Genomic DNA, 72089 nt, shown 5'->3' on the forward strand with positions numbered 1-72089 from the left:
TATAATGTTAGTTCGAAGGCGAGAGCAGGAAACAGTTAACAAGCTGGAAACAATAAGGATGTATAATATGAGGTGAAAATACTTGCATTGATATCAGATTTCTTTGGAGCATCAATTTAATGATCGACTTTCAAAGTCGAACGAAGCACAAGTTTCTTGTTTACGGTGTAGAGCAGGGGTTCCTAAATTTGAGGTCTTGACTCTGAAGGATCCTGAGACGAATTTTCAAAAGTGTCGCAAAGTGTACAAATATGTCACAAGTATGAAATCCTCCGTATAGAATGGTTTGTAAAGTCTGATAGTGTCCATTCCAACAAGTTCGATGGTTAATGACCACTCAATATGCAGAAAACAGCAAAACTAAATATGCTTCGTGGATGGAGTCTGGCGGAGAGTTTTATTTTCGCGCTAGGCTGTGGACAAGAGTGGCGCAAAAGAGCGGTACCTGTTTACAATTGTAACTGACACATACACATACGGAAATATTTTATATACATGGTTTACATCAGTTAGCTAAAAATCACGGTAAAATTAGATGTTTAACAGGTCGTTACGTCATACGAATGTCACAACGGTTTGTCGTTTACATTTAGTTTTTTGTGGGCGTTGGTCATAGTCGCTAACTAACAATGTTTAAAATTTAGCACAAGATGCATCTGACTATCAAAAAAGTCGAATTGTCACCACGCGTTGAAACGTAACATACATAATATTGCGAGATGTTTTTGTCACAAACTGACTGGTTGGCCTTGCGTCTACGCAGCCTGTTGCAACCAATCACCTTCCACCGCGACTGACTACGATTCTACATTAGTTCCATGGATAAGAAGAATCTCGGCAAAGTTTGATGAAAATACGTCATTTAGCGTCGTTTACGTGATTAGCAACGTCACATATCCACATAATCACATGATTGTGCTTATTGTGGGAGTGATAGTGGGTGGCGAGTTTAGTTGCGTGCTCGACTTAATCACGCCTTGTTGCGACAGGCTTAATAAAAAATGATTGCAGGATCACAACAAAGAAATGTTTTGCAACAGTTTTAACACTAATTTAATAGTCCGTTCTTCTGGCACAATAAAAACTTAACCTTATTAACCGACGTTTCGCCTGTTATCCAACAAGGCTTCCTCAGGGTAATGATACTGGTACTGCACACAACCAACACCAAGAAAACGTACCAACACGAAAAAATATAACGCTAACACCGCTTGTGAAATCACGTGATGTTATTAGAAGGGTGGGAAACAACAGTTACAGCAAGTTATAGTAAAGCACCGGAAAATATACGCACTGTTCCCTATCATTGACTACGCGTGATTTAACAAGGGTATATTTTACCGAAGGTTCTGCTTGATTTAACTGATCTTGAAATCTCCTTGAGTCATACGAAAATGGCGAAACATTTCCAAAAACGAACTTATAGTAAAATCATTCCCTCACTACAGTAAAGCCCATCTTTACCTCGACGCTTTTTGCAAGCAGATCAGTATAGTACGGATGATGAACCCTAGTAAGAGTTCGAAACGTTTACTTCACATGATAAACAGCCTTTTAGCATGCACCCATTCCCTAATTATTATCCATATTTTCAGTGTTATATGACGCAAACGAAGGAAGACACAATCATTAGTTTTCGCAATGTGTTGTGATCTTGTTTTGGCTCATGACTAATGGTTTTAAGACGTTTTATCCTACTCAACCACGTATACTGTTCAAATGGGTGTGAAAGATGTTATGACCACCAACGTTTTTTGATGTATGATGACATCCACTGCTGTGGCGAGGGGCTATAAATTGAAGTCGTGTGAGGAGAAACTTCAGGCAAGGTGAAATCAAGATGAATGCATATTACGAAGATCCCAAACAACTTTCAATGGCAGAGTCAAATAATCAAGGTAGTCCAGTCAATAGATAAACAGTAATACAAAATATTTGCATTTTTTTTGTCTTATAATAGATAGGCAATCTAATGGTAAGCAGTGTGGACGTTTTGGAGTAGGTCATTTGGCGATTCTGATCTCAGTTCTTTTTTTTCTTATGAATATTGGTGGTTTCCTGTTCATCATAACAAACTACGTAAGTCCTTTTAGGTCGAAACAGTGGCCATCTGTCTGCAGCTTATACACAAAACTACGTAAGTGTTTCCCCAGAAAAATTAAGCTTGTTTTTATACAAAAATCAACTTTTCAGCAAACCATTGGATCAAACAACTTCAAATCTATTCAAGGTGAAGTAAGACGGATTTTATCGTTTACGTGTCATGGGTTACAATATATTTACATATAGTTGACAAAAAAAGTTGTATAAAGTCGCCATCAATTGGTAACGCCTCGTGTATTCCGGTTCGTTCGACGTACAGTGTTGGATCAAGCGAGACTTGTGTATGCAATGAGGGATTCCATTCTACCAACTCAATGATTAGATATTGTCTTGAAGATGGAAATTGGAGCAAAATTATGTCGCAGTGCATGAAGAAAGGTTTGTTGCGCTTGTATTTCGGCATTATTGGAAACTGATTTTTGGTGGTTGAGCAATTCACTTTTTGTTGCAGGCGAAGAAAACAAAATCATGAGTATTTCAATTCCAGCAAATAGAGGTGAATAATTAAAAGTAAAAGAATAAGTAATTACAATCAATATCCGCCATTATATTTTGTTCAGATTCTTTGTGCAAATTGGGTTTGAAAACAGGCTATATTAAGGACAGTGCTATAACTGCGTCATCCTATTATCAAAACCACGACAATGCAAAATACGGTCGTTTAGATCTCCCTTATATTCCTTTTGTCCATGGTGGTTGGATTGCTGCAGCAAGTAAACAACAAAAAAATAATTATTAACAGTTGAATGCAATATATTAGCCGCATGTACATTTGATCCACTGTCTAACCCTATTTTCTATTTTCTCCAAAATATTTTGTCTTTACAACAGATAATGCTGATCAGTGGATTCAGGTCGATTTGGAGTCACCCACCAATATTACTGGCGTTATCACACAAGGAAGAAACAATGTTGATCAATGGGTGAGGAAATTCAAGATATCTTTTACAAGTCCCGGAGATTCTCACTGGAAATTTGTGACAGGAAGTGACGGACAAGTTGTTGTGAGTTTCAAAATTGGTTTGAAATCTAAATTGATTTGAAGAACTTTTCTTATTGTGCGCGTAAATTCGAATTGAAATGAATTTGATAATATCAGAATCCCTTTTACCTTTGTTGTCATATTTAAGGTATTTAACGGCAACAATGACAGAAACACGAAGGTGACCAACATGTTTGAAAAACCTGTGGAAGCTGTGAAACTACGATTGATTCCAACTTCGTGGCATGCCCATATAGTACTGAGGCATGAATACTTGACCTGCTAAGTATCTGTTGCAGAAAAATGTGCACAGTTCTTGAACGAAAAGTATCAAGCAAATCTTTGTATACTCTTTTGTATGTCAAAGTGCAAATAATTTTAAAGTTTTTGTATTATTTCAGTAATTGTATCGGATTATTATTATTCTTTTGCAACAGATTGAATGTATCCGTGTTTTAGTCGTTCTTTGTAGAAATGAAATTTTCGGATTTGAACAGAGATAAAGTTCCGGCAAAGTTGGGGTGCCGTTAATACTTCTTAGCAACAGTGGTTCTCGGTTTTCCGAGAAGAGTTTGCCGAGTTTTTTCTGCGCTGTCATTTTAATTGTTTAAAGACTTTATACCAGGGTTCCTCAAACGTTTTTGCCCTTGATGTCTTTAGTTAATAAAACTTTTCCGCAGCCTTTTGTTTTTGACTGACATCTAAGTTTTAGATGATTATTTAGAAGACATTTTAATAAAGCGACCTCAAAATCAGCCCATGTAGTGTATGGAGCGTGTGTTCGACAAGCATTGCAGTTAAATATTGCATTTAGAGTCACATTTGTGTGCCTTTGTTAATCTTAAACTTCGCCGTGAGTTATCGCGCACGTTCGTGATTCAAAGCTTAACAGACAGGAAAATTAGGTAGTTTTTGAAGCACTTTTTATAACAACAACACCACATCAACCGTAACGATTCCATTACCAAGGTCTTATTAGAGATTGGGGCTCTATGAGCTATTACACTCACCAAGATGCCAAGGGACCCACGGTTATCACCTCTTCGTGAGTATTTCATTTTCGTTATCAGCTTGACTATGACTTACATCCGCCAGTTTTTATTAACCCATTCTTGGCATATTGCAAAGCACTTCTCTGGCAGTAATAATGTGACTTTTCTGCATGCTACATTGCAGTGCAAACTTAATGTGATACAGTTTTAAGCACATTTAAATGACTGAGGTTGAGACACCAACGGAGCGCTCATCATTACATCTGACAATAAACTCAATTTGTTACTACATTGCCAACAGAAAGCTCCGTGTGTGCAAGTATTTCCACCTCATGTTGCACTTCGATATTGTTGTAAGCCAGTTAACAAATCGCTGCTCTTGCATTTGAAGAGACTAGAAGAAGCATTACATTAAAGTTTATCATAAGAGACCTGCATAAAAGCAGCCCAACGAACTAGGTCTCGTGGATATCATCTAGCGGAGAATATTTATTTTCTTGCTTAACTGTGGGCAAGCACGCCGAGACGCAAATGATTTATTATCCAAACGCATTTTCTGGGTATACACATATTCATGATGTACGGTTTATGCAAATTCTTTTGAACTTACTTCAAAATATTGAAAAATATAAGATATTTCACAGTTGATTACGTCCCAAAAATGCCATTACATGGTAGTTTAAAATTTTCTCTTTGTTTACCCTTGGCTACAATTTTTATTTGAAAAAAAGGAAAACAATATCTTTGAGTTCTTACATCTTCTATGAATAAAGGCATGCCAAAGTCAATACTTAATCCAGATTGTTGTAGCAAACATTATGAAGAAAAAGAAATAAACTCTTAGAGGAAGGTTCTTTTACGTTTTCACAATGCATTTCTGCATTGCAGTTTCTTTATTCGAAACGGGCGTATTGAACCAATTCTGCATTATAAACCAACAACCTGGGAAACTGCAACTAAAATGTGCGATTTTGTTAAATCACTGTTATCAAATACTTTTGGGATATGAGGCAAAACGAATTCACACAATAAACTTTACTTACAAGCAGACATGACACGTTTGTTGAAGGAAAAACTAACAGATCGAAACAGTGTCCATCTGTATGCAGCTCAAATAAATCATATTATTGGCTCCACTTGCTTATAACTTAACGTATTGGTTCTGTTCCGCTTCTTGAAGCAAGTCTTTGTTTTTGGTGCGGTATATTGCCAAAGTAAGTATAGAATTCTGAATTTTGAGTAACAAGGAATTAGCCTCATGTTACCAAAACGTATAGATACCTTTGTGTCTTGAATTCGGTGACGTTACGGTTAAATGTCTTCCACTACAGCTTGCAAACCAGACATCAACGACCCAGTGTGCCAGAAAATGGTGGAATTAAATTTATGTTCGACTTCAGTGGCAAGGGAGAATTGTTATGAGAGCTGGCAGCAATCCTAAAGAGTGTAACGGTGAACTTTATGGTGTTTATTGTGAGCCTACATATAGGTAGATATAAGGATTTTTGTAAAAATGTGTGTTTCCATCCTGATTCTATCAATCGCATATATCTTTTGTCTTGTTGTTTTTAAATGAGAACAAATAAATGCAATTTTTAGCCGTAATGTTTTGAAAACTTTGCGGCGACTTTTGATCTGTCAACAAAAATAATTTCGTTAGCGACCTAATGGAAAGTGAGTGTTGACCTGCGGTCACTCTCTGTTTGGACATAAACAGTTCGGCACCACGTTTGCATCGAAAGTCAAAAATGTTTTAAGCTTCACTATGTCGCATTCAGTAACGCCACTTTACCGGAAATCATCGAATATGGCTTCAGATTACCAGCAGGAGTTGGATATGCGGCAGGTGACAAGGTGACATATCGCTGCAACACTGGCTACATTTTAGACGGTGTATCAACAAATGAATGTCGACTCAACCACACATGGACTTCAAGCGTGGCACCAGTTTGCATAGAACGTGTGTACAGTCCTATTATATTCGTGTCGGCTATAACAGTGATAACAACCACAATAAACACTATGTAAAGTTCTTCTAGTATTGACATGGAACATGTTTTTGTAATAAAAACAGGGACAGTGTGACCAAAACAACGCGTAGAAATGTAGAACGGAAAGTACTAGAACGCAATAAATGTTTGTATTTCAAATGTCAAAACCGCTGTATACTCGACTGAAATCGTTTCTTCAAAAAAAGGACTGTCGGATATCGCCGTGGTGTAACAAGATAAAAGTATGGTTGGCAATGCGGTAAATATCACATTGGTCATTCTACTACGTTATTTCTCAGAAAACTGACAATGCTTGAATAAGCGAAATCGATTTTTTATAATAAAATCTGCTGACGTTAATCCGAGGCTTGTTGCTTCATTATATTCACGAACTAAAATAGTTTGCTGTCGCAGATAAATAAACAATGCCTAACCGAGGGCTAGATCCCTCTACAGCTATTAAGCAAGTCCATATGCCATTCTCACGATCAATTTCAGAATGTCCGACTACGCCTACTATGGATGATGTGGTTCTGGAGACGACATCCCAAAGCTTCGTGGAGAGTCCTAGAGCCAGACTATAGTCAGCCACCTGGTCACTTTTACTTGTATCAAAAATGCATCGGGATATCTGATACAAGATTTTTCCGGAGCACACAATACATTTTCCGTGTCTATAAGTCGGCAGCCTACTTGAAAGCGCTTCATTCTTTTTTAGAATTAAAGAACAGTGGTATTCGGTAACGTTAGATCCAAAATCCTGTGTTAAAACTGTTTTGTGGTATGGTGCATAATCACGTATAAGCGTTGCACTTGGTTTCACAATATTTGTGGTAGTCTGTGAGCTTTTGTGAAGTTCTATAGTAATTTAACATTTTGCCTACCCGCGAGATATCATCTATCACCAATACCCGTATTTAACCTTCCCGATGCTCGACCATACTCTGTGCATTTTGCTTTTGTATTCAACAGATGGTGCTTGTTCTGCTCCTCCCATGATACTCAATGATGGCATCAGTCCTCAATCCACTACAACGGGGAAGAGGCACTTTATGGATGTAAGCCGCGTCACATACATGTTGGCGTCGCAAACAACCGCTGTGGCAATTGGACAGACCCGGCACCTGTTTCTTCATTCGGTAAGTTTGTAGGAATCTTCATTTCATTGGGGCGCTTTTTATCAATTAGAAACACTCCGTGCGAAGTATGAACACAGTTTTAAAGTTTGCAAAACAGAGTCGCCACCGAAACTTGTCTGCTCTACAAGAACAGGGGAGTCTGCACCCTTAGTCGTATCCGTGAAGCTTGTTTGGAGACATGCGATGCCTGCGGAGGTTTGCATATTTGTTAAAACGTTATATAAAACGTGATATCAGACACTGTTCATAAACTTTTTCATTCGCTTTCAACAATATTCAATAACACAATCCTGTTGTAGTGTTTTTTCTTTCGCGTTTAGATCGCACAAATTTTCCACCGGGAAACAACAATGTCATGGTGACAGGTAGTGGACCATTTACCTGAGGCTAAGTCGTGAACCACACACGCCCAATGCATCTCATGCTTGTCGAAAATAATCGGAACGTCTGCCTACGCAACAACATGTGGAGACTTCCCTCACCTAGCCTGCATGTCTTTCATCTGGAGCTTATGGAGAGATGTTAGATTTAATGATACAGGAAACCACATGATGACGTCTGATCAGTGATTTTCCACACTGGAAACTTTCTACTATTTTTGTATTAATGATGAATTACGCTTAATGTATATGCAGAATAAATTAATGGCCTTTCGGTCACTTCATAAAGTGTCACCCGTATTTCTATAAATTTCTAAAGTGAATTTACACAAAATGTATTTTTTAGAACAACAGATACTGGCACATTAAACAACATTTGGTGCGGCACTCACTAACAGAAAGAAGGCTAAAAGTAAGTATTCGGGCAGCAAACAACAGTAGTTATTCAGCTAAAAAGCGTATAGTTTAGTGTTAAACAGTCATGCATACACAATATTATAGGACATAAGAGAGCTACATTCTGACCTACAAATAAGAGAGTGGTTTGTATTGCGGCGCGTCGCAACGAAATCATTGCATTCAAACCGATAGCGCTATTCTCCACTCAATACCTCGCATGATAGAGCATTGATTTCTGTTCAGCATATATGCTAGTATACCTCGTATAGTAATAAGGCTCACACAACACAGCACTGTCATTATGTGAAAAACGACTAGAAATTCATAGGTGAGAGATGGACTTGTAGATTATATTCATGATGATCGTGTTTTACAGGCTGAATAAATTTGTAATTGATTAACATAGTGTTGGATAAGGATGCAGCTTCATCTTCTTTTTTTCTACAAACAAACTGTTTACAGGAGACTTCAACGTTTAGTCACAAACTTTATAGCTCACGATCGTATCTATGTGCATGCGCCGTCTCAGCGTCATCAGAAATCCGACGCGGCGGTGTTATTTCCCAATCGCTGTCAATTACCGCGATCGTTCAATTAATCAAAAAAATGCCAATGCTAAATAAATTTATAATTGATTGACATAGTGTTAGATATGGATGCAGCTTTACCCTTTTTTCTCTACAAGCAAACTGTTTATAGGGGGAACTTCAACGATGCTAGAACCACAATTAAGTCACAGCATAGCGTCATCAGAAATCCGACGCGGGGGTGTTATTTCCTTATCGTTGTCAATTACAACGATCGTTCAATTAATCAAAAACAATGCCAAACAACGTATGTGCTTTGCACTAGTGCAACTTGACCACAATACCCGCTGCTGTGTAAACTGACTCTAGGAAAAAAATTCTCAAATAAATTCACTTTTAGGAAACGGTATTCATTGATTGGTCGAGAGGTCAAATATTTTAATGAGATGGTCACTGATCGATATAAGCTAGTGATTTGTGTGCAAATTTTTTTTGTGTCGATCATTTACCACTTAAAGGCCTTAACGATTGCAATGATGCAAAACGTGTGGGTGACGGCAGTCATTTGTCGTTTATTTTATGTTGATATGCCAGGTGGCAGCGAGATGGTTACCACTAATTGACGATGTGATAAACGCTTTGCTTTGATGATTTATGGCATGATGTACAGTTTACTTTAGTTTGTAGATTTACAAAACCGGCAGTTGTGTTCCTCAGCTAAGTTTAAATAGCAATAAAGTACACGGACTGTTGTGCCTATACTGATCTGCTGACATTAAACTTTGAAACTCGTTTAGCCATTTTAAGGCAGAGCTCTCAAAGAGATCAAAATGCCAAGAAATATATTTTGTTCTGGACAATAGAAGTGAAGCAAACAGTAAGTATGCATTTTACATACATGACCTCTACTACCTAAGCCCCCAAAATAAGCGTAGCCAAGTATTTGCTTTCAGCTGTGAGTGGCAACATGGATTTTGGAATCAGTGATGTTAATGCAATCAATGTCTCTCACGTGTACGACACTTGTTACAAGTTACCACCCCTCTGCATTGCTGCAGTGGCATCTGGTGAGAGTCATCAGCCAGACACCTATCAAGTCGATATATTCGCGAATGAGGTTTGGGGATTCAGGGGAAGATTGTTTCGAACGGATGACACGACAGGTTGGGGACAGACAATTACGATGCGATGGATTGCAGAATTCAGTAAGTGGTTTATTGTTTTCTTCATGTAATTCACTGTATTTTTCTGTATATACGCAACTTATTATTTCCAATGATCTTCCAACTCACGTTGAACTTGTATGTGGCTTGTTGAAGAGCACATTTGATGTAACCCACTTTTTTATATATCTCTCGATAAATTAAAGTTGGATTTGCTTGGGAGTGTTGGTCGTGTTCTGTGAACACGCATGCCAAAGTTAATCGCAATGGCAAATTAATATCTGAGACGTTATTTTACAGCTGGAAATTACAGCGGTGATCCTTGCGCACCCGGTGGGAATTGCACCACTGATGTAGGAGTTCAAAACTGCTCATGTTTTAGTGGATACACAGGAGCAAATTGTACAAGTATGCGACTTAAGCGATACTGTTAATTAAGTAAAGACTGGAACGCAGTTTCTACAAGTACTACAATTCAGGACAGACCTTGGTATTCCTGTGCCGTCGAACAAGTTTCACATAAATTTTGAATGACAATCGTAAAATAAGGCAATAAAGTCGACATCTAATTAGTTGTATGTTACTGTCTTTCGCAGACATCGACGAGTGCTTGTCTAATCCTTGCATAAACGGAGGGACTTGCTTTGACCACATTAACAACTACACCTGCAGTTGCGTGACCGGATTTGAAGGAATCAACTGCGAAACAAGTGAGTACAAATACAAATATATCAGGGGTCAAATTAGGCACGTTGGGAATTTCTGTGGTGTTGCTTTTGTATAATGTTTATCATACTAAAGTTCAATGTTTTTCGTAGAAAAAGACTTCAATTTGCGGTTGCAGTTCCTGATTAAATATTGCGAGTAATAAAGTTTATAAAGCTGTAGTGTAAATCCTGTCCAATAAAAACACATGTGAGGTGATGGGTCCGCCATCATCATTTAACATTTACAGTGTCGACTTTATCTCACGAACAATATTTTCAATTATTGTTAAAAAGACATCAACGAGTGTTCTTCAAGTCCTTGTCAAAACGGGACGTGTGTGTGTAAACGTCTTTGTTCGTTTTGTTTTTCACACGCTTTATTTCTTTTTGTATTTTCACTTCACCTTCACTTTTACTCACATGTTTTTCTTTGTTTACTTACACTCACCTTTTATAATATAATTGTAATTATTTCTATTTTACTCGTTTTTATACGCCCGAGCAGTCACGCTTGCGTGGCAAACGTGGACAGTGATAATTGGTGTAAGTGCTGGCGGCGAAAAGAATAAGCGAAAAGCCAGGCAGTTCTCTTGTGGTGGCGAGTAGAAAGCACTGTTTTTATTGTGGCGAGAAGTAATTGTTGTGAACGCTATATGTGCAGTGGAAAGTCCTTTTTGTATAAAAAACAACCGTTGTTTTATCCGTACTTTTACCATTTTACGCTTTTATGCCTATTAGCGCTTCCATTTTATTACAAAACTAGCCACCTTGGTCGTGTGACTCCAGGTCTTGGCGATAGGCCGTTAGTGTGGAGTAACCTGGGCGTTAGCCGGTTTAGAGAGAAGCTAATTTCGGTTACATTTGGCGAGCACGCCAGGACTCTGCTATCGCTTATAAGGGGTCACACGGCTTTCAGAGAACTTAATGTCTTTTAATTTGTTTTTATCGCCACCGCGCTTTGTACCGGGACAAGATGTTGGCCAGTTTGTTGCCTTATTTGAATCGTACTGTGAGAGTGTGAAAGCTAGTGAGGAAGTTAAACGTTATCTTTTTTTGACATCAATTGATGATGACCTCCGCTGGCTAGTTCAGGGAAACGACAATAATGTTTTTCAACTGAAGTACGATGAGTTAATTAGCCGCGCCCTAAAGCAAGGTTCTGACCACTCGCGCCTCCATGAAACACGCGCAATGTTGTTTGGCCGGCGGCAGTTGCCACAAGAAAGCATTAAGGACTTTGTGTATGCTTTGAAAGCTCTTGGCGACAAGGCTTATCCTAGGGAGGAGGCTGTTAAAAATGAGGTGTTATATTCATTACTCTTTGTTGGCATGTTGGACCAGCACATGGCCAGATCCCTGCCGCAACGGTTGGAATATAAACGGGACTTTTGGACGGCCGCTCAGATGGTCTTGTCCACGCATGTACCGGAAATGTCCCAGGTTTTAGGCGTGTGTCGTCGTGATGTTCAAGGTCCATCAGTATCAAAACAACCGGAAAAGGATGCAGACATCAGCGTTCGAGAATTCAAAAAAACTGTGACCGCGCTCCAGAAGGACATTGAGCTTGTACGCCGCGAGGTGCAGCGATTGGGGAAACCAACACCACATCAGATGGCAGACAGGTTGGATCGACGCTGTTATGCCTGTGGTAAACCAGGACACTTGCAAAGATTTTGCCCAATGCAAGGTAAGCGCGGCTTTCATACCAGTTTTACGCCTCGCAGGAATTTCAATAAAAGACCTGGTACCCCTGTGACCCAAGAGGCAAAAGCAAGCGTATGTTTGAAGGACACCGAACCCAAAACTTCGAATCCTACCAATAATCAGAACACGAGCGAGAATCCCACCAAACCCCGATTAGTACGGTTTGTCAACATTTCTATCGCTTCAGAGCCGGTATGTGCTTTAGTTGATACTGGTGCAAGTGTCTCTTTGATTAGCCAAAAGTGTTTAGAGACGTTGAACAATGATCGCCTCAAAATCTCCCCGCTGGGCCAAAACGAACGTTTTTCTGGAATTAACGGTAGTTTGGTTTCAGTTATTGGGAAAATCACTGTAAATGTTAAACTGGGAGGGCTAGATGTACCCACGTGTTTATATGTCGCGTCGGGCGTCGCTCACCACTTAATTTTGGGTTTGGATTTTCTGCAGAAGAACCGCTGCAGTGTGTGTTACGACCAAAATTTGTTGACAGCGGGCCGCGCTAAGGTGCCATTACTCTCGTCGTCTTTCGTACAACGTACCAGAGATATTTGTGTGACCGATGCCACAGAAGTCCCTCCAATGTCGGAGGTGTGGGCCACATGTCGTTACCACCTTGACGTCTGCGGAGAAGACATCCCTGACTTTGAAGTGTATATTGCGCGAAGACCGGGGTTTACAGAAAAGATTGGACTCTGTACAGCGAACTGTGTTTCAACTGTGCGGAAAAATGAGGTAAACATACGTATAGCCAATTTTACCGATGACCCAATCCTAGTACCATCAGCAACTAGGGTTGCTGTCGCGATTCCAGTACACGCTTTTGGCAACGTTGCATGTCCATTATCGGATTGGTGTGTTGTTGTTGAAGACAGCAGTGTGCAACCTACAGAGGAAGTTTGCAATATCTCCTATGCACAGACACCGACCAATGAAGAAAGTTGGGAATGCATTCACCAAGGCGTGAGTATCGGACATGGGTTGTCAGCAACCCAGAGGGAGGATGTTTTAAAACTTCTTCGTCGCCATCAAAAAGCATTTTCGACATGTAACTTTGACCTAGGCCGGACTGATCTTGTTCGACATTCGATCGACACCGGGGATGCGGCACCAATCCGTCAACATCCTCGAAGAATGTCCATCCATCATAAAACGGAGGTGGAGAAGATCATCAACGAAATGCGAAGCCAAGGACTCGTGAGACCTTCAACCTCGCCATGGTCAAGTTCGATTGTTCTGGTGAAAAAGAAGTCTGGTGAGTTACGATTTTGCGTCGACTATCGACAAGTAAACGAAGCAACCAAAAAAAACAGTTACCCTATTCCCCGGGTTGATGATAGCCTGGATGAAATGTCTGGGTCACGTTTCTTTTCCACCCTTGATCTAAAATCTGGCTACTGGCAGATCCCCATGGACGAACAATCAAGGGAGAAGACAGCCTTTGCCAGTCACATGGGTTTGTTTGAATTCACCGTGATGCCTATGGGATTATGCAACTCAGCGGCAAGCTTCCAACACCTAATGCGTATTGTGCTGCAGGGTATAGAGTGGCAAGGAACACTCGCATACTTAGACGATGTGATTGTTTATGGTAGAAATTTCAACGAACACATGCAGCGTCTTGAAGATGTTCTTTCACGCCTAGAGTCGGCTGGACTTACACTAAAGCCCACGATGTGCGACCTGTTCAAAGATGAAGTGCGATTCCTTGGTCACGTAGTGTCAAAACATGGAATACGATGCGACCCCGATAAGGTACGATCAGTTAAAGATTGGCCAGTACCAAAATCTGTAAAACAGGTGCGTCAATTTGTGGGTCTTACATCGTATTACAGAAAGTTTGTTAAAGATTACGCTCGTATTGCCTCCCCCTTGCACAAATTGACAGAAAAGGGACGTCGTTTTGTCTGGACGGACAGTTGCCAGCAGGCGTTCGCCAGACTGAAAAGAATTCTGACAACAGCTCCAGTCCTACAGTATCCCGACTTTAGCCGACCCTTCGTGTTGGACACCGATGCCTCGGACACAGCCGTAGGTTGTGTTCTCGGTCAGGAAATTGACGGTAAGGAGCATGTGATCGCTTACGGCAGTAGGTCATTGAGCAAAGCTGAAAAGCATTATTCCACAACTCGCAAGGAATTGCTGGCCGTCATATTTGCGACTAAGTTGTATCGCAGTTATTTGCTCGGATCGAAATTTTTGTTGCGCACAGACCATTCATCCCTTCGCTGGCTGTGGAGATCCAGGGAACTCTATGGACAATGTGCTCGATGGGTTGAACACCTGGCTACTTACAATTTTGATCTTCAACACCGGCCCGGAAAGAAGCACACAAACGCAGACGCGCTTAGCCGGAGGCAACCGGAAGATGACGGATTCCCTTACACAGTTCGTGAGGATGAGTCATTGGAAGAGGTACTTGTACTTGATTTAAAGGCGGAGTACGGGTATGAGTCCACCCATGTAGCAGAAGCGCAGTATGGGGACTTAAGTTTGCGTCCTGTAGTAAAATGGGTGCAACAGGGTATAAGGCCGTCTTTTCGCCACGTCAAACGCCTGTCGGCAGAGACAAAACACTTATGGAGCCTTTTCGAGCGGCTATCATGTCACGGTGGGGTGCTATTCATTACTGACCCTGGTGCGGTGCCAGGTTTAAACGATGTTCAGAAAGTGTTGGTACCCTTTGCCATGCGCAGCGAAGTGCTGTCCGCGTGCCACGACCAGGTACACGGCGGGGGACACTTGGGAATGGCTAAAACCCTGAGCAAACTGTCACAGCGTTTTTACTGGCTAAAATGGAGAGAAGAGACCGAGGCTTATTGCCGTAAATGCGAACACTGTCAACGAAACAAGAAACCAACCACTACCACCCGAGCACCGTTAGTTCCATCACAAGAAATGCGACCGATGCAACGCGTTGAGATTGATGTGCTTGGTCCACTTCCGTTAACCAGGACAGGATACCAGTTTATCCTAGTCGCTTGTGATTTATTCACAAAATATGTTAGGGCGTGGCCTATGCGGCATCAAACCGCACATGAAACAGCGAGCATTTTGTTTCACAGGTGGCTAACGGTACATGGGGTACCTGAGGTAATTCACTCCGATCAAGGGGGGAATTTCGAAAGCAAATTAAAGGCCCTTTTAAAGTTATTGAGCAACACGGTATGGTGAATTACCTTATTGAAGGAGAGGATGGCAAACAGCAGCAAGTACATTTTAACCGCTTGAAAAAGGCAAACATGCCTTACCATGAAAAAGAACGCCGAAGCACGCAGCCGGATGAGCTCGGGCTGCACGACACAGACAATTTTGTTATCTACACACCACAAAGCGAAACACGCACGAACGCACCAACTGCGCAGGATACTGGGTTGCCTACACGGCCATTGATGGACGTTGGTCAAGGTTTGGGCGCCGACATAAATGACGCTGCGGCGACGATGAATGATAGCCGGCCACGCGAAATCGGCGACAAACCAAATTTTATCAAGCGTCCTAACGGAGTAGGACAATTTTTAACGTGGGGGGTGTAAACGTCTTTGTTCGTTTTGTTTTTCACACGCTTTATTTCTTTTTGTATTTTCACTTCACCTTCACTTTTACTCACATGTTTTTCTTTGTTTACTTACACTCACCTTTTATAATATAATTGTAATTATTTCTATTTTACTCGTTTTTATACGCCCGAGCAGTCACGCTTGCGTGGCAAACGTGGACAGTGATAATTGGTGTAAGTGCTGGCGGCGAAAAGAATAAGCGAAAAGCCAGGCAGTTCTCTTGTGGTGGCGAGTAGAAAGCACTGTTTTTATTGTGGCGAGAAGTAATTGTTGTGAACGCTATATGTGCAGTGGAAAGTCCTTTTTGTATAAAAAACAACCGTTGTTTTATCCGTACTTTTACCATTTTACGCTTTTATACCTATTAGCGCTTCCATTTTATTACAAAACTAGCCACCTTGGTCGCGTGACTCCAGGTCTTGGCGATAGGCCGTTAGTGTGGAGTAACCTGGGCGTTAGCCGGTTTAGAGAGAAGCTAATTTCGGTTACATGTGGACCAAGTCAACCAATACCTTTGTAACTGCAGCTCTGGATATTATGGCGAAACTTGCGAAACAAGTCGGAGAAAACGTTTACAAGTATTAACTCATTAATAAACATCAGTAACGCTTGTATTTCTTCTACTTATTGCAAGAGAACACGATAATAAAAATTTGAGAAATGTTGAACATTAGGTTTGTTGTGCTGCGATGCGTTATTGTAAACATTCGAAGTGCAGAGATATTTTTGCAAATATTTATCATTTCGATAATTATTCCCCGATATTGACGAATGTAGATCAAAACCGTGTCGCAACGGTAAATGTGTTGACCGGGTAAATTTATTTCATGTGCAGCTGCGTTGTGGGCTACACTGAATGGCAAGGGCAAATACATATAAGTTTTGTATAAAATAAGGCAATAAAGTCGAAATCTAATTAGTTGTATGTTACTGTCTTTCGCAGACATCGACGAGTGCTTGTCTAATCCTTGCATAAACGGAGGGACTTGCTTTGACCACATTAACAACTACACCTGCAGTTGCGTTGCCGGCTTTGAAGGAATGAACTGCGAAACAAGTGAGTACGAATATCTACCTGGGGTCAAATGACTTTTTGGTATAAAGTGATGTTGCTTTTGTATAATGTTTATCATAGTGAAGTTCAATGTTTTTCGTAGAAAAAGACTTCGATTTGCAGTTGCAGTTCATGATTAAATATTGCGAGTAATAAAGATTATAAAGCTGTAGTGTAAATCCTGTCCTATGTAAACACGTGTGAGGTGGTGGGTGTTTTATCATCAAATTTTTTAATATTTTCGGCGTCGAGTTTACCTCGCAAAATGTAATTTAAAACTAATTTTTAACAGACATCAACGAGTGTTCTTCAAGTCCTTGTCAACACGGGACGTGTGTGGACCAAGTCAACCAATACCTTTGTAACTGCAGCTCTGGATATTCTGGCGAAACTTGCGAAACAGGTCGGAGAAAACATTTACAAGTAATAACTCATTAATAATCATCAGTAACGCTTGTATTTCTTCTACTTATTCCAAGAGAACACGATAAACAAATTTTGGAGAAAGTTTGAACATTAGGTTTGTTGTGCTGCGATGCGTTATTGTAAACATTCGAGGTGCAGAGATATTTTTGCAAATATTTATCATTTCGATAATTATTCCCCGATATTGACGAATGTAGATCAAAGCCGTGTCGCAACGGTAAATGTGTTGACCGGGTAAATTTACTTCATGTGCAGCTGCGTTGTGGGCTACACTGAATGGCAAGGGCAAATACATTTAAGTTTTGTATAAAATAAGGCAATAAAGTCGAAATCTAATTAGTTGTATGTTACTGTCTTTCGCAGACATCGACGAGTGCTTGTCTAATCCTTGCATAAACGGAGGGACTTGCTTTGACCACATTAACAACTACACCTGCAGTTGCGTGGCCGGCTTTGAAGGAATCAACTGCGAAACAAGTGAGTACGTATAGAAATCTATCAGGGGTCAAATTAGGCACGTTGGGACTTTTTGTGGTGTTGCTTTTGTATAATGTTTATCATAGTGAAGGTAAATGTTTTTCGTAGATAGAGACTTTGCTTTCCGGTTGTAGTTCATACACATTAAATATTGCGGGTAATAAACTCTATAAAGCTGTAGTGTAAATCCTGTACTATAAAAACACATGTGAGGTGGTGGGTGTTTTATCATCAAATTTTTAATATTTTCGGCGTCGAGTTTACCTCGCAAAATATAATTTAAAACTAATTTTTAACAGACATCAACGAGTGTTCTTCAAGTCCTTGTCAAAACGGGACGTGTGTGGACCAAGTCAACCAATACCTTTGTAACTGCAGCTCTGGATATTCTGGCGAAACTTGCGAAACAGGTCGGAGAAAACATTTGCAAGCAATCACTCATTAATAAACATCACTAACGCTTGGAAGTATTTCTACCAACCTACAAAGTGCACAGATTTTTCAAATATTTAATTTTTAATTAATATTCCCAGATATTGACGAATGTGGACCAAACCCGTGTCACAACGGTAAATGTGTTGACCGGGTAAATTACTTCATGTGCAGTTGCGCTGCGGGCTACACTGGATCAACTTGTCAAACAGGTAGGACAAATCCATATTGTGGACTTGTTTCAATTGTTTTGTACACGTAAGTGCCGCAATCAAGTCTTGAGCCGTTTGAGGTTACCAACAATGCGTTGTGCGGTAATTGACCACAACCTGATTAACCTCGTTAAATATCTTCTCCAAATAGCGCTGACGTCATACTTTGTCAGGGTTAATATGTTGAATTTGTTCGACCTCAGATATCAACGAATGTGTCTCCTCCCCGTGCATGAACAACGCTGTGTGCCACGACGAAGTGAATGGATACCGCTGCACCTGCAGAGATGGTTTTGCGGGCAACGACTGCCAGAACGGTATCAGCAACTGTTGTGATGCTTTCAAAATTTTGAAACACACATTTCTTATAATTTCTACTAGCTTGTTGCACTTGGTCTGTTTCTATAGCAGTTTACAAAATCGACAACAATAAGTTAAAGTATTTCCGCGTATCGAATCGTAAAATGGGCATAATTTTGTCGTGTATTTATATCATTCAGCGGGTGATACTAGAGGACACAAAATAACTGGACTGGACTAGAGAGGATACACCAAATAGTTACTTAGTGTTTGTAATTAGTTGTTCAAGGCGTTCTCCTTATTGCTACGGATTTTCTATATTTGATAATATACAGAACCACATGATGACGTCGGATCAATCACCTTCCCCACTGAAAACTTTCTTCTATTTTGTGTTGATGATGTATTGCGCTTAATATGTAGAATAAATATATGACCTCCAATAACAGCATTTATCCAGCTAAAAGGCGTATAGTCCAGTATTAAACAGTCACGCACACACAATAGTACAGGACATACGATCGTTTTGACCTACAAATAAGATAGTGGTTTGCATTGCGGCGCGAAGGAACGAAATCATTACATCGAAACCGATAGCGTTATTCTCAATACTTCGGATGATAGAGCATTGATTTCTGTTCAGCATATATGCTAGTATACCTCGTATCATAATCATGCTCAAACAACACAGCACTGCCATTATGTGAAAAACAATTAAAACTTTATAGGTAAGAGTTGGACTTGCAGATTATATTTATGATGATCATGTGTTTTACAGGCTGAATAAATTTGTAATTGATTGACGTAGTGTTGGATATGGATGCAGCTTCATCCTTTTTTTCTACAAACAAACTGTTTACAGGGGACCTCAACGTAGCTAGAACCACAATTAAGTCACAAACTTTATAGCTTACGATCGTATCATGCGCCGTCTCAACGTCATCAGAAATCCGACGCGGCAGTGTTAATTCCTAATCGTTTTCAATTACCACGATCGTTCAATCAATCAAAAAATGCCAAACAACGTATGCGCTTCGCACTAGTGCAACTTGACCACAATACCCGCTGCTATATAAACCGATTCTATGAACAAAATTCCTCCAATTGAAGGCAGCAGATTTATTGAAAACATCGATTGATAAATAACGCTCACGGTAATTTACGTTTCCTAAATTTACTTTTAGGAAACGGTATTCATTGATGGGTCGAGAGGTCAAATATTCTAATAGGGGGTCCTTGATCGCTATAAGCTAGTGATTTGTGTGCAAAAATTTTTTGTAATGATCATTTACCCCTTAAAGGCCTTAACGATTGCAATGATGCAAAACGTGTGGGTGACGGCAGTCATTTGTCGTTTATTTTATGTTGATATGCCAGGTTGCAGCGGGATGGTTACTAATTGACGATGCGATAAACGCTTTGCTTTAATGATTTATGTCATGATGTACAGTTTACTTTAGTTTGTAGATTTACAAAACCGTCAGTTGCGTTCCTCAGCTAAGTTTAAATAGCGGTAAAGTACACGGACTGTTGTGTCTATACTGATCAACTGACATCAAACTTCAAAGAATTTTGAGGGAGAGCTCTCAAAGAGATTAAAATGTCAAGAAAGTGGTTCATTTGCGCTCTTGTAATATATTTTGTTTTGGGCAATAGAAGTGAAGCAAACAGTAAGTAAGCATTTTACATACTTTACCTCTACCTATGTCCCTAAAATAAGCGCAACCAAATATTTGCTTTCAGCTGTGAGTGGCAACACGGATTTTGGAACCAGTGAAGTTAATGCAATCAATGTCTCTCACGTGTACGACACTTGTTACAAGTTACCACCCCTCTGCATTGCTGCAGTGGCATCTGGTGAGAGTCATCAGCCAGACACATATCAAGTCGATATATTCGCTAATGAGGTTTGGGGATTCAGGGGAAGATTGTTTCGATCGGATGACACGACAGGTTGGGGGCAGACAATTACGATGCGATGGATTGCAGAATTCAGTAAGTGGTTTTGTTTCTTATCTATAGAAACTGTTGTATTGTTTTCTTCATGTAATTCACTGTATTTTTCTGTATATACGCAACTTATTATTTCCAATGATCTTCCAACTCACGTTGAACTTGTATGTGGCTTGTTGAAGAGCACATTTGATGTAACCCACTTTTTTTATATATCTCTCGATCAATTAATTTTGGATTTGCTTGGGAGTGTTAGTCGTGTTATGTGAACACGCATGCCAAAGTTAATCGCAATGGCAAATTAATATCTGAGACGTTATTTTACAGCTGGAAATTACAGCGGTGATCCTTGCGCACCCGGTGGGAATTGCACCACTGATGTAGGAGTTCAAAACTGCTCATGTTTTAGTGGATACACAGGAGCAAATTGTACTAGTATGCGACTTAAGCGATACTGTTAATCAAGTAAAGACTGGAACGCAGTTTCTACAAGTACTACGATTCAGGACAGACCTTGGTATTCCTGTGCCGTCGAACAAGTTTTACATTAATTTTGAATGACAATCGCAAAATAAGGCAATAAAGTCGAAATCTAATTAGTTGTATGTTACTGTCTTTCGCAGATATCGACGATTGCTTGTCTAATCCTTGCATAAACGGAGGGACTTGCTTTGACCACATTAACAACTACACCTGCAGTTGCGTGGCCGGATTTGAAGGAATCAACTGTGAAACAAGTGAGAACAAATACAAATATATCAGGGGTCAAATTAGGCACGTTGGGAATTTTTGTGGTGTTGCTTTTGTATAATGTTTATCATACTGAAGTTCAATGTTTTTCGTAGAAAAAGACTTTAATTTGCGGTTGCAGTTCATGATTAAATATTGCGAGTAATAAAGTTTATAAAGCTGTAGTGTAAATCCTGTCCAATAAAAACACATGTGAGGTGATGGGTCCGCTATCATCATTTAACATTTACAGTGTCGACTTTATCTCACGAACAATATTTTCAATTATTGTTAAAAAGACATCAACGAGTGTTCTTCAAGTCCTTGTCAAAACGGGACGTGTGTGGACCTAGTCAACCAATACCTTTGTAACTGCAGCTCTGGATATTCTGGCGAAACTTGCGAAACAGGTCGGAGAAAACGTTTACAAGTATTAACTCATTAATAAATATCAGTAACGCTTGTATTTCTTCTACTTATTCCAAAAGAACACGATAATAAAAATTTGAGAAATGTTGAACAATAGGTTTGTTGTGCTGCGATGCGTTATTGTAAACATTCGAAGTGCAGTGATATTTTTGCAAATATTTATCATTTCGATAATTATTCCCCGATATTGACGAATGTAGATCAAAGCCGTGTCGCAACGGTAAATGTGTTGACCGGGTAAATTTACTTCATGTGCAGCTGCGTTGTGGGCTACACCGAATGGAAAGGGCAAATACATATAAGTTTTGTATAAAATAAGGCAATAAAGTCGAAATCAAATTAGTTGTATGTTACTGTCTTTCGCAGACATCGACGAGTGCTTGTCTAATCCTTGCATAAACGGAGGGACTTGCTTTGATCACATTAACAACTACACCTGCAGTTGCCTTGCCGGCTTTGAAGGAATCAACTGCGAAACAAGTGAGTACGAATAGAAATCTATCTGGGGTCAAATGACTTTTCGGTAAAAAGTGATGTTGATTTTGTATAATGTTTTTCATAGTGAAGGTAAATGTTTTTCATAGATAGAGACTTTGCTTTCCGGTTCTAGTTCATACACATTAAATATTGCAAGTAATAAACTTTATAAAGCTGTAGCATAAATCCTGCACTATAAAAACACATGTGAGGTGGTGGGTGTTTTATCATCAAATTTTTATATTTCGGCGTCGAGTTTACCTCGCAAAATATAATTTAAAACTAATTTTTAACAGACATCAACGAGTGTTCTTGAAGTCCTTGTCAAAACGGGACGTGTGTGGACCAAGTCAACCAATACCTTTGTAACTGCAGCTCTGGATATTCTGGCGAAACTTGCGAAATAGGTCGGAGAAAACATTTACATGCGATCACTCATTTATAAACATCACTAACGCTTGGAAGTATTTCTACCAACCCTCGTAGTGCACAGATTTCCAAATATTTTATTTTTAATTAACATTCCCAGATATTGACGAATGTAGATCAAATCCGTGTCACAACGGTAAATGTGTTGACCGAGTAAATTACTTCATGTGCAGTTGCGCTGCGGGCTACACTGGATCAACTTGTCAAACAGGTAGGACAAATCCATATTGTGGACTTGTTTCAATTGTTTTGTATACGTAAGTGCCGCAATCAAGTCTTGAGCCGTTTGAGGTTACCAACAATGCGTTGTGCGGTAATTGACCACAACCTGATTAACCTCGTTAAATATCTTCTCCAAATAGCGCAGACGTCATACTTTGTCAGGGGTAATATGTTGAATTTGTTCGACCTCAGATATCAACGAATGTGTCTCCTCCCCGTGCATGAACAACGCTGTGTGCCACGACGAAGTGAATGGATACCGCTGCACCTGCAGAGATGGTTTTGCGGGCAACGACTGCCAGAACGGTATCAGCAACTGTTGTGATGCTTTCAAAATGATGAATCACACATTTCTTATAATTTCTACTAGCTTGTTGCACTTGGTCTGTTTCTATAGCAGTTTACAAAATCGACAACAATAAGTTAAAGTATTTCCGCGAATCGAATCGTAAAATGGGCATAATTTTGTCGTGTATTTATATTGTAACATACGTCACAGAAAGCAGTGCTTGTATTGCGTAATGTTTTGCGTGTGTAACATACGTCACAGAAACCAGTGCTTGTATTGCGTAATATTTTGCGCGCAGCTTTCAACATGTACTGCATAATCCCACAATGTGACCCAAATGATTATTGTATTACTTCAAGCGCCTCATGATATCACGTGACATTATTGACCAATCAGCTCTCATAATGGAGAGCGTTAAAAAGCCCAGGTTAGACCGGTAAATTCATCCTAATCCATTCTAATTCATTCTATTTGATTCTATTTGCTGGCATCCTAACAACGTTGTATTGAAAGTTGTAATGTACCGTCGTAATGAAGAAGATAACAGAAATGAATACAATTATTCGGGAAGAGATCTTGGTTCTGGGTGCTTTATAGAACGGGGCAGAAGCAGGTTTAACCATCAAAGAGACTCAATAACCGCTCAGGCCACCGAGACACTGTTAAATATCTCTGAGACCCTTAGAGTTATTTTCAATATCATTCAGCGGGTGATACTAGAGGACACGAAATAACTGGACTGGACTAGAGAGGATACACCAAATAGTTACTTAGTGTTTGTAATTAGTTGTGCAAAGCGTTCTCTTTATTCCTACGGGTTTTCTATATTTCACCATTGTGTTTCGGGTAAATAATACTTGAAAAAATAGTTGGGAGCATGTTTTATAATAACGACCCTTCTCTATACATGTTCAGTGACTACAGGTTTCACTGGTTTACACTTTCTTGTGCGACTTCTTTGTTATGTTTAGTAACATGTCTACGGAATCCCTGCCAGAATCAGGCAATCGGTTTAGATACAACCACTGGTCACCTCTGCAATTGTCCACCGGGTTACGGTGGAGATAGTTGCGAAATGGGTCAGTTTTGGCTATTCAGTTACCACCCGACCTTAGCGCATTTTGTTGTTTTACATGATCGTCATTTTAATTAAATTTCGATGTCTGTTACTTGTTCTTAGCTGTTAGGATACTTTTATAGATATTGACGAATGTGCACACCGACCATGTCAGAACAATGCAAGTTGCAGTGATTTGGTTAACGGTTACAACTGTTCTTGCCCACTTGGATTCACAGGAAGAAACTGCTACAGAGGTTTGAGATAGATTTCGAAAAGTTTGATAATAAAAAATTAGTCGCTGCAGCGAAATATATACATTTAAAATGTTAGGACCTTTCTATTCCAGTATTTAACTATGTTTATCCTATATTTTTGGGTCCTATATTTTGTCTATTTTTCGGTAAAATGACACCAAGACCGGCAATACTTCCACATAACGATGAATCAGCTAAGTTTGACGTATTGTACTGCATAAGCAAATACGACCATAATAGCTTAAAATAACCGAACTGCATAGTGAAGGATGTATTTTTAGTCACCAACATTTGTGGGGATAGAAACTGCAGCAATTTGGCCAAGTGTTTTCTACAAAACGGACTTTACAGTTGCAAGTGTGGAAGCAATTACGAAGGTGATGGTTACACATGCAATGGTAAGATTCAGCAGATGTTTTGTAGAACTTTTAATACACTTTAATTTTCTGTGCATTCCTGTATATGAAGCATACTTTGTAGAGTACAATTCGGGTATTAATTTTTACATTTGAGCTTTTAGAATGAAAAGAGCCTGACCCCAATAAATGTCATGCCCTATTGTTTCAGCTTTTTGCAAGAGATTGGTCATATTTAGCAAGGCTTCCAATCACTCATTAACTTTTGACAAAACGAGCGTCGGTGAAACCACTTCCTCCCTTAAACGGTAAGTAAAGGAAGGATTAACTGTCTGATATTAGTTTCATTGCACCCTGATTTTGCTTAACTGAAGGACTTCGAAAACAGGTAGTCAATTGAAAGTATTGTGCTTATGTGCCATTACAAATATGAGTACATTCTGAAAAACACCGTGTGGAATAAAAAAAATAGCAGAAATGCATGCGTCTTGGTCAATTTATATCTTTCGTGACATCATTCTGTATATTGTATCAAGGTCGTCCGATGGCTTCGGCTCAGTGCACCTTCACAGATGGAAATGCCGCAAGTTTCGGTGAAATCAATAGTTTTAGTTGCGGTCAGACTCTTTCGTCAGCGGCTGGAATGGTAAGACGTCAAAAAGTTGATATAAAACCAACCTAAACAATGCGTTCTGGAAGGTTGGGTAAAACGAAAGTATAGCAACATGCATTCTATGAACGAGATGCGTTAAGGTCATAATATCCTGCTGTTTCCTTTAAACTGCCAACAATGATATTCTATTGCCACAAATGTAATGGTTCTTAAAGTAGGGTGTTCGGCTTTAGTCATTGATTAAGAAATGCCACTAACGTAGTCCTGACTAATAACGGAGTTTCCCTTTTAACAATTTCCGTTATAAATCACTACAGTATATGGTAGGATAAAATAGCTTTGTTGTATCATACAAGGGTTCGAGTGATCTCTGTCATTCAAACGTTGTGTTTTTATGGCAAATTCAGGATAATCAATTGATTAGCTTCTTCAAAAACTGCTGCTTCAATATATAACGAAGCTCATATACATGAATATGTCTCTCACTTAAGAATAGGGGCATTGATATCACCTCCCGGATTCGGACGACCCCTTTGCAATTATAATATCTTTCCAAGATAACGGAACAGTTTGTGTAACCTGTATCTAGTTTACTCCCAGATATGACTTTTTGCGATAGTTTTGCAGCAACGACTGCTTTAACATTTAGATATCTCCAAACACCATGTTTAACACCATGGAAATTGTCGTGCAGCTGGCTGTATCAGCATCATTTCAAACTGACCCTAAGACGTAAGTTGCTAAGCATTATTGTCAGATGGAACATTGGACAATAAATATTGCTCAATTTCCTTGGAACAGAAGTTCCCAAAAGAGTAGAGAAAAAAAGCAGAACCTTTTGAACGTCTTGCAAAATCTGGGGGAACGAGTTGCACTTCCTGGAAATGAGACGCAACTTACACTGAAAACTAACCAAGTTACTCTACAAGTAATTACAATCTTGATTAGTAGCAGCACCTAGTGGTTGGCATGGTATGAAAATCAAAAACAATTCTTGTCTCTGTACTTGTGTGACAGTGGTGTAATTAAAATATCCAAAATCTGGGTATACGGGCCTTATCTAAAGTGATTTATGCGCCGTAATAAAATTACCATAGTATTTCTGGAATAAAAGACCAACAAACACGGGTAAAATAGCAAAGATCCCTCATCTTTAGGTGGTCCAAGCAAAACCAATGGGCATCAATGGAGAAACAACCGATGTAACGTATTCGCCCGCCACAAAGTCAGAAACAAAAGTTGTGCTACCTGTGGATGTTACTGTACCTGGAGCTCTTATCGCAGAAGCCGCGGTTGCCACAGAAACTACAGTACCTCGAGTTTCATTCATGCAATTTGACAATGACGATCTTTTCACATCAACCAATCGAATAAAATATGTAGGAGTTTTTCACTCAAATGTTTGCATGGTCAGAAATCATAATTTTTTCATCAAATTTATTCACCTTTCAAGAAGCTATAAAACACGCATTTATATTAAAACCTTTTCAAATAGGAAGCATAAATTTCCCAGTAGAAATTGTTAAAACAACTGATATTCAAAACATATGTAGACTAGCATTTGTCGGTACCCTCAGGTAGTTATAAAACAATTACAAGTTGATTTTTATTTCTGTATACAGGTTATTTCGGTTCGCATCAGGAATTACAATCAATTTTCAATCGGTAAGAGCTTGAATCTAACTTTTAAGAACGAAACAAGTCGGCAGGGGAACAAACCTTTCACAAACGGAACACTGAAGGTAAAAATTAAAGTCATTTGCAACTCTAATTTAGTCTAAGCAACTCTAATAGTTACATTGGAAATAAGTTTAATGCTTATTTTTATGCGCGACCAAGTGATAGAGACTGCACTGTGCAGTGTTGGAATCATTTTCAAAAAACATTTGTGAAATATCCTGTTAAACATTTTATTGAAGCTGGTCAATTGCTGCGAGAAACAAAATTGTCATTTACAGGAAATTGTGACAAGGACCCAATGCACCGTATGGGACAGTAAGCAGCTTCAGTGGGTTCCCAATGGCTGCCAACTTGTCCCAGGAAGTTTTCCACCGCAATGCAAATGTTTCAAATTAGCAAACTTCGCAATGCTGGTGGTACGTCAAACCTAATAATCTTGCAGATTGGTTTTGTATATAATATTATTTGCCACAAAAAAATAACATCTATCAAATGAAATCACGCAGTGATACTTCATGCAATGGCATGATTGACTGCTCAAATCAAATCATGCGTATTTTTCGCAAAACTACTTCACGCTAAACAACACACAAAAGAAATAAAATGGCATAGGCACTGATAAAAGGTTTTCATGTCCCAAAACCGATCATGATTTGGAAACCGTGGTCTTAAACGCATGATGAATTTTGGGTAGTAAAGAATCGTTTAGAAAATTTGGAAATACAATTTCCCTCTCCACAACCGTTTTTACAATTTCCACTAATAAGCATTTTAATTTAAAGAAAAGAATATGTCTTTTTTCATCGCTAAGTTTAAAAAAAAACGCAATAGGCTCATATGTATCAAAACAAGTAAGCTTCCCGTTACAGTCTTATCTGTGCAACTACTGATTGTTATGCATGTTATTATTGGTGAGGGTATTGGGTTGATGATTTTCAGGACACCAAAGTCCTGCCGTCAGCATTTGCATTGGGTCTCGTCACTTATATCGGTCTAGGTCTCTCAATTATCTGCCTGGCAGCCACCATTACTATCTACATTACAATACAGTGAGTATCTTACATATAATGATGGAATTCCGTTCGAAATAATTTACTTTCCAACTTATTTATTGGATTATTTGACACTAATTAGTCAACTGTACCTGGAAACCTCTAATAACATTTTCGACAAAATCATGCATAAATCACAACTGATAATCATACTTTTGATCTCTGTAGGAAATTGAGAAGTAAAAAACCAACGGTGTTTCTTCTTAATATATGTACTTGTTTGATGTTGGTCTGCGTTTTGTTTCTCGTTGGTGGAACTCAAGCAACACAGAGGATTCCGTGTTACGTACTCACATGTTTGCTGCATTACATCCTGCTTGCTACTTGGTTCTGGATGACTTCTAACGCTTACAACATGTACTCAACTTTAGTTAAGGTTTTGAATTTATTGCATTTTTGATAAACTAAGCCCAAGCTGTTCCTCGACGTGACAATGTAGCGATACCAGCAAAAAAATGTACTAAGATCGGTTTATATTTGTGTAAAGCAAAATGATTCAACAATAATTCAGCTAGTTAAGTTTTTCGAAAAGCCATCGCCAGTTTCTGCAAAAAAATTCTGCCAATTTCTTTCAAAAAATGTTTTTTTTACAAGTTTTTATTGTGAACAAGTAAAAATAATGTGCCGTTGGCAACAAATATCATCATGCAGCCAAATAAACACATTAATATATTGACTTTAAATTTTGTTCAACGCAAAATATGCTTCATTTTTGTAGGTTTTGGGAGTTCCCGAAAATTTGCCAGCAAAATCTGCTATCGCGTCGTACATCACACCGTTTGTGATAGTTTTGATTGACTTTTGCACTACGGTTGTCGGTTTTGACCTTAAAGCCTACAGACCGGGTAAGTTTAACTTGTGTGTGCTGATGATACTTACATCTGTAAAATCTCATTTTTTAGATGATATTTTCTTTGAATCAACGTACAAATCTCGTCACATCTGCTGGCTTCGTCTCTACTCACTCTACTATGGATTTCTGCTTCCGGTTGGGATGCTGTTTCTATGCAATGTCTACTTTTTCATTGCTGTGATGGTGAAACTTACTTGTCTGAGAGCAAAGGTATGAGTTTACGTTGACAGAGGGTTCGCTTGTTTCCTTCGTACTTTGACAGACTGATTACTCAAAAACAGATACAGATACTGAAGATTAATAAAATAATGAACATTCGTAGATTCGATCGACAGCCAGGGAGAAAAGTGCACAGGAAAATTTCCTGAGAGCAGTTACATTAATTGGCATTATGGGTTTGACCTGGGTATTCGGGTTTCTCATGCTGTTGTCTGATAATGAATTGTATCGGAGCATTATGGCATGGCTTTTTACCTTATTTAACTCGACACAAGTAAGTAAATTTCGTATTTTGTCTCAATGTTTGATTTAGGATTCTTAGTATTTATTGACCCGCAAAAAAATCGAGTAAAAGCCCTATCAGTTTTGCTGGAGTGCACTCAAGCACCGCATTTATACGAAAGAACAAGTGCTTTTAAAATGACTGTTTTAAAACAAAGTCATGAATATATTAAACGTTTTATTCATACATAATTCGAACACAATATAAATGTGTAATTCTACTGGGAGCGATGGACATTGTTTACAAATATAATGTCTTTCTCTAGGGAATTTTTGTTTTTTGGTCGAACTGCGTTCGAAATGAGGATGTACGAAAGTTGTGGCTCCCATGTTGTACGAAGCAAACCCGGACGGTATCAGAATTATCCACGAGAAGCACAGAAACATAATTTCGTCACTAATGTGACTTTATTATCCGAAAAATATTTTTTTTACTACAATCGGAGTATGCACGAGAATAACTGTGTATGTTTAGCGTTTTTGTATTCAAGACATAAAATAAAATTTCCTTAAAAGTTTAGTGTATAAAATGCTTTTCTTTCTACAAAGCAATCCACCATCTGAATTAAAACATATAAATATCATCAAAACACGTCAGAATAAGTGGAAATGCTTCATGCAAAATTACCTGGTTCAGCTAAAGGTTAACCTTAATTAAGTGATTAATCATGCATTGCTTTAAACCTCCTTTGGTTAGAACGGCCTGCAGTGAGGTCAAAACCCGAACAGAGATTTAAACATTAGAGTTATTGCCTGGTTGCCAGTGCACAGTTTCAATTCGTTTTATTGTTGAGGTAAAAACACGGCATTTTGATTTTTACAATCACTTGTTTCTTGCAACTTTAACGACGTGATTGCAATTACACGAAGGGAAATGAAAGGTTCAAAGGATGCAGATTACAGTAAAACGTTTATTATTTTTGGTTAGATATAGGCATACATGACCAGATAGCCTTTATATGTGAAGCTCAGTCATTAGAACAATGGGAACAAAACATATTGGCTAACCGCTGAATAAACTTGTTTCAAGGTTTCTCTACACTGTTAGCCTTGACGCAAAAAGAGAAGATTTAGATCAATTTAAACTCGAAATGTCTGGAACACTTTGCGTTCTGGTTCTTCAAGTCTTTGTTGCAACAGCTCTTTGTGGCAACATTAAGTGTAAGCGTTTGTAACTGCTTCATAGAAGTAACATAATAACTTAAAGTTATGTACCAAACAGCATTCCTTCTATCACGAACATACTAATGTATGTATTTTTGCTCATCAGTTTCAGTTATTTAATATGAAATTGTTTTTCAGCAATTACTGGTTCTGGATTTTTCGGTGCCGATACAGACGGTATTCACCAGTTTTCTCAAACTTTTTCATCCTGCTACAAGATACCCCCGGAGTGCGTTGTAGCCGTCGTTGCAGGTGCTAACGACATAGCTGATACGTTTGCAATCAACGTCACATTGATCGAGGTGTGGGGTTTCAGAGCAACCCTGACACGAACCGACCAAGCAACTAGCTGGGAACAAACCCGTCTAACATGGGCATGGACTGCGACCTTTGGTAAACGCAATGTTTAAACCTTTTAGAGATGTAGTTTGAATGTATAGAGATGTAGTTCACATGGTGAGAATCCCTGATATAGAACAGGTTTGAGTCACTTTATTCAGACCAAAAATACCGTAGAACAGGTATTTGTCTGACATTTCCCACATTCAACTATAGTATTGTTTATTTTTAAGTGGGAGATTTCAACGGAAATAATTGCACGTCACCAGGAGCGATTTGTACGAATATCGAAGGTTCTCAGCAGTGTACGTAAAAGTGTGTCCTTTGGTGGAACCAATGTTTCCCTGTAGTTTTGCAGCTGTTTTACCTTCTTTGTATGAACATTTTGTGATGGGAAACTTATATTCAACACGTATATTCGCAGTATTTCTATGTGTTCCAAAATTACTCACAAAGAGTGATTGACTGGCGGGTGATTGGCAGCATTGGTCAAGCGCCCCAACCATTACCAGGGAGAAAGCCTGATCGGTATTCGTGCCCAGGACATCCTGGGTTCAAATCCCGGTGCGGTCAATGCCGTCTTACTTCTTATATTAGGTCGAAATGAGAGGGACAGCAAAAACGGGGTTGGCAAATGACCAAAGCAAAATCACAAAGTAATTGCCTTTATTTCGAAATTTTATCATATGCAAAAAAACGTTCCAGGAACACTGGCAAGTTTCATTATGGTATTCCGGTCGGTAACTGTTGAAGCTGTTATTTCCAGTTCCAGTTTAACTGTAGTTTTCGTGCAAATTTCCTGCAGCGTAAAAGCAATTCATCAAGGCTTTGCTATTCAATAGTAAAATAAAGCAATGAGAATACATATAGCAGTGTGGTATTTACCAGAGCAAAAGACACACAGAATAATAAGTGGAAACAAACACAAATGTAATACAGAACTTCAACAAAGTATTCGCCATTGAGTAAAACTGATCTCAATCTTAACAACTAACGTGTGTAAAAACACATATCTAGCAGCTTTATTGCAGAAGAGAGAGATTACATAAATTTTGACGAGTAGATTGGTTTTATGCAAGTGCACCTATATATGTGCGACTGTAAAATTTTCCGCGCATTGCAAGTTTGTTGAGAACAAATTTAGTTCGCTTCACGTGGTTATAAACATCACTCAATTTTACTGGCAGTAGACACAGAAATAGTTGATTGATTATAGTTAATAGCATATAGATGTAATTAAATACTGCGCGATTCGTGCTATATGTGATTTCCTGTGCATTGCGACCTTTATACAGTATAGCGTCAAATCTTAATTTGCGGCAGTGGTGTGGAGGTAGCACGGAATAATAGCAGATTGCTGAATCATAATTAATTGCATGCAGATGTGATTGAATGCTTTGCAATTTCTGTTGAAAGGGGTTTCCTTTGCGTTACGGCATAATGACACTAGCGTTAGAAATAAGCATTACAAGAACTGTGCAAAAATCTAAACGTGCGACGACTGGAAAACAAAGTCGTATTTGAAAAAAGAATCTGATGATTACAGCCGATGAGAAACGTCAACTTGCGTCCCTTAAACTGAGTTTCAAAGAACTGGCCGCAGCTTGGATTTAGCTTTTCTGTTGATGCGGCTTGTGACTTTGCACAACTACGTATGATAGCCAATGATAGAAAACACACCTACACGGGTATTTGCTTGGCCATAGTGTTTCCAACTTTGTTTTCTCTGTAAGGATGCACCTAGTTTGGTGCCCAACGGATGACGGTGATTGTATAGTCACCACAATGTCGAAGAGTTTGCCTGACCGCATGGTCTGCAAAGTCGTCTTTAAGAGTCACCCCAAGCTGGACTAATGAGACTTTATTGGTCGAAACAGTGGCCATCTTTCTGCAGCTCACAGAAAACACACTTACCAAGTTTATAGAAAAGACATTCACACTATCAATATGCGAAAAGTACGTTGTCCTAGGGCGTCCTCAGCACCTTTGAAATTCGATTCTCATTAAAAATCAGCTTGGACATTCCTGGCTTAAGAGGGATTTCAACGTGACATAACAATATGATCTTTATGCAGTAATTAGTTTTGTTAATTATGAATTCGTTGCAACATCGACCCACTAGTAAGGGGTATGTTTGTATTGCTGTCTCAGTAGTGCTTCCCTCTATTCCGTCCAAAAAAGGCAGTAAAAAAAGTACTTAAACCAGAGCGATAAAGAAACCTATACGCAATTTGCGGTAATTTTAATATATTTTCGATCATATAGCCCAGGGTCAAAAGATCCGGGCTCCTGATACTTATTCACTAATATCCACAGTCGCTAATTCCGTTTAAAGTATGTTTATTCATTTCAAGCTGTCGAAATCCAATCATTTAGGTTGCAATGCATTGCATCGAGTCGACATGATTTGCTGATATACGAAGGCGATAGAACAGAATCACGGAACACCGTTGCACGCCCGATATTGTGAAAGGCTGGAAAAATCCGTATTCTGAAGAAAGATGCATGTTGTACCAAACCCTTGTTTCCAGGAATGCTTCACATTAAGAAGAACAGCGTGAGCGTCAAGGACGAGAAGCAAATTGTATTCCCGCAATATGCATCAGCTTATTGAGATTTTGACTTCCCGCACTTTCATCTATCACCTGATGCTGCAAGCAGAGTTAACGTGTTCTTATTTTCTTGCAACCTCGAAATTTCCCATATTTCTCGTCGAATTTGCTGTGCCGTAACCCTGATCTGGTTATATTGGTTGAAACAAAATATGCATAATGACCTACCATTAAAAATATTTAAACCATTCGTCCTCGCCAGGAGATAGCTTACGATCATATCTATGTGCATGCGCCGTCTCAGCGTCATCAGTAATCCGACGCGGCGGTGTTATTTCCCAATCGCTGTCAATTACCACGATCGTTCAATCAATCAAAAAAATGCCAAACAACGTATATGCGCTTCGCACTAGTGCAACTTGACCACAATACCCGCTGCTATATAAACCGATTCTATGAACAAAATTCCTCCAATTGAAGGCAGCAGATTTATTAAAAACATCGATTGATAAAGAACGCTCACGGTAATTTACGTTTCCTAAATTTGCTTTTAGGAAACGGTATTCATTGATGGGTCGAGAGGTCAAATATTTGGATAGGGGTCATTGATCGCTATAAGCTAGTGATTTGTGTGCAAAATTTTTTTGTATCGATCATTTACCACTTAAAGGCCTTAACGATTGCAATGATGCAAGACGTGTGGGTGACGTTAGTCATTTGTCGCTTATTTTATGTTGATATGCCAGGTTGCAGCGGGATGGTTACTAATTGACGATGTGATAAACGCTTTGCTTTAATGATTTATGTCATGATGTACAGTTTACTTTAGTTTGTAGATTTACAAAACCGTCAGTTGCGTTCCTCAGCTAAGTTGAAATAGCGGTAAAGTACACGAACTGTTGTGTCTATACTGATCTACTGACATCAAACTTCAAAATTCTTTTAGCGATTTTGAGGGAGAGCTCTCAAAGAGATCAAAATGCCAAGAAAGTGGTTCATTTGCGCTCTTGTAATATATTTTGTTCTGGACAATAGAAGTGAAGCAAACAGTAAGTAAGCATTTTACATACTTGTCCTCTACCTATGTCCCTAAAATAAGCGCAACCAAATATTTGCTTTCAGCTGTGAGTGGCAACATGGATTTTGGAATAAGTCATGTTAATGCAATCAATGTCTCTCACGTGTACGACACTTGTTACAAGTTACCACCCCTGTGCATTGCTGCAGTGGCATCTGGTGAGAGTCATCAGCCAGACACATATCAAGTCGATATATTCGCTAATGAGGTTTGGGGATTCAGGGGAAGATTGTTTCGATCGGATGACACGACAGGTTGGGGGCAGACAATTACGATGCGATGGATTGCAGAATTCAGTAAGTGGTTTTGTTTCTTAGCTAAAGAAACTGTTGTATTGTTTTCTTCATGTAATTCACTGTATTTTTCTGTACATACGCAACATATTATTTCCAATGATCTTCCAACACATGTTGAACTTGTATGTGGCTTGTTGAAGAGCACATTTGATGTAACCCACTTTTTTATATATCTCTCGATAAATTATAGTTGGATTTGCTTGGGAGTGTTGGTCGTGTTATGTGAACACGCATGCCAAATTTAATCGCAATGACAAATTAATATCTGGGACGTTATTTTACAGCTGGAAATTACAGCGGTGATCCTTGCGCACCCGGTGGGAATTGCACCACTGATGTAGGAGTTCAAAACTGCTCGTGTTTTAGTGGATACACAGGAGCAAATTGTACAAGTATGCGACTTAAGCGATACTGTTAATTAAGTAAAGACTGTAACGCAGTTTCTACAAGTACTACAATTCAGGACAGATCTTGGTATTCCTGTGCCGTCGAACAAGTTTTACATTAATTTTGAATGACAATCGCAAAATAAGGCAATAAAGTCGATATCTAATTAGTTGTATGTTACTGTCCTTCGCAGACATCGACGATTGCTTGTCTAATCCTTGCATAAACGGAGGGACTTGCTTTGACCACATTAACAACTACACCTGCAGTTGCGTGGCCGGATTTGAAGGAATCAACTGCGAAACAAGTGAGTACGAATACAAATCTACCTGGGGTCAAATGACTTTTTGGTATAAAGTGATGTTGCTTTTGTATAATGTTTATCATAGTGAAGTTCAATGTTTTTCGAAGAAAAAGACTTCGATTTGCAGTTGCAGTTCATGATTAAATATTGCGAGTAATAAAGATTATAAAGCTGTAGTGTAAATCCTGTCCTATGTAAACACGTGTGAGGTGGTGGGTGTTTTATCATCAAATTTTTAATATTTTCGGCGTCGAGTTTACCTCGCAAAATATAATTTAAAACTAATTTTTAACAGACATCAACGAGTGTTCTTCAAGTCCTTGTCAACACGGGACGTGTGTGGACCAAGTCAACCAATACCTATGTAACTGCAGCTCTGGATATTCTGGCGAAACCTGCGAAACAGGTCGGAGAAAACATTTACAAGCAATAACTCATTAATAAACATCAGTAACGCTTGTATTTCTTCTACTTATTCCAAGAGAACACGATAATAAAATTTGAGAAATGTTGAACATTAGGTTTGTTGTGCTGCGATGCGTTATTGTAAACATTCCAAGTGCAGAGATATTTTTGCAAATATTTATCATTTCGATAATTATTCCCCGATATTGACGAATGTAGATCAAAGCCGTGTCGCAACGGTAAATGTGTTGACCGGGTAAATTTACTTCATGTGCAGCTGCGTTGTGGGCTACACTGAATGGCAAGGGCAAATACATATAAGTTTTGTATAAAATAAGGCAATAAAGTCGAAATCTAATTAGTTGTATGTTACTGTCTTTCGCAGACATCGACGATTGCTTGTCTAATCCTTGCATAAACGGAGGGAATTGCTTTGATCACATTAACAACTACACCTGCAGTTGCGTTGCCGGCTTTGAAGGAATCAACTGCGAAACAAGTGAGTACGTATAGAAATCTACCTGGGGTCAAATTAGGCACGTTGGGACTTTTTGTGGTGTTGCTTTTGTATAATGTTTATCATAGTGAAGGTAAATGTTTTTCGTAGATAGAGACTTTGCTTTCCGGTTGTAGTTCATACACATTAAATATTGCGAGTAATAAACTTTATAAAGCTGTAGTGTAAATCCTGTACTATAAAAACACATGTGAGGTGGTGGGTGTTTTATCATCAAATTTTTAATATTTTCGGCGTCGAGTTTACCTCGCAAAATATAATTTAAAACTAATTTTTAACAGACATCAACGAGTGTTCTTCAAGTCCTTGTCAAAACGGGACGTGTGTGGACCAAGTCAACCAATACCTTTGTAACTGCAGCTCTGGATATTCTGGCGAAACTTGCGAAACAGGTCGGAGAAAACATTTGCAAGCAATCACTCATTAATAAACATCACTAACGCTTGGAAGTATTTCTACCAACCTACGAAGTGCACACATTTTTCAAATATTTAATTTTTAATTAACATTCTCAGATATTGACGAATGTAGATCAAATCCGTGTCACAACGGTAAATGTGTTGACCGGGTAAATTACTTCGTGTGCAGTTGCGCTGCGGGCTACACTGGATCAACTTGTCAAACAGGTAGGACAAATCCATATTGTAGATTTGTTTCAATTGTTTTGTATACGTAAGTGCCGCAATCAAGTCTTGAGCCGTTTGAGATTACCAACAATGCGTTGTGCGGTAATTGACCACAACCTGATTAACCTCGTTAAATATCTTCTCCAAATAGCGCTGACGTCATACTTTGTCAGGGGTAATATGTTGAATTTGTTCGACCTCAGATATCAACGAATGTGTCTCCTCCCCGTGCATGAACAACGCTGTGTGCCACGACGAAGTGAATGGATACCGCTGCACCTGCAGAGATGGTTTTGCGGGCAACGACTGCCAGAACGGTATCAGCAACTGTTGTGATGCTTTAAAATGTTGAATCACACATTTCTTATCATTTCTACTAGCTTGTTGCACTTGGTCTGTTTCTATAGCAGTTTACAAAATCGACAACAATAAGTTAAAGTATTTCCCCGAATCGAATCGTAAAATGGGCATAATTTTGTCGTGTATTTATATCATTCAGCGGGTGATACTAGAGGACACGAAATAACTGGACTGGACTAGAGAGGATACACCAAATAGTTGCTTAGTGTTTGTAATTAGTTGTTCAAGGTGTTTTCTTTATTCCTACAGATTTTCTTCATTTCACCATTGTGTTTCGGGTAAATAATACTTGAAAAAATAGTTGGGAGCATGTTTTATAATGACGACCCTTCTCTATACATGTTCGGTGACTACAGGTTTTAATGGTTTACACTTTCTTGTGTGACTTCTTTGTTATGTTTAGTAACATGCCTACGGAATCCCTGCCAGAATCATGGAATCTGTGTAGATACAACCACTGGTCACCTCTGCAATTGTCCACCGGGTTACGGTGGAGATAGTTGCGAAATTGGTCAGTATTGACTATTCAGTTACCACCCGACCTTAGCGCATTTTGTTGTTTTACATGATCGTCATTTTAATTAAATTTCGTTGTCTGTTACTTGTTCTTAGCTGTTAGGATACTTTTATAGATATTGACGAATGTGCACACCGACCATGTCAGAACAATGCAAATTGCAGTGATTTGGTCAACGGTTACAACTGTTCTTGCCCACTTGGATTCACAGGAAGAAACTGCTCCAGAGGTTTGAGATAGATTTCGAAAAGTTTAATAATGAAAAATTAGTCGCTGCAGCGAAATATATACATTTAAAATGTTAGGACCTTTCTCTTCCAGTATTTAACTATGTTTATCCTATATTTTTGGGTCCTATATTTTGTCTATTATTCGGTAAAAAGTGACCAAATCCGGCAATACTTGCATATAACGATCAATCAGCTAAGATTGACGTACTGTACTGCATAAGCAAATACGACCATAATAGCTTAAAATAACCGAGCTGCATAGTAAAGGATGTATTTTTAGTCACCAACATTTGTGGGGATAGAAACTGCAGCAATTTGGCCAAGTGTTTTCTACAAAACGGACTTTACAGTTGCAAGTGTGGAAGCAATTACGAAGGTGATGGTTACACATGCAATGGTAAGATTCAGCAGATGTTTTGTAGAACTTTTAATACACTTTAATATTCTGTGCATTCCTGTATATGAAGCATACTTTGTAGAGTACAATTCGGGTGTTAATTATGACATCTGAGCTTTTAGAATGAAAAGAGCCTGACCCCAATAAATGTCATGTACTATTGTTTCAGCTTTTTGCAAGAGATTGGTCATATTTAGCAAGGCTTCCAATCACTCATTAACTTTTGACAAAACGAGCATCGGTGAAACCACTTCCTCTAATGAACTATGCTTAAACGGTAAGTAAAGGAAGGATTAACTGCCTGATATTAGTTTCATTGCACCCTGATTTTGCTTGACTAAAGGACTTCGAAAACAGGTAGTCAATTGAAAGTATTGTGCTTATGTGCCACTACAATAATGAGTACATTCTGAAAAATACCGTGTGGAATAAAAAAAATAGCAGAAATGCATGCGTCTTGGTCAATTTATATCTTTCGTGACATCATTCTGTATATTGTATCAAGGTCGTCCGATGGCTTCGGCTCAGTGCACCTTCACAGATGGAAATGCAGCAAGTTTCGGTGAAATCAATAGTTTTAGTTGCGGTCAGACTCTTTCGTCAGCGGCTGGAATGGTAAGACGTCAAAAAGTTGATATAAACCAACCTAAACAATGTGTTCTGGAAGGCTGGGTAAAAACGACAAGTATAGCAACATGCATTCTATGAACGAGATGCGTTAGGGTCATAATATACAGCTGTTTCCTGTAAACTGCCAACGATGATATTCTATCGCCACAAATGTAATGGTTCTAAAAGTAGCGTGTTCGGTGTAAGTCATTGATTAAGAAATGCCACTAACGTAGTCCTAACTATTAACGGAGTTTCCCTTTTAACAATTTCCGCTATAAATCACTACAGTATATGGTAGGATAAACTAGCTTTGTTTTGTGCATACAAGGGTTCGAGTGATCTCTGTCATATAAAAGTTGTGTTTTTATGGCAAATTCAGGATAATCCATTGATTAGCTTCTTCAAAAACTGCTGCTTCAATATATAACGAAGCTCATATACATAAATATGTCTCTCACTTAAGAATAGGGGCATTGATATCACCTCCCGGATTCGGACGACCCCTTTGCAATTATAATATCTTTCCAAGATAACGGAAAACATAAGCACAGAGGAAATATCTTCAACTGTGGCATTCTTCAACTTGGCTACAAAAAATAAGGATGGTATAACAGCAGAAGGCGCCACACAAATCGTAACGGGACTGGAAACTATTTATTCAGTTGTATCGAAAAACAAAACGGAGGTAAGATTGTGGGCGAGTTTGTGTAACCTGTATCTAGTTTACTCCCAGATATGTCTTTCTGCGATAGTTTTACAGCAACGACTGCTTTAATATTTAGATATCTCCAAACACCATGTTTAACACCATGGAAATTGTCGTGCAGCTGGCTGTATCAGCATCATTTCAAACTGACCCTAACGCGTAAGTTGCTAAAAATTCTTGTCAGGTTGTAAATTGGATAATAAATACTGCTCAATTTCTTTGGAACAGAAGTTCCCAAAAGAGTAGAGAAAAAAAGCAGAACCTTTTGAACGTCTTGCAAAATCTGGGGGAACGAGTTGCACTTCCTGGAAATGAGATGCAACTTACACTGAAAACTAACCAAGTTACTCTACAAGTAATTACAATCTTGATTAGTAGCAGCACCTAGTGGTTGGCATGGTATGAAAATCAAAAAAATTCTTGTCCCTGTACTTGTGACAACAGTGGTGTAATTAAAATATCCAAAATCTGGGTATACGGGCCTTATCTAAAGTGATTTATGCGCCGTAATAAAATTACCATAGTATTTCTGGAATAAAAGACCAACAAACACGGGAAAAATAGCAAAGATCCCTCATCTTTAGGTGGTCCAAGCAAAACCAATGGGCATCAATGGAGAAACGACCGATGTAACGTATTCGCCCGCCACAAAGTCAGAAACAAAAGTTGTGCTACCTGTGGATGTTACTGTACCTGGAGCTCTTATCGCAGAAGCCGCGGTTGCCACAGAAACTACAGTACCTCGAGTTTCATTTATGCAATTTGACAATGACGATCTTTTCACATCAACCAATCGAACAAAATATGTAGGAGTTTTTCACTCAAATGTTTGCATGGTCAGAAATCATAATTTTTTCATCAAATTTATTCACCTTTTAAGAAGCTATAAAACACGCATTTATATTAAAACCTTTTCAAATAGGAAGCATAAGTTTCCCAGTAGAAATTGTTAAAACAACTGATTTTCAAAACATATGTAGACTAGCATTTGTCGGTACCCTCAGGTAGTTATAAAACAATTACATGTTGATTTTTATTTGTGTATACAGGTTATTTCGGTTCGCATCATGAATTACAATCAATTTTCAATCGGTAAGAGCTTGAATCTAACTTTTAGGAACGAAACAAGTCGACAGGGGAACAAACCTTTCACAAACGGAACACTGAAGGTAAAAATTAAAGTCAACTGTGATTAATTTTGTTACCACAATACACATTTCTGTATCATTCAATTTCCCCGCACGTCACGAAAATTTGTATTTGGAGGAATAACCACAACCTGTGTTGCATCGTACCAATGTCCACCTGACTAACTCGTCATAGTGTCAAATCTGTAATGCTTGCAACGCTAATTTAATCTAAGCAACTCTAATAGTTACATTGGAAATAAGTTTAATGCTTATTTTTATGCGCGACCAAGTGATAGAGACTGCACTGTGCAGTGTTGGAATTATTGTCAAAAAACATCCGTGAAATATCCCGTTAAACATTTTATTGAAGCTGGTCAATTGCTGCGAGAAACAAAATTGTCATTTACAGGAAATTGTGACAAGGACCCAATGCACCGTATGGGACAGCAAGCAGCTTCAGTGGGTTCCCAATGGCTGCCAACTTGTCCCCGGAAGTTTTCCACCGCAATGCAAATGTTTCAAATTAGCAAACTTCGCAATGCTGGTGGTACGTCAAACCTAATAATCTTGCAGATTGGTTTTGTATATAATATTATTTGCCACACAAAAATAACATCTATCAAATGAAATCACGCAGTGATACTTCATGCAATGGCATGATTGACTGCTCAAATCAAATCATGCGTATTTTTCGCAAAACTACTTCACGCTAAACAACACACAAAAGAAATAAAATGGCATAGGCACTGATAAAAGGTTTTCATGTCAAGCGCCCAAAACCGATCATGATTTGGAAACCGTGGTCTTAAACGCATGATGAATTTTGGGTAGTAAAGAATCGTTTAGAAAATTTAGAAATACAATTTCCCTCTCCACAACCGTTTTTGCAATTTCCACTAACTGGCATTTTAATTTAAAGAAAAGAATATGTCTTTTTTCATCGCTAAGTTTAAAAAAAAACGCAATAGGCTCATATGTATCAAAACAAGTAAGCATCCCGTTACAGTCTTATCTGTGCAACTACTGATTAACGTGCATGTGTACTTCTTACTTGTTATGCATGTTATTATTGGTGAGGGTATTGGGTTGATGTTTTTCAGGACACCAAAGTCCTTCCGTCAGCATTTGCATTGGGTCTCGTCACTTATATCGGTCTAGGTCTCTCAATTATCTGCCTGGCAGCCACCATTACTATCTACATTACAATACAGTGAGTATCTTACATATAATGATGGAATTCCGTTCGAAATAATTTACTTTCCAACTTATTTATTGGATTATTTGACACTATTTAGTCAACTGTACCTGAAAACCTCTAATAACATTTTCGACAAAATCATGCATAAATCACAACTGATAATCATACTTTTGGTCTCTGTAGGAAACTGAGAAGTAAAAAACCAACGGTGTTTCTTCTTAATATATGTACTTGTTTGATGTTGGTCTGCGTTTTGTTTCTCGTTGGTGGAACTCAAGCAACACAGAGGATTCCGTGTTACGTACTCACATGTTTGCTGCATTACTTCCTGCTTGCTACTTGGTTCTGGATGACTTCTCACGCTTACAACATGTACTCAACTTTAGTTAAGGTTTTGAATTTATTGCATTTTTGATAAACTAAGCCCAAGCTGTTCCTCGACGTGACAATGTAGCGATACCAGCAAAAAAATGTAAGATCGGTTTATAATTGTGTAAAGCAAAATGATTCAACAATAATTCAGCTAGTTAAGATTTCCGAAAAGCCATCGCCAGTTTCTGCAAAAAAACTTTTGCCAATTTCTTTCAAAAAATTTTTTTTTACAAGTTTTTATTGTGAACAAGTAAAAATAATGTGCCGTTGACAACAAATATCATCATGCAGCCAAATAAACACATTAAATTTTGTTCAACGCAAAATCCGCTTCATTTTTGTAGGTTTTGGGAGTTCCCGAAAATTTGCAAGCAAAATCTGCCATCGCGTCGTACATCACACCGTTTGTGATAGTTTTGATTGACTTTTGCACTACAGTTGTCGGTTTTGACCTTAAAGCCTACAGACCGGGTAAGTTTAACTTGTGTGTGCTGATGATACTTACATCTGTAAAATCTCATTTTTTAGATGATATTTTCTTTGAATCGATGTACAAATCTCGTCACATCTGCTGGCTTCGTCTCTACTCACTCTACTATGGATTTCTGCTTCCGGTTGGGATGCTGTTTCTATGCAATGTCTACTTTTTCATTGCTGTGATGGTGAAACTTACTTGTCTGAGAGCAAAGGTATGAGTTTACGTTGACAGAGGGTTCGCTTGTTTCCCTCGTACTTTGACAGACTGATTACTCAAAAACAGATACAGATACTGAAGATTAATAAAATAATGAACATTCGTAGATTCGATCGACAGCCAGGGAGAAAAGTGCAAAGGAAAATTTCCTGAGAGCAGTTACATTGATTGGCATTATGGGTTTGACCTGGGTATTCGGGTTTCTCATGTTGTTCGCTGATAATGAATTGTATCGGAGCATTATGGCATGGCTTTTTACCTTATTTAACTCGACACAAGTAAGTAAATTTCGTATTTTGTCTCAATGTTTGAGTTAGGATTCTTAGTATTTATTGACCCGCAAAAAAATCGAGTAAAAACACTATCAGTTTTGCTGGAGTGCAGTAAAGCACCGCTTTTATACGAAAGAACAAGTGCTTTTAAAATGACTGTTTTGAAACAAAGTCATGAATATTTTAAACGTTTTATTCATACATAATTCGAACACAATATAAATGTGCAATTCTACTGGGAGCGATGGACATTGTTTACAAATATAATGTCTTTCTCTAGGGAATTTTTGTTTTTTGGTCGAACTGCGTTCGAAATGAGGATGTACGAAAGTTGTGGCTCCCATGTTGTACGAAGCAAACCCGGACGGTATCAGAATTATCCACGAGAAGCACAGAAACATAATTTCGTCACTAATGTGATTTTATTATCCGAAAAATAAATTTTTTTATTACAATCGGAGTATGCACGAGAATAAATGTGTATGTTTAGCGTTTTTGTATTCAAGACATAAAATAAAATTTCCTTAAAAGTTTAGTGTATAAAATGCTTTTCTTTCTACAAAGCAATCCACCATCTGAATTAAAACATATAAATATCATCAAAACACGTCAGAATAAGTGGAAATGCTTCATGCAAAATTACCTGGTTCAGCTAAAGGTTAACCTTAATTAAGTGATTAATCATGCATTGCTTTGAACCTCCTTTGGTTAGAACGGCCTGCAGTGAGGTCAAAACCCGAACAGAGATTCAAACATTAGAGTTATTGCCTGGTTGCCAGTGCACAGTTTCAATTCGTTTTATTGTTGACGTAAAAACACGGCATTTTGATTTTCACAATCACTTGTTTCTTGCAACTTTAACGACGTGATTGCAATTACACGAAGGGAAATGAAAGGTTCAAAGGATGCAGATTACAGTAAAACGTTTATTATTTTTGGTTAGATATAGGCATACATGACCAGATAGCCTTTATATGTGAAGCTCAGTCATTAGAACAATGGGAACAAAACATATTGGCTAACCGCTGAATAAACTTGTTTTAAGGTTTCTCTACACTGTTAGCCTTGACGCAAAAAGAGAAGATTTAGATCAATTTAAACTCGAAATGTCTGGAACACTTTGCGTTCTGGTTCTTCAAGTCTTTGTTGCAACAGCTCTTTGTGGCAACATTAAGTGTAAGCGTTTGTAACTGCTTCATAGAAGTAACATAATAACTTAAAGTTAGGTACCAACCAGCATTCCTTCTATCACGAACATACTAATGTGTGTAGTTTTGCTCATCAGTTTCAGTTATTTAATATGAAATTGTTTTTCAGTAATTACTGGTTCTGGATTTTTCGGTGCCGATACAGACGGTATTCACCACTTTTCTCAAACTTTTTCATCCTGCTACAAGATACCCCCGGAGTGCGTTGTAGCCGTCGTTGCAGGTGCTAACGACATAGCTGATACGTTTGCAATCAACGTCACATTGATCGAGGTGTGGGGTTTCAGAGCAACCCTGACACGATCCGACCAAGCAACTAGCTGGGAACAAACCCGTCTAACATGGGCATGGACTGCGACCTTTGGTAAGCGCAATGTTTAAACCTTTTAGAGATGTAGTTTGAATGTAATTTGAAAGAAAACGAATCGAGCTTAACGTTGAAACACAACTGTTTTTTTTGATACATAGCCTTTTGCAACCGTGAACACGAATTTTTGGCATAAACGTTCAAATACTAAGAATATGTCGGTACAAACTACTTACGCTAAACGTACGGTATCAATAAACATGTCATTCTGCTATTGTTGCACTGGGATATTTATCAATGAGTTTTGAGTTAATGAGATAAACGGTAAAAAAGTATTACAACAACAACAACAACTGCATTTGACAAAAAAAGTAAAAAAGTTTTGAAAATTATATATATGGTTGCAAATCGCCTGAAAAACGTTTTCGCATACACATGGTGGGAATCCCTGATATAGAACATGTTTGAGTCACTTTATTCAGACCAAAAATACCGTAGAACAGGTATTTGTCTGACATTTCCCACATTCAACTATAGTATTGTTTATTTTTAAGTGGGAGATTTGAACGGAAATAATTGCACGTCACCAGGAGCGATTTGTACGAATATCGAAGGTTCTCAGCAGTGTACGTAAAAGTGTGTCCTTTTGTGGAACTAACCAATGTTTTCCCTGACTGGAGTTGTGACTATGTTACCTGCTAAACCTTTTGTAATGGAAAACTTGTATTCAACGCGTATATTTGCAGTATTTCTATGTGTTCCAAAATTACTCACAAAGAGTAATTGACGATCAGCGTCAGAACGATCTTTACATTTCAAATATTACAGAAACATTAATTTCGCCATAATGACAGTTTCTGTACCAAAACGATTCAAAACAAACAAAACCAAAGCTTAACATTTACACAACTGCATAACCGACAATAAAATACGACATGAAGTTTCTGCAACAGGGAGCTACTCTCAAAAACCATGAATTCCGTCTTACTTCTTTTATTAGGTCGAAATGAGAGGAGCAGGAAAAACGGGGGGTTGCAATCACCAAAGAAAAATCACAAAGTATTTGTCTTTATTTCGAAATGTCTTCCTAGAATGCCAAAAACGTTCCAGGAACACTGGCAAGTTTCATTATGGTATTCCGGTCGGTAACTGTTGAAGCTGTTATTTCCTGTTCCAGTTTAACTGTAGTTTTCGTGCAAAATTCCTGCAGCGTAAAAACAATTCATCAAGGCTTTGTTATTAAATAGTAAAATAAAGCAAAGAGGATACATATAGCAGTGTGGTATTTACCAGAGCAAAACACACACAGACAATAATAAATGGAAACAAACACAAATGTATACAGAACTTCAACAAAGTTCTCGCCATTGAGTAAAACTTATCGCAATCTTAACAACTAATGTGTATAAAAACACATATCTAGCAGCTTTAGAGCAGAAGAGAGAGAGATTAAATAAATTTAGACGAGTAGATTGGTTTAATGCTAGTACACCTATATGTGCGATTGTAAAACATATTTCCGCGCATTGCAAGTTTGTTGAGAACAAATTTAGTTCGTTTCACGTGGTTATAAACATCACCCAATTTTACTGGCAGTAGACACAGAAATAGTTGATGGATTATAGTTAATAGCATATAGATGTAATTAAATACTGCGCGATTCGTGCTATACGTGATTTTCTGTGCATTGCGACCTTTATACAGTATAGCGTCAAATCTTAATTTGCGGCAGTGGTGTGGAGGTAGCACGGAATAATAGCAGATTGCTTGAATCATAATTAATTGCATGCAGATGTGATTGAGTGCTTTACAATTTCTGTTGAACGGGATTTCTTTGCGTTACTACATTATGACACTAGCGTGTAAAACATATTTCCGCGCATTGCAAGTTTGTTGAGAACAAATTTAGTTCGTTTCACGTGGTTATAAACATCACCCAATTTTACTGGCAGTAGACACAGAAATAGTTGATTGATTATGGTTAATAGCATATAGATGTAATTAAATACTGCGCGATTCGTGCTATACGTGATTTCCTGTGCATTGCGACCTTTATACAGTATAGCGTCAAATCTTAATTTGCGGCAGTGGTGTGGAGGTAGCACGGAATAATAGCAGATTGCTGAATCATAATTAATTGCATGCAGATGTGATTGAGTGCTTTACAATTTCTGTCGAACGGAACACCGCTGCACGCCCGATATTGTGAAAGGCTGGAAAAATCTGTATTCTGAAGAAAGATACATGTTGTACCAAACCCTTGTTTCCAGGAACGCTTCACATTCGAAAGAACAGCGTGAGCATCCAGGACGAGAAGCAAATTGTTTCCCCGCAATATGCATCAGCTTATTGAGATTTTGACTTCCCGCACTTTCATCTATCACCTGATGCTGCAAGCAGAGTTAACGTGTTCTTATTTTCTTGCAACCTCGAAATTTCCCATATTTCTCGTCGAATTTGCTGCGCCGTAACCCTGATCTGGTTATATTGGTTGAAACAAAATCTGCATAATGACCTACCATTAAAAATATTTAAACCATTCGTCCTCGCCAGGAGATAGCTTACGATCATATCTGTGTGCATGCGCCGTCTCAGCGTCTTTAGAAATCCGACGCGGCGGTGTTATTACCCAATCGCTGTCAATTACCACGATCGTTCAATCAATCAAAAAAATTCCAAACAACGTATATGCGCTTCGCACTAGTGCAACTTGACCACAATACCCGCTGCTATATAAACCGATTCTATGAACAAAATTCCTCCAATTGAAGGCAGCAGATTTATTGAAAACATCGATTGATAAATAACGCTCACGGTAATTTACGTTTCCTAAATTTGCTTTTAGGAAACGGTATTCATTGATGGGTCGAGAGGTCAAATATTTGGATAGGGGTCATTAATCGCTATAAGCTAGTGATTTGTGTGCAAATTTTTTTTGTATCGATCATTTACCACTTAAAGGCCTTAACGATTGCAATGATGCAAGACGTGTGGGTGACGTTAGTCATTTGTCGCTTATTTTATGTTGATATGCCAGGTTGCTGCGGGATGGTTACTAATTGACGATGTGATAAACGCTTTGCTTTAATGATTTATGTCATGATGTACAGTTTACTTTAGTTTGTAGATTTACAAAACCGGCAGTTGCGTTCCTCAGCTAAGTTTAAATAGCGGTAAAGTACACGGACTGTTGTGTCTATACTGATCTACTGACATCAAACTTCAAAATTCTTTTAGCATTTTGAGGGAGAGCTCTCAAAGAGATTAAAATGTCAAGAAAGTGGTTCATTTGCGCTCTTGTAATATATTTTGTTTTGGACAATAGAAGTGAAGCAAACAGTAAGTAAGCATTTTACATACTTGACCTCTACCTATGTCCCTAAAATAAGCGCAACCAAATATTTGCTTTCAGCTGTGAGTGGCAACACGGATTTTGGAACCAGTGAAGTTAATGCAATCAATGTCTCTCACGTGTACGACACTTGTTACAAGTTACCACCCCTCTGCATTGCTGCAGTGGCATCTGGTGAGAGTCATCAGCCAGACACATATCAAGTCGATATATTCGCTAATGAGGTTTGGGGATTCAGGGGAAGATTGTTTCGATCGGATGACACGACAGGTTGGGGGCAGACAATTACGATGCGATGGATTGCAGAATTCAGTAAGTGGTTTTGTTTCTTAGCTAAAGAAACTGTTGTATTGTTTTCTTCATGTAATTCATTGTATTTTTCTGTATATACGCAACTTATTATGTCCAATGATCTTCCAACTCACGTTGAACTTGTATGTGGCTTGTTGAAGAGCACATTTGATGTAACCCACTTTTTTATATATCTCTCGATAAATTAATTTTGGATTTGCTTGGGAGTGTTAGTCGTGTTATGTGAACACGCATGCCAAAGTTAATCGCAATGGCAAATTAATATCTGAGACGTTATTTTACAGCTGGAAATTACAGCGGTGATCCTTGCGCACCCGGTGGGAATTGCACCACTGATGTAGGAGTACAAAACTGCTCATGTTTTAGTGGATACACAGGAGCAAATTGTACAAGTATGCGACTCAAGCGATACTGTTAATCAAGTAAAGACTGGAACGCAGTTTCTATAAGTACTACAATTCAGGACAGACCTTGGTATTCCTGCGCCGTCGAACAAGTTTTACATTAATTTTGAATGACAATCGCAAAATAAGGCAATAAAGTCGAAATCTAATTAGTTGTATGTTACTGTCTTTCGCAGATATCGACGATTGCTTGTCTAATCCTTGCATAAACGGAGGGACTTGCTTTGACCACATTAACAACTACACCTGCAGTTGCGTGGCCGGATTTGAAGGAATCAACTGTGAAACAAGTGAGTACAAATACAAATATATCAGGGGTCAAACTAGGCACGTTGGGAATTTTTGTGGTGTTGCTTTTGTATAATGTTTATCATACTGAAGTTCAATGTTTTTCGTAGAAAAAGACTTCAATTTGCGGTTGCAGTTCATGATTAAATATTGCGAGTAATAAAGTTTATAAAGCTGTAGTGTAAATCCTGTCCAATAAAAACACATGTGAGGTGATGGGTCCGCTATCATCATTTAACATTTACAGTGTCGACTTTATCTCACGAACAATATTTTCAATTATTGTTAAAAAGACATCAACGAGTGTTCTTCAAGTCCTTGTCAAAACGGGACGTGTGTGGACCAAGTCAACCAATACCTTTGTAACTGCAGCTCTGGATATTCTGGCGAAACTTGCGAAACAGGTCGGAGAAAACGTTTACAAGTATTAACTCATAAATCAACATCAGTAACGCTTGTATTTCTTCTACTTATACCAAGAGAACACGATAAACAAATTTTGGAGAAATTTTGAACATTAGGTTTGTTGTGCTGCGAAGCGTTATTGTAAACATTCGAAGTGCAGAGATATTTTTGCAAATATTTATCATTTCGATAATTATTCCCCGATATTGACGAACGTAGATCAAAGCCGTGTCGCAACGGTAAATGTGTTGACCGGGTAAATTTACTTCATGTGCAGTTGCGTTGTGGGATACACTGAATGGCAAGGGCAAATACATACAAGTTTTGTATAAAATAAGGCAATAAAGTCGAAATCTAATTAGTTGTATGTTACTGTCTTTCGCAGACATCGACGAGTGCTTTTCTAATCCTTGCATAAACGGGGGGACTTGCTTTGACCATATTAACAACTACACCTGCAGTTGCGTTGCCGGCTTTGAAGGAATCAACTGCGAAACAAGTGAGTACGTATAGAAATCTATCAGGGGTCAAATTAGGCACGTTGGGACTTTTTGTGGTGTTGCTTTTGTATAATGTTTATCATAGTGAAGGTGAATGTTTTTTGTAGGTAGAGACTTTGCTTTCCGGTTGTAGTTCATACACATTAAATATTGCGAGTAATAAACTCTATAAAGCTGTAGTGTAAATCCTGTACTATAAAAACACATGTGAGGTGGTGGGTGTTTTATCATCAAATTTTTAATATTTTCGGCGTCGAGTTTACCTCGCAAAATATAATTTAAAACTAATTTTTAACAGACATCAACGAGTGTTCTTCAAGTCCTTGTCAAAACGGGACGTGTGTGGACCAAGTCAATCAATACCTTTGTAACTGCAGCTCTGGATATTCTGGCGAAACTTGCGAAACAGGTCGGAGAAAACGTTTACAAGTATTAACTCATTAATAAACATCAGTAACGCTTGTATTTCTTCTACTTATTCCAAGAGAACACGATAATAAAAATTTGAGAAATGTTGAACAATAGGTTTGTTGTGCTGCGATGCGTTATTGTAAACATTCGAAGTGCAGAGATATTTTTGCAAATATTTATCATTTCGATAATTATTCCCCGATATTGACGAATGTAGATCAAAGCCGTGTCGCAACGTTAAATGTGTTGACCGGGTAAATTTACTTCATGTGCAGCTGCGTTGTGGGCTACACCGAATGGCAAGGGCAAATACATACAAGTTTTGTATAAAATAAGGCAATAAAGTCGAAATCTAATTAGTTGTATGTTACTGTCTTTCGCAGACATCGACGAGTGCTTGTCTAATCCTTGCATAAACGGGGGGACTTGCTTTGACCACATTAACAACTACACCTGCAGTTGCGTTGCCGGCTTTGAAGGAATCAACTGCGAAACAAGTGAGTACGTATAGAAATCTATCAGGGGTCAAATTAGGCACGTTGGGACTTTTTGTGATGTTGCTTTTGTATAATGTTTATCATAGTGAAGGTAAATGTTTTTCGTAGATAGAGACTTTGCTTTCCGGTTGTAGTTCATACACATTAAATATTGCAAGTAATAAACTTTATAAAGCTGTAGTGTAAATCCTGTACTATAAAAACACATGTGAGGTGGTGGGTGTTTTATCATCAAATTTTTAATATTTTCGGCGTCGAGTTTACCTCGCAAAATATAATTTAAAACTAATTTTTAACAGACATCAACGAGTGTTCTTCAAGTCCTTGTCAACACGGGACTTGTGTGGACCAAGTCAACCAATACCTTTGTTACTGCAACTCTGGATATTCTGGCGAAACTTGCGAAACAGGTCGGAGAAAACATTTACAAGCAATCACTCATTAATAAACATCACTAACGCTTGGAAGTATTTCTACCAACCTACGAAGTGCACAGATTTTTCAAATATTTAATTTTTAATTAACATTCCCAGATATTGACGAATGTAGATCAAATCCGTGTCACAACGGTAAATGTGTTGACCGGGTAAATTACTTCATGTGCAGTTGCGCTGCGGGCTACACTGGATCAACTTGTCAAACAGGTAGGACAAATCCATGTTGTAGACTTGTTTCAATTGTTTTGTATACGTAAGTGCCGCAATCAAGTCTTGAGCCGTTTGAGGTTACCAACAATGCGTTGTGTGGTAATTGACCACAACCTGATTAACCTCGTTAAATATCTTCTCCAAATAGCGCTGACGTCATACTTTGTCAGGGGTAATATGTTGAATTTGTTCGACCTCAGATATCAACGAATGTGTCTCCTCCCCGTGCATGAACAACGCTGTGTGCCACGACGAAGTGAATGGATACCGCTGCACCTGCAGAGATGGTTTTGCGGGCAACGACTGTCAGAACGGTATCAGCAACTGTTGTGATGCTTTAAAATGTTGAATCACACATTTCTTATCATTCCTACTAGCTTGTTGCACTTGGTCTGTTTCTATAGCAGTTTACAAAATCGACAACAATAAGTTAAAATATTTCCGCGAATCGAATCGTAAAATGGGCATAATTTTGTCGTGTATTTATATCATTTAGCGGGTGATACTAGAGGACACGAAATAACTGGACTGGACTAAAGAGGATACACCAAATAGTTGCTTAGTGTTTGTAATTAGTTGTTCAAGGCGTTCTCTTTATTCCTACAGATTTTCTACATTTCACCATTGTGTTTCGGGTAAATAATACTTGAAAAAATAGTTGGGAGCATGTTTTATAATGACGACCCTTCTCTATACATGTTCGGTGACTACAGGTTTTAATGGTTTACACTTTCTTGTGTGACTTCTTTGTTATGTTTAGTAACATGCCTATGGAATCCCTGCCAGAATCATGGAATCTGTGTAGATACAACCACTGGTCACCTCTGCAATTGTCCACCGGGTTACGGTGGAGATAGTTGCGAAATGGGTCAGTATTGACTATTCAGTTACCACCCGACCTTAGCGCATTTTGTTGTTTTACATGATCGTCATTTTAATTAAATTTCGTTGTCTGTTACTTGTTCTTAGCTGTTAGGATACTTTTATAGATATTGACGAATGTGCACACCGACCATGTCAGAACAATGCAAATTGCAGTGATTTGGTTAACGGTTACAACTGTTCTTGCCCACTTGGATTCACAGGAAGAAACTGCTCCAGAGGTTTGAGATAGATTTCGAAAAGTTTAATAATGAAAAATTAGTCGCTGCAGCGAAATATATACATTTAAAATGTTAGGACCTTTCTCTTCCAGTATTTAACTACATTTAATGTATATATTCCGAAATCTACCTTTTTTCCAACGCCACTTGTGCGTGACACAGGTGGAAACTTCACGTTTGCAAAATTACAATATCAAATAGCCTGATGTCAACGCATTTATTTTCAAGAATACATGTTTCGCTAAATAAGCATCTTCAGTTCTAAAATGAAACGGAAAACAAAATAAAAAGCTGAAAAACAAATGCTAAAAACCGGCCGAGCAAGTCACTCTGACATGCAATGTCTGGTGACCTACTTGCGTGGTGTAGCACCGCGGCCGCAAGCATGCGTTGCGTGTGTTGATAAAAAAACGCAGCGTTTCATTTTAGAACTGAAGATGCTTATTTAGCGAAACATGTATTCTTGAAAATAAATGCGTTGACATCAGGCTATTTGATATTGTGATTTTGCAGTATTTAACTATGTTTATCCTATATTTTTGGGTCCTACATTTTGTCTATTATTCGGTAAAAAGTGACCAAATCCGGCAATACTTGCATATAACGATCAATCAGCTAAGATTGACGTACTGTACTGCATAAGCAAATACGACCATAATAGCTTAAAATAACCGAGCTGCATAGTAAAGGATGTATTTTTAGTCACCAACATTTGTGGGGATAGAAACTGCAGCAATTTTGCCAAGTGTTTTCTACAAAACGGACTTTACAGTTGCAAGTGTGGAAGCAATTACGAAGGTGATGGTTACACATGCAATGGTAAGATTCAGCAGATGTTTTGTAGAACTTTTAATACACTTTAATATTCTGTGCATTCCTGTATATGAAGCATACTTTGTAGAGTACAATTCGGGTGTTAATTATGACATCTGAGCTTTTAGAATGAAAAGAGCCTGACCCCAATAAATGTCATGTACTATTGTTTCAGCTTTTTGCAAGAGATTGGTCATATTTAGCAAGGCTTCCAATCACTCATTAACTTTTGACAAAACGAGCATCGGTGAAACCACTTCCTCTAATGAACTATGCTTAAACGGTAAGTAAAGGAAGGATTAACTGCCTGATATTAGTTTCATTGCACCCTGATTTTGCTTGACTAAAGGACTTCGAAAACAGGTAGTCAATTGAAAGTATTGTGCTTATGTGCCACTACAATAATGAGTACATTCTGAAAAATACCGTGTGGAATAAAAAAAATAGCAGAAATGCATGCGTCTTGGTCAATATATATCTTTCGTGACATCATTCTGTATATTGTATCAAGGTCGTCCGATGGCTTCGGCTCAGTGCACCTTCACAGATGGAAATGCAGCAAGTTTCGGTGAAATCAATAGTTTTAGTTGCGGTCAGACTCTTTCGTCAGCGGCTGGAATGGTAAGACGTCAAAAAGTTGATATAAACCAACCTAAACAATGTGTTCTGGAAGGCTGGGTAAAAACGACAAGTATAGCAACATGCATTCTATGAACGAGATGCGTTAGGGTCATAATATACAGCTGTTTCCTTTAAACTGCCAACGATGATATTCTATTGCCACAAATGTAATGGTTCTTAAAGTAGCGTGTTCGGTGTAAGTCATTGATTAAGAAATGCCACTAACGTAGTCCTGACTATTAACGGAGTTTCCCTTTTAACAATTTCCGCTATAAATCACTACAGTATATGGTAGGATAAACTAGCTTTGTTGTGTGCAAAGTCGTCATACAAGGGTTCGAGTGATCTCTGTCATATAAAAGTTGTGTTTTTATGGCAAATTCAGGATAATCCATTGATTAGCTTCTTCAAAAACTGCTGCTTCAATATATAACGAAGCTCATATACATAAATATGTCTCTCACTTAAGAATAGGGGCATTGATATCACCTCCCGGATTCGGACGACCCCTTTGCAATTATAATATCTTTCCAAGATAACGGAACACATAAGCACAGAGGAAATATCTTCAACTGTGGCATTCTTCAACTTGGCTACAAAAAATAAGGATGGTATAACAGCAGAAGGCGCCACACAAATTGTAACGGGACTGGAAACTATTTATTCAGTTGTATCGAAAAACAAAACGGAGGTAAGATTGTGGGCGAGTTTGTGTAACCTGTATCTAGTTTACTCCCAGATATGACTTTTTGCGATAGTTTTACAGCAACGACTGCTTTAACATATAGATATCTCCAAACACCATGTTTAACACCATGGAAATTGTCGTGCAGCTGGCTGTATCAGCATCATTTCAAACTGACCCTAACGCGTAAGTTGCTAAAAATTCTTGTCAGGTTGTAAATTGGATAATAAATACTGCTCAATTTCTTTGGAACAGAAGTTCCCAAAAGAGTAGAGAAAAAAAGCAGAACCTTTTGAACGTCTTGCAAAATCTTGGGGAACGAGTTGCACTTCCTGGAAATGAGACGCAACTTACACTGAAAACTAACCAAGTTACTCTACAAGTAATTACAATCTTGATTAGTAGCAGCACCTAGTGGTTGGCATGGTATGAACATCGAAAACTATTCTTGTCCCTGTACTTGTGACAACAGTGGTGTAATTAAAATATCCAAAATCTGGGTATACGGCCTTTATCTGAAGTGATTTATGCGCCGTAATAAAATTACCATAGTATTTCTGGAATAAAAGACCAACAAACACGGGTAAAATAGCAAAGATCCCTCATCTTTAGGTGGTCCAAGCAAAACCAATGGGCATCAATGGAGAAACGACCGATGTAACGTATTCGCCCACCACAAAGTCAGAAACAAAAGTTGTGCTACCTGTGGATGTTACTGTACCTGGAGCTCTTATCGCAGAAGCCGCGGTTGCCACAGAAACTACAGTACCTCGAGTTTCATTTATGCAATTTGACAATGACGTTCTTTTCACATCAACCAATCGAACAAAATATGTAAGAGCTTTTCACTCAAATGTTTGCATGGTCAGAAATCATAATTTTTTCATCAAATTTATTCACCTTTTAAGAAGCTGCATAACACGCATTTATATTAAAACCTTTTCAAATAGGAAGCATAAGTTTCCCAGTAGAAATTGTTAAAACAACTGATTTTCAAAACATATGTAGACTAGCATTTGTCGGTACCCTCGGGTAGTTATAAAACAATTACATGTTGATTTTTATTTCTATATACAGGTTATTTCGGTTCGCATCACGAATTACAATCAATTTTCAATCGGTAAGAGCTTGAATCTAACTTTTAAGAACGAAACAAGTCGGCAGGGGAAGAAACCTTTCACAAACGGAACACTGAAGGTAAAAATTAAAGTCAACTTTGATTAATTTTGTTACCACAATACACATTTCTGTATCATTCAATTTCCCCGCACGTCACGAAAATTTGTATTTGGAGGAATAACCACAACCTGTGTTGCATCGTACCAATGTCCACCTGACTAACTCGTCATAGTGTCAAATCTGTAATGCTTGCAACTCTAATTTAATCTAAGCAACTCTAATAGTTACATTGGAAATAAGTTTAATGCTTATTTTTATGCGCGACCTAGTGATAGAGACTGCACTGTGCAGTGTTGGAATTATTGTCAAAAAACATCCGTGAAATATCCCGTTAAACATTTTATTGAAGCTGGTCAATTGCTGCGAGAAACAAAATTGTCATTTACAGGAAATTGTGACAAGGACCCAATGCACCGTATGGGACAGCAAGCAGCTTCAGTGGGTTCCCAATGGCTGCCAACTTGTCCCCGGAAGTTTTCCACCGCAATGCAAATGTTTCAAATTAGCAAACTTCGCAATGCTGGTGGTACGTCAAACCTAATAATCTTGCAGATTGGTTTTGTATATAATATTATTTGCCACACAAAAATAACATCTATCAAATGAAATCACGCAGTGATACTTCATGCAATGGCATGATTGACTGCTCAAATCAAATCATGCGTATTTTTCGCAAAACTACTTCACACTAAACAACACACAAAAGAAATAAAATGGCATAGGCACTGATAAAAGGTTTTCATGTCAAGCGCCCAAAACCGATCATGATTTGGAAACCGTGGTCTTAAACGCATGATGAATTTTGGGTAGTAAAGAATCGTTTAGAAAATTTAAAAATACAATTTCCCTCTCCACAACCGTTTTTACAATTTCCACTAATCAGCATTTTAATTTAAAGAAAAGAATATGTCTTTTTTCATCGCTAAGTTTTGAAAAAAACGCAATAGGCTCATATGTATCAAAACAAGTAAGCATCCCGTTACAGTCTCATCTGTGCAACTACTGATTAACGTGCATGTGTACTTCTTACTTGTTATGCATGTTATTATTGGTGAGGGTATTGGGTTGATGTTTTTCAGGACACCAAAGTCCTTCCGTCAGCATTTGCATTGGGTCTCGTCACTTATATCGGTCTAGGTCTCTCAATTATCTGCCTGGCAGCCACCATTACTATCTACATTACAATACAGTGAGTATCTTACATATAATGATGGAATTCCGTTCGAAATAATTTACTTTCCAACTTATTTATTGGATTATTTGACGCTAATTAGTCAACTGTACCTGAAAACATCTAATGACATTTTCGACAAAATCATGCATAAATCACAACTGATAATCATACTTTTGGTCTCTGTAGGAAATTGAGAAGTAAAAAACCAACGGTGTTTCTTCTCAATATATGTACTTGTTTGATGTTGGTCTGCGTTTTGTTTCTCGTTGGTGGAACTCAAGCAACACAGAGGATTCCGTGTTACGTACTCACATGTTTGCTGCATTACTTCCTGCTTGCTACTTGGTTCTGGATGACTTCTAACGCTTACAACATGTACTCAACTTTAGTTAAGGTTTTGAATTTATTGCATTTTTGATAAACTAAGCCCAAGCTGTTCCTCGACGTGACAATGTAGCGATACCAGCAAAAAAATGTACTAAGATCGGTTTATAATTGTGTAAAGCAAAATGATTCAACAATAATTCAGCTAGTTAAGTTTTTCGAAAAGCCATCGCCAGTTTCTGCAAAAAAATTCTGCCAATTTCTTTCCAAAAATGTTTTTTTACAAGTTTTTATTGTGAACAAGTAAAAATAATGTGCCGTTGGCAACAAATATCATCATGCAGCCAAATAAACACATTAAATTTTGTTCAACGCAAAATATGCTTCATTTTTGTAGGTTTTGGGAGTTCCCGAAAATTTGCCAGCAAAATCTGCCATCGCGTCGTACATCACACCGTTTGTGATAGTTTTGATTGACTTTTGCACTACAGTTGTCGGTTTTGACCTTAAAGCCTACAGACCGGGTAAGTTTAACTTGTGTGTGCTGAGGATACTTAAATCTGTAAAATCTCATTTTTAGATGATATTTTCTTTGAATCGATGTACAAATCTCGTCACATCTGCTGGCTTCGTCTCTACTCACTCTACTATGGATTTCTGCTTCCGGTTGGGATGCTGTTTCTATGCAATGTCTACTTTTTCATTGCTGTGATGGTGAAACTTACTTGTCTGAGAGCAAAGGTATGAGTTTACGTTGACAGAGGGTTCGCTTGTTTCCTTCGTACTTTGACAGACTGATTACTCAAAAACAGATACAGATACTGAAGATTAATAAAATAATGAACATTCGTAGATTCGATCGACAGCCAGGGAGAAAAGTGCACAGGAAAATTTCCTGAGAGCAGTTACATTAATTGGCATTATGGGTTTGACCTGGGTATTCGGGTTTCTCATGCTGTTGGCTGATAATGAATTGTATCGGAGCATTATGGCATGGCTTTTTACCTTATTTAACTCGACACAAGTAAGTAAATTTCGTATTTTGTCTCAATGTTTGATTTAGGATTCTTAGTATTTATTAACCTGCAAAAAAATCGAGTAAAAGCACTATCAGTTTTGCTGGAGTGCACTCAAGCACCGCTTTTATACGAAAGAACAAGTGCTTTTAAAATGACTGTTTTAAAACAAAGTCATGAATATATTAAACGTTTTATTCATACATAATTCGAACACAATATAAATGTGCAATTCTACTGGGAGCGATGGACATTGTTTACAAATATAATGTCTTTCTCTAGGGAATTTTTGTTTTTTGGTCGAACTGCGTTCGAAATGAGGATGTACGAAAGTTGTGGCTCCCATGTTGTACGAAGCAAACCCGGACGGTATCAGAATTATCCACGAGAAGCACAGAAACATAATTTCGTCACTAATGTGACTTTATTATCCGAAAAATAATTTGTTTTACTACAATCGGAGTATGCACGAGAAAAACTGTGTATGTTTAGCGTTTTTGTATTCAAGACATAAAATAAAATTTCCTTAAAAGTTTAGTGTATAAAATGCTTTTCTTTTGCTTCTGGGTCTACAAAGCAATCCACCATGTGAATTAAAACATATAAGTATCATCAAAACACGTCAGAATAAGTGGAAATGCTTCATGCAAAAGTACCTGGTTCAGCTAAAGGTTAACCTTAATTAAGTGATTAATCGTGCATTGCTTTAAACCTCCTTTAATTAGAACGGCCTGCAGTGAGGTCAAAACCCGAACAGAGATTCAAACATTAGAGTTATTGGCTGGTTGCCAGTACACAGTTTCAATTCGTTTTATTGTTGAGGTAAAAACACGGCATTTTGATTTTTACAATCACTTGTTTCTTGCAACTTTAACGACGTGATTGCAATTACACGAAGGGAAATGAAAGGTTCAAAGGATGCAGATTACAGTAAAACGTTTATTATTTTTGGTTAGATATAGGCATACATGACCAGATAGCCTTTATATGTGAAGCTCAGTCATTAGAACAATGGGAACAAAACATGTTGGCTAACCGCTGAATAAACTTGTTTTAAGGTTTCTCTACACTGTTAGCCTTGACGCAAAAAGAGAAGATTTAGATCAATTTAAACTGAGAAGATTTAGATCAATTTAAACTCGAAATGTCTGGAACACTTTGCGTTCTGGTTCTTCAAGTCTTTGTTGCAACAGCTCTTTGTGGCAACATTAAGTGTAAGCGTTTGTAACTGCTTCATAGAAGTAACATAATAACTTAAAGTTAGGTACCAACCAGCATTCCTTCTATCACGAACATACTAATGTGTGTAGTTTTGCTCATCAGTTTCAGTTATTTAATATGAAATTGTTTTTCAGCAATTACTGGTTCTGGATTTTTCGGTGCCGATACAGACGGTATTCACCACTTTTCTCAAACTTTTTCATCCTGCTACAAGATACCCCCGGAGTGCGTTGTAGCCGTCGTTGCAGGTGCTAACGACATAGCTGATACGTTTGCAATCAACGTCACATTGATCGAGGTGTGGGGTTTCAGAGCAACCCTGACACGAACCGACCAAGCAACTAGCTGGGAACAAACCCGTCTAACATGGGCATGGACTGCGACCTTTGGTAAACGCAATGTTTAAACCTTTTAGAGATGTAGTTTGAATGTATAGAGATGTAGTTCACATGGTGAAAATCCCTGATATAGAACAGGTTTGAGTCACTTTATTCAGACCAAAAATACCGTAGAACAGGTATTTGTCTGACATTTCCCACATTCAACTATAGTATTGTTTATTTTTAAGTGGGAGATTTCAACGGAAATAATTGCACGTCACCAGGAGCGATTTGTACGAATATCGAAGGTTCTCAGCAGTGTACGTAAAAGTGTGTCCTTTGGTGGAACCAATGTTTCCCTGTAGTTTTGCAGCTGTTTTACCTTCTTTGTATGAACATTTTGTAATGGGAAACTTATATTCAACAAGTATATTCGCAGTATTTCTATGTGTTCCAAAATTACTCACAAAGAGTGATTGACTGGCGGGTGATTGGCAGCATTGGTCAAGCGCCCCAACCATTACCAGGGAGAAAGCCTGATCGGTATTCGTGCCCAGGACATCCTGGGTTCAAATCCCGGTGCGGTCAGGAAAAAAAAGAGTAATTGACGATCAGCGTGAGAACGATCTTTACATTTCAAATATTACAGAAACATTAATTTCTCCATAATGACAGTTTCTGTACGATTCAAAACAAACAAAAGCAAAGCTTAACATTTACACAACTGCATAACCGACAATACGATATGAAGTTTCTGCAACAGGGAGCTGGTCTCAAAAACCATGAATGCCGTCTTACTTCTTATATTAGGTCGAAATGAGAGGGACAGCAAAAACGGGGTTGGCAAATGACCAAAGAAAAATCACAAAGTAATTGCCTTTATTTCGAAATTTTATCATATGCAAAAAAACGTTCCAGGAACACTGGCAAGTTTCATTATGGTATTCCGATCGGTGACTGTTAAAGCTGTTATTTCCTGTTCCAGTTTAACTGTAGTTTTCGTGCAAATTTCCTGCAGCGTAAAAACAATTCTTCAAGGCTTTGCTATTCAATAGTAAAATAAAGCAATGAGAATACATATAGCAGTGTGGTATTTACTAGAGCAAAACACACACAGACAATAATAAGTGGAAACAAACACAAATGTATACAGAACTTCAACAAAGTATTCGCCATTGAGTAAAACTGATCGCAATCTTAACAACTAATGTGTATAAAAACACATATCTAGCAGCTTTAGACCAGAAGAGAGAGAGATTAAATAAATTTAGACGAGTAGATTGGTTTAATGCTAGTACACCTATATGTGCGATTGTAAGACATATTTCCGCGCATTGCAAGTTTGTTGAGAACAAATTTAGTTCGTTTCACGTGGTTATAAACATCACCCAATTTTACTGGCAGTAGACACAGAAATAGTTGATGGATTATAGTTAATAGCATATAGATGTAATTAAATACTGCGCGATTCGTGCTATACGTGATTTCCTGTGCATTGCGACCTTTATACAGTATAGCGTCAAATCTTAATTTGCGGCAGTGGTGTGGAGGTAGCACGGAATAATAGCAGATTGCTTGAATCATAATTAATTGCATGCAGATGTGATTGAGTGCTTTACAATTTCTGTTGAACGGGGTTTTCTTTGCGTTACTACATTATGACACTAGCGTGTAAAACATATTTCCGCGCATTGCAAGTTTGTTGAGAACAAATTTAGTTCGTTTCACGTGGTTATAAACATCACCCAATTTTACTGGCAGTAGACACAGAAATAGTTGATGGATTATAGTTAATAGCATATAGATGTAATTAAATACTGCGCGATTCGTGCTATACGTGATTTCCTGTGCATTGCGACCTTTATACAGTATAGCGTCAAATCTTAATTTGCGGCAGTGGTGTGGAGGTAGCACGGAATAATAGCAGATTGCTGAATCATAATTAATTGCATGCAGATGTGATTGAGTGCTTTACAATTTCTGTCGAACGGAACACCGCTGCACGCCCGATATTGTGAAAGGCTGGAAAAATCCGTATTCTGAAGAAAGATACATATTGTATCAAACCCTTGTTTCCAGGAACGCTTCACATCGAAAGAACAGCGTGAGCATCAAGGACGAGAAGCAAATTATTTTCCCGCAATATGCATCAGCTTATTGAGATTGTGACTTCCCACACTTTCATCTATCACCTGATGCTGCAAGCAGTGTTAACGTGTTCTTATTTTCTTGCAATTTCTAAATTTCCCATATCGCACGTAGGAATTGCTGCGCCATAACCCTGATCTGGTTATATTAATTGAAACAAAATCTGCAAAATGACCTACTATTAAAAATAATAGGCAAATGATTGTCGTGTTATCGCCCCACGGAAGGACTTCAAAATCAGGCCTTGCAATACATTTCTCGAATTTGAACCATTCGTCCTCGCCAGGAGAAATCCCATGCATCGGTACGCTTGGAACATTGACATCTCCATTCACATTGTAAAATGTTGTGCCTTCAATAGTCGATGTTTGCAGTGTCATGATTACAAAGTTCGTTACTGCTGTCCAGTAGGTATGCAATTCGTTCCAAATGCTTTTTTGGATTTACTATTTTTGTTGTCGTTATAATGTAAATGACCGTTGAATTTTACAATAAACGCTAAACTTTTGCTTGCAAAAACACGTATGTTTATCTCTGCAATCCATGACCCGATACCATAGCCATACAGCAAGTGTACTGAACGGCACAACACGCTAGAGGTTCCAGGAAATGAAGGAAACAGATAGTTTTACTATTTACGCGAAAATTGACTAGACTTTTACCAGAAAACGCAATGAATGCTTGCCGTAGTGGATACCGCATTGAAAGTTAACAACTGTTCGGAATGGCTTCCAGTTCCTGTAGCATCTGCTTTTGTTGGCCAGTATTAATTTTTATGCGAGCCAAATCAATTTACGGGACATGTTCGATGAAACAGCTGTTCTAAAACAACTCCATACGGCTGATGTGTACGAATTTCTCGTCAAACGCTTCCAAGTTGATTTAAGAAATAGGTTGAGTTTTGCACACATGAATGCGCTTCTGCGACAACGCTCACATTAAATTGCATTTTTTCCATCTTATTTTGTCATTTTTCTGCAAACAAGTATCAGTGAAAAACGTTTTCACTATCGACATCGTTTGACTGGCCTGCTGACCAAACGGAAACGATTCCACGTTGTGGTGACTGTGACATTACTCTTAGTTTAATACAGTATCAAACAATGTGCTACAGATTCTGGGACCTTCTGTCAACAAGCGATTGCTCTGGATTCAAATATTGCTGTCCAATATTGTATTAGTTTGGCCAGCAAAATCGTGGATCATTAAATTATGCCGAAATGATAAAACGTAAATGTTTAATGTAATGTTTGTTTTGACCACGACATTGCACAACAAAACAGGACTATGCAACGTATGCCACAATAGGAAGCGTTTAGTTTATGCGTAGAGTTCCTGGTTGAATCTCATTTTAGTTTATTGTCTGTTTTAAGGCAAATGTCCAGAAAAAGTATTCTCAGTCGTCCCTTTCACTCAAAATATGATTGTTTTTGAACCTTTTGAATCCGAACAGTATACGTTACAGAGTGTACGCAGCGCACCGGATACTTGTTGCTGCAGTGCGACTTTCTTTTATCGCCTTTTTCTGTTTCACGCTTCACTTGTCATTTGTTCCGCTTTATTACTTTTGTGTTATCATTTCTATAGTTTTTCATTTTCAAGGGCAACGTCTGTCTATATATACGCGACTTTTTCCTCTTTATATCATTTCGTAAAAGTTTAAAGGATATTGTTACTGTAACGCTGTATGCACTTGCAGGATAGTCACCACGGCATTTTTTTTGTCAACTGCAGGTGACGTGTGTTTATTTTCTGTTAATTTCGTAACGGTAATTTATTTTCATTTTTTAGTTACCACATTTCTCACATATTATACAAAAGTTTGGTGAAGTTGCGTTTGAAGCAGACTGCCGTTGATTGAAAGCAGTGATTTTTTATTTTATCTCCTGTGGCAGGCGGCCTTCCGGTTGTGTTGCGCTGCTGTCACAACAACCAGACTGCTGCAACGCAAGTTCGTTGTGTGTACCAGGATCATTACCCTGAGGAAGCCTTGTTGGATAACAGGCGAAACGTCAGTTAATAAAGTTACGTTTTTGTTGTACCAGAGGAACAGACTATTAAATTACAATTTAAGCTATCAGAATATAGCATTAACGGTTCACAAATATGGATGTTTGAGGATTGATATGAGGTTTATATAACTTGCATTATGACTGAGAACTTCATTGTCTTGTCGAAATCAGGCAATGCAATTTGTTGGAGGTTTACTACAGATGAAGACCTTCCAGAGATATGCAGAATACTAGCAAAAGACTTTTTTCCAAATAAACCAATTAGCGAAGCATTGGAATATACTGAAAACGACATTTCACTGGAAGTTAATATAACAAAGGTGGTTATTTGTCAACCCCAAGTATTTCAAAGGTGGTTATGATGAGCGAAAGTAGATTTAATAACGTGTTTCCATTCTATAATGTGATAGCCACTTTCATAATAGAGGCATCTGACATTTTTATTCACCAATTGGGTATAGTAAATAATAGTGTGAGTTACGAAACATAAAGCTTTACCACGAAACCGAAAGCTCATTTAGGCTATATTTATTTTGCAAATCGATCGTAAATTGGTTTCATGTGTCTAATTCGTATCTAAATATTTAAAATAAAAATACAACACAGAAATACTTCCTGAAAAGTCCGGCAATTTGTGCATACGATGAAATTAGCATGGAAATATGCGGTGTGTGCATCGTTCAAGATCAAGATGGTGATAAACCAAAGGAACAGTTACCATTAAAGTTGTCACAACGTTTTGCGGTAAGATTGCTATGTTGTCATGTGTTGATGAGAAGTGACCTTCGTCGAACATGAAATTGCTGCAGCGAATGGTTAATGTACATGTTTAGTTTCTGCATTCGTTTGAAATTAATGTGAAATTATACGCCGGAGATCTGCCATATATCACTGGAATTGCGATGTGCGTAAAGAAAAAGTATCGGAAACAGGGAATTGCTGGGGCGTTGTACAAGAAGTAAGTTTTAAAGTAAAAAACACTTGTAGGTAAATCTTTTCAAATATGTACGTTCAGTTACGTGACCATATCATAATACTTTCCCAATAACGTAAGAGAAATACGTTGTTTTTATTAATTGCTTCCGTTCAGGCGAATGGAAATTGCAAGGAAGGATGGTTTCAAGTATTACTTCGCCATTTGCTCGTCATTCTACACAGCAAAAGCTCTTCAAACCTTGGGAGCAAAATGCATTGTAGAAATTGATTACCGAGATTACGTGGATCCGATTACTGGAGAAAAAGTCTTGAAAAACTTTAAATCTCCTCATAGTTCAGCAAAACTAATGTGTCTGGAATAATTATTCTTGCAATATTTTTGAAATACCATATTTGATTCAACATTGGCCAATCTGCTATAAATCTTTAATATCTGGTACTTAACCGTGGGTACAATGAGTGCAGAAATTCTAAACATTCAAGTAGAAGAGTGTGGGGTTGGTTGAATCAGTCGATCCTGTGTCAGGACTAAAGTTACAGAACCAAATCTAATGATACATTTTACTTACAATAGACCGCCATTTTGTCTTGCAGTAAATGTAGCAAGTTGGAAGGTTTTTTTACTTACTTTGACGTACCCTTATATTTGGAAGGTGCAAGCAACAACTCTGTTTCTTGTACTTTTTCGTTTGCAGTTTGTTTCGTTGTATATACAAAAACAGACTGCCGTTATTATTACAGTAACCAATATTACGGTAATACTATTTTATCATTAGAACTGTCGCGTGATTCCTTGTCATCAGTGGCGGAGATCTGTGTGTTGGAGGGGGGGGGGGGGGGGGGAGTAATTGAATAAAGTAAACACAAGTGTGTTCGTTTTTCCGAAGATTTTTCTCTTATTATAGCCATATTCGCCTCAAAAAACCTAATTTTAAATAGCACAACTCCTTTAGAACTGAGCACAAAAACAATGACAATATTATGCTGTTTGTGTCACATCAATAGACGACTAAGTGGTCATACTACGACAGAAATGGCGACAGACTGTAGCACATACATGAACCCTGCAGCTTGAACAGCTATAGCAGCTTGGAGGAATAGTACCCCTGTCCGGCGATTCCTGTATAAGGTCACTAGCGTATGAATTTCCAGTAGGAATTGACTGTCTTTCGATAACGTTGCTGCCTTTTTTAACCGAGTTCTCCAAATCTTGCTTAGAGTTTCAGAACAACATGGACAACAGTTATAACTCTTAGTATTGTAATCAAAGAAACTCGAAGGTTGGCAACAATCATCTGATTGGTAATACTTCGATTCAGTAAGAAGTAGCATTCAATGGCGTATTAAAGTAAAATAGAATGTGTTGGAGAAAGAGATACAGGGAGAGGCCTAAGAACGTGATTGGTTGAAACTGGTCACGCATGATCGACACCACGAAGTGTTTTCAGAATGTCTTAACTAGCCTTTCAGCAGCGATGTACACAACGAAACGATACGACAAAAACGTGGAATATAGAATGTAAGCCAACGGTTACTTTGTGCGGGAAATAATTGGTCCAATATTACTTGATGACATACACGTTAGTGTGAGCTGGTGTGCAAATCCAATGAGGAGATTTGTATTGACCGTTTTTGCAGAGCACAGATCACGGTTGTACAATGATATACACATGAATGGCGTTAACAACAGTTATGTCCGCTACTGAAAGAGAGGTAAACAATGAAGTATGGACAATTAAGCTTTTTTGGAGCTATGGACAAACCGAATTTCAATATTCGTTGACGTTTCAACACCAATTATTAATATTATGGTTATTACCCAGCATGTTATATCGCAATCAACCAAAATATTGGGACCATAGAAATTTCCAATCATCGTTGTCGTACATGGCTAACTTTAGCATATGTTTTGCTTCCACCACTATCAGGTTGGTTGAATCGATTCAATCAACCCCATTTCTGGAGAGCTGGAAAAAATTATGAGGATTTGAAAGATTTGTTTACAGCCTATGTTAACGTTGACTCGTTTTTTGGTAAGCATGTTCAAGAGACGGTCATGGAAATGTTCCTTTTTATGACTGAGGCAGTAACTCCATGGTTGGATCTAATGTAAAAAACGCCGCTTGTGACTTTACACAACACTATATACGAAGCTTTGTTTTTCGTTCAGGAGTATAACATTCGTGCGTATGACAGAAAACAAAGGTAATAAATTTTTCGAAAAGAAATTCACCCACTATCAGTGTGCGACCAAATCGCTGGCCCGCATGCTTCCCCGCCTTATTGAAATCGGCCCTCAATAAAAATGGACACTAGTGGCTTAAGAAGTATCGACATTCGGGTAAGATTTATATTTTGTTTCCTCTTTAATTTTGTACTTCAGGCCGAGAAAGGAAATATGCGGGTCGTAATAATATAACTTACCTCGTAACACCTTGTAACAGGCCACAGAGATGTATCTGCTTATTTCAATTTTTAATTCATTTCCAAACCAAAGTCACAAAAAAACCTTCTCAAATGATCTTAATTGTATTTTTGATTTCCTGTTGAAAATTTTAGACTATTTCGAGGCAAACCAACCGATGTAAACCAAGCAACTAAATTCCTTTTGCGGTGTCAGCTGCAATTGGATATACCTCTTTTGCAACCCCTTCGTTGTTGATCTCAGACTAGCTCGAAAATTAAACCTATCCACTTAACGTTATCCACGAGTAGTAGTTCATTAGGCTGCTTTTGTCAGGTCACTAATGATATAAAGGTTTCGCAACAATGTAAGTGCTACATTTCAATGTTTGACCTGAAAAATTTTCGCTACTTCCTCGTTCGCTTGTTTGCCAATTTTTTGCAGTTGAAGAAAAACGACTTTTTTAATCAAATGTCACCACATTCAAGCGATGCTGTTTGTTTCCAATGCTTTTTTTTCATTCGTCAACACAGAAACCATAAGAAACAAACGGCATATCTGATGTGGTGACATTTGTTTGAGGAAAACGATTTTTTTTTTATTTAACTACAAACTTTATCAGTTGTGGACGAATAAATATTGCCGAAAATGAGTTGTATTTATCAGGTTGCCTCAAACGCTGAATTGTTCCCATTATATTATTGCAAGGACCCTTTTATCACAAGCAATCTGCCAAATGTAGCACAAATTAATCCCCGTGAATGAAGTTTAGCGGATAGTTTTATTTCCGAGCTAGTCTCTGAACAACCACGAAACGGCGCAAACGAGCTATACCCATTTTCAATTTCAGCTTACACGGCGTAAGGAATGTAGTTACACGGTTAGCATCAGTTAGACTGCCTCAAAATAGTCCAAATACAAATGCGATAAGAATCATCCAGTTTTATGAAACATGAAACTATTTTAACCGCTTTTTCTGCTGTTTTATTTAAATTGTTTGTATGTTTTTACAAAAAAAAAATTATTTGTTATTTTTATTTGCCCGTTTTGTTTTTTAATTTTTCGTGGTGTTTTAATGTGGGTTGCATGTGAAATTGTAAGGGGATCTTCCTCCGACTTGCCGGAAAAAAGTCGCTGATCCTGCTAGACTGCAATGCCTGGGCTGCGAAGCAACGAAGTACCACAAAAAAACTTAATACCAAAACGGTCAAGCAAGATTGTTCGTCCGGTTTAGATCCATAAATCGTGCTGCGAAAACTGTAAACGTAATGATCTTGGTACGATATCTGTGATCGCCAAGACCGGGCGTTCCTGCCAATCATGCGATTGTACGAAGTGGCGTTTTATTCGCGTGATAGGTTGTCTTTTGGTTTATTTTAATATAAGGTTAGTTCGAAGGCAAGAGCAGGAAACAGTTAACAAGCTGGAAACAATAAGGATGTATAATATGAGGTGAAAATACTTGCATTGATATCAGATTTCTTTGGAGCATCAATTTAATGATCGACTTTCAGAGTCGAACGAAGCACAAGTTTCTTGATTACGGTGTTGAGCAGGGGTTCCTAAATTTGAAGTCTTGACTCTGAAGGATCCTGAGACGAATTTTTAAAAGTGTCGCAAAGTGTACAAATATGTCACAAGTATGAAATCCTTGGTCTAAAATGGTTTGTAAAGTCTGATGGTGTCCATTCCAACAAGTTCGATGGTTAATGACCACTCAATATGTAGAAAACAGCAAAACTAAGTATGCTTTGTGGATGTAGTCTGGCGGAGAGTTTTGTTTTTGCGCTAGGCTGTGGACAAGAGTACCTGTTTACGATTGCAGCTGACACATACGGAAATATTTTATATACATGGTTTTCATCAGTTAGCTTTAAATCACGGTAAAATCAAGATATTTAACAGGTCATTACGTCATACGAACGTCTAAACGGGTTGTCGTTAGTTTTTTGTGGGCGTTGGTCATCGTCGCGAACTAACAATATTAAAAATTTAGCACAAGAAGCATCTGACTCTCAAAAAAGTCGAATTGTCACCTCGCGTTGAAACGTAACATTCATAATATTGCGAGATGTTTTTGTCACAAACTATTACTGGTTGGCCTTGCGTCTACACAGCCTGTTGCAACCAATCACCTTCCAGCGCGACTTACTACGATCCTACATTAGCGTGTAATCTTCCATGGATAAGAAGAATCCCGGCAAAGTTTGATGAAAATACGTCATTTAGCGTCGTTTACGTCATTAGCAACGTCACATATCCACACAATCACATGATTGTGCTTATTGTGGGCATGGAAGTGGGTGGCGAGTTTAGTTGCGTGCCTGACTTAATCACGCCTTGTTGCGACAGACTTGATGAAAAATGATTGCAGGATCACAACAAAGAAATGTTTGCAACAGTTTTAACACTAATTTAATTGTCTGTTCTTCTAGTACAATAAAAACGTAACCTTTTTATCCCACTGTTATCCAACAAGGCTTCCTCAGGGTAATGGTACAGCACACAACCAACACCAAGAAAACGCACCAACACAAACAAAATAACGCTAAAAGTGCTTGTTAAATCACGTGATGTTATTAAAAGGGCGGGAAACAACAGTTACAGCAAGTTATAGTAAAGCACCGGAAAATACACGCACTGTTCCCTAATATTGACTACGCGTGATTTAACAAGGGTATATTTTACGGAATAAGGTTCTGCTTGATTTAACTGATCGTGAAATCTCCTTGAGTCATACAAAAATGGAGAAACATTTTCAAAATCGAAATTATAGTAAAATCATTCCCTCACTACAGTAAAGCCCATTCTTTACCTTGACGCTTTTTGCAAGCAGATCAGAATAGTACGGATGATGAACTTAGTAAGAGTTCGAAACGCTTACTTCACATGATAAACAGCATTTTAGCATTGGCTTTCCTTTTTAAAGTTATCAACTCCAGATATTTTGCACCCATTCCCTAACTATTATCCATATTTTCAGTGTTATATGAAGCAAACGAAGGAAGACACAATCATTAGTTTACGCAATGTGTTGTGATCTTATTTTGGCTCATGGCTAATCGTTTTAAGACGTTTTATCCTACTCAACCACGTATACTGATCAAATGGGCGTGAAAGATGTTAAGCCCACCTACGTTTTTTGATGTATGATGACATCCACTGCTGTGGTGAGAAGCTATAAATTGAAGTCGTGTGAAGAGAAACTTCAGGCAAGGTGAAATCAAGATGAATGCATATTACGAAGATCCCAAACAATTTTCAATGGCAGAGTCAAATAATCAAGGTAGTCCAGTCAATAGATAAACAGTAATACAAAATATTTGCATTTTTTTTTGTCTTAATAGATAGGCAATCTAATGGGAAGCAGTGTGGACGTTTTGGAGTAGGTCATTTGGCGATTCTGATCTCAGTTCTTTTTTTCTTATTAATATTGGTGGTTTCCTGTTCATCATAACAAACTACGTAAGTGTTTCCCCAGAAAAATTAAGCTTGTTTTTTATACAAAAATCAACTTTTCAGCAACCATTGGATCAAACAACTTCAAATCTATTCAAGGTGAAGTAAGACGGTTTTTATCGTTTACGTGTCATGGGTTACAATATATTTACATATAGTTGACACAAAAAGTTGTATGAAGTCGCCATCAATTGGTAACGCCTCGTGTATTCCGGTTCGTTCGACGTACAGTGTTGGATCAAGCGAGACTTGTGTATGCAATGAGGGATTCCATTCTACCAACTCAATGATTAGATATTGTCTTGAAGATGGAAATTGGAGCAAAATTATGTCACAGTGCATGAAAAAAGGTTTGTTGAGCTTGTAACTCTGCATTATTGGAAACTGATTTTTGGTGGTTGACCATTTCACTTTTTGTTGCAGGCGAAGAAAACAAAATCATGAGCATTTCAATTCCAGCAAATAGAGGTGAATAATTAAAAGTAAAAGAATAAGTAATAACAATCAATATCCACCATTATATTTTGTTCAGATTCTTTGTGCAAATTGGGTTTGAAAACAGGCTATATTAAGGACAGTGCTATAACTGCGTCATCATATTATCAAAGCAACGAGTTGTACCATGCAAAATACGGTCGTTTAGATCTCCTTTATATTCCTGGTGTCCATGATGGTAGTTGGATTTGCTGCAGCAAGTAAACAACAATAAAATAATTATTAACAGTTGAATGCAATATATTAGCCG

The 72089-nt window shown here is 38.1% G+C and overlaps 6 protein-coding genes across 6 annotated transcripts in view; all 6 read left to right on the forward strand.

The window, feature by feature from the left end:
* Positions 1–1840: 1840 nt before the first annotated feature.
* Positions 1841–3371, forward strand: LOC145903021 (retinoschisin-like). The gene is made up of 6 exons (XM_082991110.1): positions 1841–1898; positions 2290–2481; positions 2555–2599; positions 2664–2816; positions 2935–3107; positions 3234–3371. Exons 1-6 carry the CDS (start codon positions 1841–1843, stop codon positions 3369–3371), a joined length of 759 nt encoding a protein of 252 aa, XP_082847236.1.
* Positions 3372–34476: 31105 nt separating this feature from the next.
* LOC145903022 (uncharacterized) lies at positions 34477–52278 on the forward strand. The gene is made up of 18 exons (XM_082991111.1): positions 34477–34546; positions 34620–34829; positions 35156–35263; positions 35452–35565; positions 35858–35968; positions 36353–36466; positions 36766–36876; positions 37000–37110; positions 37314–37442; positions 37874–37981; positions 49358–49471; positions 49763–49873; positions 50260–50373; positions 50673–50783; positions 51169–51282; positions 51582–51692; positions 51816–51926; positions 52130–52278. Exons 1-18 carry the CDS (start codon positions 34477–34479, stop codon positions 52276–52278), a joined length of 2121 nt encoding a protein of 706 aa, XP_082847237.1.
* Positions 40036–44001, forward strand: LOC145901585 (adhesion G-protein coupled receptor G2-like). Its single transcript, XM_082989320.1, has 11 exons — positions 40036–40091; positions 40161–40287; positions 40517–40738; positions 40982–41101; positions 41472–41609; positions 42163–42272; positions 42444–42651; positions 42977–43103; positions 43161–43321; positions 43434–43604; positions 43879–44001. The coding sequence occupies exons 1-11, from the start codon at positions 40036–40038 to the stop codon at positions 43999–44001; spliced, it is 1563 nt and encodes a 520-aa protein (XP_082845446.1).
* LOC145901382 (uncharacterized) lies at positions 44663–45812 on the forward strand. Its single transcript, XM_082989045.1, has 3 exons — positions 44663–44774; positions 44916–45170; positions 45674–45812. The coding sequence occupies exons 1-3, from the start codon at positions 44705–44707 to the stop codon at positions 45745–45747; spliced, it is 399 nt and encodes a 132-aa protein (XP_082845171.1). The 5' UTR covers positions 44663–44704; the 3' UTR covers positions 45748–45812.
* A 515-nt stretch (positions 52279–52793) lies between the features above and the next one.
* LOC145903023 (adhesion G-protein coupled receptor G2-like) lies at positions 52794–59249 on the forward strand. The gene is made up of 17 exons (XM_082991112.1): positions 52794–52797; positions 52919–53032; positions 53735–53851; positions 54021–54128; positions 54357–54466; positions 55002–55157; positions 55255–55337; positions 55407–55533; positions 55764–55985; positions 56229–56348; positions 56719–56856; positions 57410–57519; positions 57691–57898; positions 58226–58352; positions 58409–58569; positions 58682–58852; positions 59127–59249. Exons 1-17 carry the CDS (start codon positions 52794–52796, stop codon positions 59247–59249), a joined length of 2199 nt encoding a protein of 732 aa, XP_082847238.1.
* An 11864-nt stretch (positions 59250–71113) lies between these two features.
* LOC145903024 (lactadherin-like) overlaps positions 71114–72089 on the forward strand; it is a 1477-nt gene continuing 501 nt past the window's right edge. Inside the window, exons 1-4 of the mRNA XM_082991114.1 lie at positions 71114–71171; positions 71503–71694; positions 71768–71812; positions 71877–72035. Of these exons, the coding sequence (XP_082847240.1) occupies positions 71114–71171; positions 71503–71694; positions 71768–71812; positions 71877–72035 (454 nt within the window). The remainder of the gene's footprint in view (positions 71172–71502; positions 71695–71767; positions 71813–71876; positions 72036–72089) is intronic.

Source organism: Ascidia mentula, chromosome 5 (genome assembly GCF_947561715.1).
Source record: "Ascidia mentula chromosome 5, kaAscMent1.1, whole genome shotgun sequence".
Classification (NCBI taxonomy): domain Eukaryota; kingdom Metazoa; phylum Chordata; class Ascidiacea; order Phlebobranchia; family Ascidiidae; genus Ascidia; species Ascidia mentula.

Excerpts from the sequence above, each read along its gene's own strand:
- LOC145903021 (XM_082991110.1), top strand. The coding sequence starts at position 1,841 with ATGAATGCATATTACGAAGATCCCAAACAACTTTCAATGGCAGAGTCA. Across the intron at positions 1,899-2,289 it reads GGCAGAGTCAAATAATCAAG|TTGACAAAAAAAGTTGTATA; the intron begins GTAGTCCAGTCA and ends ATTTACATATAG. Across the intron at positions 2,817-2,934 it reads TGGTTGGATTGCTGCAGCAA|ATAATGCTGATCAGTGGATT; the intron begins GTAAACAACAAA and ends TCTTTACAACAG.
- LOC145903023 (XM_082991112.1), top strand. Across the intron at positions 58,353-58,408 it reads CCTTAAAGCCTACAGACCGG|ATGATATTTTCTTTGAATCG; the intron begins GTAAGTTTAACT and ends TCTCATTTTTAG. Across the intron at positions 58,853-59,126 it reads CCTTATTTAACTCGACACAA|GGAATTTTTGTTTTTTGGTC; the intron begins GTAAGTAAATTT and ends GTCTTTCTCTAG.
- LOC145901382 (XM_082989045.1), top strand. The coding sequence starts at position 44,705 with ATGTCTGGAACACTTTGCGTTCTGGTTCTTCAAGTCTTTGTTGCAACA. Across the intron at positions 44,775-44,915 it reads TCTTTGTGGCAACATTAAGT|TAATTACTGGTTCTGGATTT; the intron begins GTAAGCGTTTGT and ends ATTGTTTTTCAG. Across the intron at positions 45,171-45,673 it reads GGCATGGACTGCGACCTTTG|ATTTGAACGGAAATAATTGC; the intron begins GTAAGCGCAATG and ends TTTAAGTGGGAG.
- LOC145903022 (XM_082991111.1), top strand. The coding sequence starts at position 34,477 with ATGCCAAGAAAGTGGTTCATTTGCGCTCTTGTAATATATTTTGTTCTG. Across the intron at positions 35,969-36,352 it reads TGGCGAAACCTGCGAAACAG|ACATCGACGATTGCTTGTCT; the intron begins GTCGGAGAAAAC and ends TGTCTTTCGCAG. Across the intron at positions 50,374-50,672 it reads AGGAATCAACTGCGAAACAA|ACATCAACGAGTGTTCTTCA; the intron begins GTGAGTACGTAT and ends AATTTTTAACAG.
- LOC145901585 (XM_082989320.1), top strand. The coding sequence starts at position 40,036 with ATGGAAATTGTCGTGCAGCTGGCTGTATCAGCATCATTTCAAACTGAC. Across the intron at positions 40,739-40,981 it reads CAACCAATCGAACAAAATAT|GTTATTTCGGTTCGCATCAT; the intron begins GTAGGAGTTTTT and ends TTGTGTATACAG. Across the intron at positions 41,102-41,471 it reads TCACAAACGGAACACTGAAG|GAAATTGTGACAAGGACCCA; the intron begins GTAAAAATTAAA and ends TGTCATTTACAG.